This window comes from Vicia villosa, linkage group LG2, assembly GCF_029867415.1.
Source record: "Vicia villosa cultivar HV-30 ecotype Madison, WI linkage group LG2, Vvil1.0, whole genome shotgun sequence".
In the NCBI taxonomy this organism is placed as follows: Eukaryota; Viridiplantae; Streptophyta; class Magnoliopsida; order Fabales; family Fabaceae; genus Vicia; species Vicia villosa.
Window position 1 is genome coordinate 70,240,623 of NC_081181.1, and position 72,089 is coordinate 70,312,711.

General features: G+C 33.6%; 2 protein-coding genes across 2 annotated transcripts; one reads left to right on the forward strand and one right to left on the reverse strand.

The window, feature by feature from the left end:
• The first annotated feature begins 28,363 nt into the window (after positions 1–28,363).
• On the forward strand, positions 28,364–30,829 carry LOC131646263 (UDP-glycosyltransferase 74B1-like). Its single transcript, XM_058916356.1, has 2 exons — positions 28,364–29,085; positions 29,938–30,829. Exons 1-2 carry the CDS (start codon positions 28,432–28,434, stop codon positions 30,685–30,687), a joined length of 1,404 nt encoding a protein of 467 aa, XP_058772339.1. The 5' UTR covers positions 28,364–28,431; the 3' UTR covers positions 30,688–30,829.
• Positions 30,830–34,157: 3,328 nt separating this feature from the next.
• LOC131651286 (uncharacterized) lies at positions 34,158–42,632 on the reverse strand. Its single transcript, XM_058920958.1, has 18 exons — positions 42,381–42,632; positions 42,029–42,302; positions 41,301–41,519; positions 39,971–40,029; positions 38,185–38,322; positions 37,227–37,301; positions 37,069–37,152; positions 36,917–36,978; positions 36,634–36,703; positions 36,299–36,374; positions 36,068–36,198; positions 35,394–35,453; positions 35,206–35,280; positions 35,022–35,126; positions 34,850–34,945; positions 34,681–34,761; positions 34,501–34,602; positions 34,158–34,404 (listed from the first exon to the last, which is right to left on the reverse strand). Exons 1-18 carry the CDS (start codon positions 42,420–42,422, stop codon positions 34,336–34,338), a joined length of 1,818 nt encoding a protein of 605 aa, XP_058776941.1. The 5' UTR covers positions 42,423–42,632; the 3' UTR covers positions 34,158–34,335.
• Positions 42,633–72,089: the final 29,457 nt, after the last annotated feature.

The window sequence follows — 72,089 nt, forward strand, 5'->3', positions numbered from 1 at the left end:
CCATCTCTTTAATTCGTGTACTTCTTTGGTTAAAGCTCGATACCATTTCATTCAGCATCATCAGAGGATTAAAAACCCTCTATCATCAGTCATTTATAATTCAGTATAATCATTTAATTTAAATTTCAAATTTTAGGGTTCTTCACGTAATTGAGTTAATTCAGTAGATATAGTTGATATAAATTCATGTTAGTTACATGTCTGGATTCGTGAGGAAATTTAGAACAAGATTGATGTTTACATCATGCCATTTAGTTGAGAAACCAGAGATTTAGAATTTTGAAAATCCTTGAGCTCGAGGAAGAAGACGACCATGGTGGCGCGCGAAATTCAAATCTATATGCTAAGTTTATTTTATTTTGAATGGTTTGCGTTTTATAAACGAATTCATCGTTTACCCTAGTGGCCTCACATGCGCTCTTAGTCTCCTCATGCCTCAAGTCTGGGGTTCGAATCCCCCCTCGCCCCAGACTTTTTGTTTCTTTTATTTTTCAATGATTTACCACTTGTTTGAAAATATAATGAACTGGATGTGTGTCATAAACACCAAGCGCGCGTTGGCCCAGTGGTGTTATTTTGGGTTAGTGACTTGGAGGGCGTGAGTTCAATCCCTCTAGGTGACAAAACCTTATTTTTTATCACTCTTTTTCATTTAATTTCTTCACAACTTTAAACATTTATTTAACCTATCAAATTAATTCATTTTGATCTTATTTTTTACACACTTGTCATTTAATATATCTATTTTGTGAATAATCAAAAAAATCATAAAAATATTATTTATTTCATATATTTTTAATTGGTTTAAAATAGTATGTTTTAAGTGTTTTCTTAAATACTTTGAAAATATATATCTTCATTTTGTTTTAACCTAATTATTTTGTGAATAATCTTATGATAAAACCCTAATTATTTAGGTCTTAATTAGGTATAAGATTTCATCTTTGCCTTAATTAAGTTGACTTTTGTCAAATATTCAAAACTGTTTTCAGTCTCCGATTAAACAAATGATTAAGGTCTTCAAACAACAAAACCTTATATCATTTCAATCTCATTCAACAGTGAATCATTTTCAATGGGCCTCTAATAGAGTATAAGTCCCAACACCTTTTTCTTTTCTTAGTTTGTTTTCAAAAACTGTATTTACAAAATCTTCTTTCTGTTTCCAAAACATTCTTCTGGTATTTGAAGGGCATTATTCCCGGTGAAACTCTTCAGATACCTATGTGACCTTTTTCCATCTTCACTTCTTCTGTTTTCAAAAACCATTAACTGTTTATAATAAATATTCAACTGTTATCAATAAAACAACAAAAATTGCTGGTGAGGCTTTGTACATACTTCTTCAAAGGCCTCCACTCCATCCAGGTTAGGCTTTACAAGCTTTCAATTTACAGTCTTTTATTTAAATTACTGTCAAATATAGAACTGTTTATATATATTGTTTAGAACTACGTTTGAGTGTGAACCCTAGGACAGTTAAACTATGTATATATATTATAGGAATATGGCCTAGGACTGAGAATGTCTTCCCGGTGAAGGCTCTTTCCTAATTAGAGATCTGTAGTTCAAACCCCAAGATGAATTATTCCCGGTGAAACATCTTGGTAAAAGCCTTAGAACCCAAAATAGGACACATCCACCAAAAGAGGAATTATTCCCGGCGAAACCTCTTACCCATTTGCTTAAAGCCAAAATAAGTTCAAAACCACATAGCTTTCTCTTGTGCTATAACAAGGACCCTCGATGACCCTCGATTAGCCTCCTCTTGGGCTTTGTACAAGGACCCACAGGCTTCTTAAAAGCATTTCCAGTTTCCTCTTGAGCTTGTATACAAGGACCCATCACGTTTCTTATAAACATAGCAACAGGTCTTTAGTTACCTCTTAGCCTATCCTGGTGAGTTTCTTCCATTCTTTAAACCAGACTTTAAACAAGCTAAGTTTGTCTCAATTTCCAATTGAGCACACCTTTTGGAATGAGAGACATGGACAGTCTCTGTCACCCTTATCTTCATCAATCTTCCTTAGCAGAGTCTAGGATCCATGTTTTGTTTATCCACAGTCTGAGTCAGCCTTAATCTTGGGCTTTAAACAAGAAGTCTCCAATAGATAATCTTTTTGCCATTTTTAACACCACCCCTGGAAAGGGTTAGCCTCCAATCATTCCTTCATTTTAACAAAAACCCCTGGAAAGGGTCGGCCTCCAAAATCACTCCTTCAAATCCAAAGATTCATTCTCTTAGGAGATAATTTCCCCAAAAGAGTCAAGACCCCTGGAAAGGGTCAGCCTCCAAAAAACATGATAAAAATCAGTCTGTTAATAGTCAATTTCTCCAGCTGAGTCAAAATCCCTGGAAAGGGTTAGCTTCCAAAAAACATAAAAATAATAAATTAGTAAAACTCCCCCAGTGAGTCTTTCATTTGTAGCCACAACCTTGGGCTTTGTACAATGCAGATAAACCATATTCCCTGTGTCAAAGATTCCTAATCTCTAGGATCTTTTCCCCATAGAGTCTTTCATACTCGGTTTCTTTAAAAGTCCGCCACAACCTTGGGCTTTGTACAAGGCAGAAAATAATATTCCCCCTAGCTAGAGTAGCCACAACCTTGGGCTTCATACAAGGCACAAATTAATAACCATCCTTAGTAAGAGTCAGCCACAACCTTGGGCTTTGTACAAGGCACACAAAATAGAGTCATCCATAGTCTTAAAAAACTCAGTTATCCTCAGCAGTTAGCCACAACCTTGGGCTTCATACAAGGCACACAAATAGAGTCTCCCTAAGTAGAGTCAGCCTCAATTCTGGGCTTTGTACAGAACACCAAATAAAAACCCATCAAATAAACACTCTCCAACTAGAGTCATCCTCAATTCTGGGCTTTGTACAGAACACAAAAACTCCTTAGTTTAAATTCTACCCAGTAAAGTTATCTCCCAGAGTCAATAAATCAATCAAAAAGCCTCAAGCTTGGGCCTCATTCAAGCCAGCTAAAAAATCAAATCTTTCAAATAGTAGATAGACATAGCTTATCTCTATAAAGAGATATTTCTCCTATCTCACCACATTCAAACAAACATTTCAATTTCAATTTCAATTTCAAACATTCTCCCATTTAGGACTCTGAAAGGCATGCTCTGAGGCAAACAAACCCAGACTTGTACACTTTCCCTAATTTGGATGAGAATCTTTCTTTCATTTAAGAGAACGCGACTGGCATACTTGCAAACATACAAGTAAGGTCCCTATCTTAATGAAATGAATTCAGCTTTTCTGTCACTTTAAAATGTTTGTGGTGGAATAGTAGAAATACCTCTCTATAAAGATGACTTCATGTCTCTTTACTGTAAACAGAGATTTAATTCAAAGCTTCAACCTTGAGCTTCAAGCAAGGCACCAAAAATCTTTTAATTAGTTCCCCGAACTACATTAAGCTCTGACTTCCATTAGGGATATGTAGGCATGAGGTTCACAAGGAATCTCAGCGAGCTAATAAAATACCAAAAATAGTCAGTTTGTCTGTCTGTCTGTCTTTTTAAATCAATTCAATTCTCTCTCCTAACACAAAGGATAAACTTTCCCAATCATTAGCAACAAACACAATCACAATGACATTGAGAAGGTTCCCGTAGAGTACTACGGATATGTAGGGTGCTTAAACTCTTCCCTATGTATAACCGACCCCCCGAACTCCAGAATTTCTAGTCTAGGTGAAATCCCCACACTTAGCAAACTCCTAGGGTTTAGTTGAGATATTTTTTCCCCTTTCCTACTCGTAGGACAAATAAGAAAGTTTGTGTGATATCGTAGGAAGAACTGAAACAAAATTCATCCCATCCCGGGCGCATTCTCCTTCCAAATTTCGCGTGAAGGGTCTAGCGTGCCGTCCTCCCAAGTGAAACGGGGAGGTAAAAAAAACGACACCACAAGTGTGTAGAGAATGTAGAATGTCTCCCAGCAAAGTAGGTACCGGATTGCGGGTTAAGAAAATGTTGATAGCGTGCACACTTTTGAATTGGTCGGGATTAGGGAATAAAACCAACCCATAAATCAAAAGAGCCACAACTTCTTCAAAAGCTTGGTAACTCTTATCCTTTAATAGTGATCGAGCATTTCCCATCAAGAACTTAGCAAGCAAACCCTCGACTCCACTCTTTGTTTCCCAATTAGACTCGATTTCTGACTTTCGTAAATGTAAGGAAGCAGCAATGATTTCAGGCTTTGGGATCTTTTCTAAACCAGTGAAAGGTAATTGATCTCGAACAGGTAACCCAATTAGTTCAGAGAATTCCTCCAAGGTGGGTACTAGCTGGTAATCAGGAAATGTAAAACAATGATGTTCGGGATCAAAGAATTGGAACTGGACCCGTATCATGTCTTCTTCATATTTTGAGGTAACCAAATGGAGTAGGTGACCGTGCCTCTCGGTGAATTGAGCATTTCTGGGAAATTCTGATATTAAGTCCTTTAGTTCAGACGGTACTGTTGAGATGTTGATTCGGATGTAATTTCTGGTAGCGGGAGCCATTACCTGCAATCACAGAACAAAGGTAAACTCTTCGATCCTTGAAATGATTAGTGAGAAAATGATATGTTTATGATGTTTATGATGTCATGATGTCAAACATGTGGAAAACACAAGCAAATCACCCAATAGCCTTAGGTTTAAAGGCTTGCACGAGGTTCATAGGTGATACCCTCCCCACTGAAGTTGAGTTGGTTTAAACCTGTCTTAGAATGGTATTCGGGTTCTATGATCCTTGGAGACAACATCTCAATACGGCACTCGGACGGTCGATCAAAACATTCCTCGAGGATAACCAACTTCGATCAATTTCAAAGCCAGTCACTTAAAAGGCCACAAGTCAAGTTCAACTAAAGGTTCTAAGGCAAATTAGTGCTTGATGACATTTCGGAAGCCTAACATACTCCTTGATCGTTTTCAAGGGATATCAGTACAGACCAAAGTGTCGCACTAACGGTGACTACCAGATCAACCATATCGGTACATGTCGTATGGTTTCCTTGGTCTATTGTCACATACTTAAGGTATCTCGAGATTCGGGTTAGAATCTTTCACACAAGTAAATACCCAAACAAACCTTTGAAAAATAGAGCAAACAAGACAAGCAATTGAAAACATCGAAGTGATCTAAACTCTAAGGTAACCCCTTTAAAAACATTTTGTTTTTGAAATCCCCAGCAGAGTCGCCAGTTCTGTCATCCTCGGTTTTTTTTGGGATGCGAACTGACTCTTCTTTTTATTTTTTGAATTGTGAAAATCAGAGAGTCGCCACCGACTTTTATTTTATCCAATTAAGGAAAGGTTTATAAAAGAAACAGAAAAAGACCTTAAAGAGATTTTGGGTTCGGGGGTAGGTTATACAAAGGGAAGGTGTTAGCACCCTTTGTATCCATGGTTATCCATGGGCTCTTAATTGCTTAGCTCACTTGTTTGAATCGTTTGTCTTGCTTTGAAATGCTTGTATGTGGTTTTAAATATTTTGTAGAGAGTTAACTTTGTAATGATCCTTGTGCGGATGTATACAAAGTGTTTATCTTTCGAAAGATATTTTGATGGTTTGAAAAAGATTTTTAACTTCGTAATGATCCTTGTTTGGATGTATACAAAGTGTAGTCTTTTGAAAGTTTGTTTTGAAAAACAGTGATGTGGAAAAGCTTTTGTTGTTTTTGAGCAAGCAATTAGGAGGTATACCTTAAGTTCATAAGGTTCTTTCCCATTTCTTTTAGAAAGTTTTCTTTGACTAGATACAAAAAGAAATAATTTGAACTTTTGCATTTGAGCAGTAGAATTGATTTTGAAAAGAGTAACAGAGGGATTACCCTAAGAGGTGCAAGTGTGATTCTGTTTGGTTTCAGATATTTTTGTCTTTGAAATTAGTGATCTAGCGCTTCAGTTATTATTCTTGCCATACACGCAGTTTTATATGTACAGAAATTAAAGTGCGGGAATGTAAAATGCGGAAAGCGAATCTACGCTATTACATCGATTGTGCGAGAAATGTAAACTACGCTATTTATATGAATTTGACAACCTATACACTTATCTATGAATTTAAATTGCAATAAGATAAAGGGAAAATATTTTTGGATTTTTGGATGGTTGATTTTAATTAAAATTAATGCATAATTAATTTAATTAAAAGGTTAAGAATTAGAAATAAAATTTAAACCTAAAAAGTTAAGTCTAAAATATGTCCAAATTGTTTGTTAATTAATTTTAAAATAAAATTAATTTTTTTGTGATTTTTGAACTTTGTTTTGGAGATTATTAAGTTAATTAACATATAACTATACAAATAATTATACACATAAATTAAACTTAAAGGAAAAAATATTCTAATTATGTACAAAATTAGTTTAGAATATACAAACTTAATTTAATAAAAAGAAAAAAAATTTTATGATTTTTTGATAGGTTAAAAATTATTGAAATGGAAATATATGAATATATATTGATTAATTAAACAAAATATTTTAATTATTAAGAAAAATAAAATATTTTTGTGTCAAAAATTAAGACAATATTTTATCAACCTAAAATATTTTTTTTGCATATTTTTTCTGATTTTTAAACTATTTTTAAATAATTTTGTAAAGAAAATTAAATAAAATGAAAAATATATATTAAATCTGGATCAAGTGTGGTAGATGGGAAGGTCTATGGTATGGATGTGTGTTCAGGTGCGTTTGATGTGCAATCAGATTGATCATGTGGCTCAAATTGGAGAGAACATGGTATACATGGATAGGAGTGCAGCAATGGATCAGTCAACTTTCTAAAGTCTCAGGTGGGACCCACGCGAGCTGACCAGCGAATGAAAAGAAGAGAAAATGCCACGCGAGCGGTCAAAAGGTCCTCTTTACTATTCATCATCTTCTTCCTTTTTCCTACGGATTTTGCTGCGGATTTAGCAGCCAAATTACCTGCGGATTTTTCTTTCTTTTTCCATGCTTTTTGGAACCTGCAAAAACGTGAGAATAAATCCACAAGCACGACCCAGATCCACTAAATGGCATGCTGGGAGTTCATTGGTGGTGTTATTTTTGACTGAAACCCTCTCCATCTATGAAAACGAAAGCTTCACATCCTTGAGGTTCAAAAATGGCACACTATGTTTTAGGGTTTATGGCTCACATGTGATACGTTGGATCACCTCTAAATCATGATAGGAACTCATAGAAACCATTAGATTACATTGAAATGTATTAGAACATGAGATATTAAAATTGAAAATTTAATAGAATATGGAGATATTATTATGCATGCTATAAGTACAAACAATTGTGGCTATTGGTCTGAACCTGTTCTATACTAGCCCAAGAGAAGATTGAAGTGATTGTTTTGGATTGATATGTGCTTATACAAAGAAAACGAAAATGTTGAAAGTATGTGATATTTTTGAGATTTTATGAACTTCTTGGCTATTCTTTTTGCTAATTTTCGTGTGTGTCCTCTTGCTAAAGTGTCCCAAGCCATTTATAAGCAATAAGAGTGCTGCAAACTTAAGCTAACAAGCTTTGAGTGTTTTTGAACTTTTGAATCTTTTAATAATAAAAGCTTTGAATTTCTTGGCCATGGCTTCAATTTTCTTCACCCCTCTTGCTATAGGCCTGCTGTACATCTCTATGCTGCAGAGTTTGGATCAAATTTGATGGATCATGCTAAGGACAAAAGCCTTGAATCATTATCTTGAACCATTTCTTTTTTAATTTAACTTTAAATGGAATAAAATTAAATTAAAAAAGAAATAAAAATGTCATGGGCCTTATGTTGGTCGTGGGAGCCCTTTAACATCATTAGAAACATGTTTGGATCATGAATACTTGGCCTCTTTTGGAAAAAAAAACATTTTTGATCAATGTTGGTTTCATGCATTTTCCCAAAAAATAGCCAACTTCAACAAGGCATAAATCCCTCAATTTTGATCATATGAAGGAGTTCTTGTACTTTTTAGAAACCTCAAGATGTCCTCTACAAGCTACTTTGGAAGCTTTTTTGTATTTGGAGAAGTTATCTTGATGTTATGGGCTTTGACAAAAAACCACTTTTTGTTGACTTTGAAAATGACTTGTAATATCTGAGCTCATATTTTCCAAATGGTAAATCCAATGACCATGGGACCAATTTCATTTGAAAGATAATTGAATTTCTTTCAAAATAAGCTTTGGTTTGGATTTTTTTGATGAACGAGGAAAGAGTTATGGCCGGTCAAAGTTCAGTTGACTTTTTAGGAGAAAACCCTAATTTTGAAACTTAGGGTTTTGTTGATTTCTGAACTTTTCTTGATGAATTATGATCAACCATTGATCAAATGATGAATCTTTTGACAAAATATGGATGTTGACAAAAAATTTCATTTTTTACTCTCTGTTGACTTTTCGGTCAAACTGGTTGTCTGTTGACTGTTTGAGCTGCTGACTGTGCGTCCGAGCGAATCGAAGTTTGAAAATTTGTCTGGTGGTACTTTGAGACATATGGAGATCCATGAAATCCATTTGAGGTCTCAAAAAAACTTGTTCTCCTGAAAAAAAACAAAAACCCTAGTTAGGGACTGTTTGTGTAGGAGACAGTTAAGCGTACCTGATTTTTGTGCAGTGTTGAGTCTCTGTTGATCATGTGATTGTCAGAAGACTTCTAGAACAAAAATCTTGGAATTTTGAAATGTGAAAGATTGATTTGAATGATAATACAAACACGGAGAATCGTGCTGTCAGCGGGTTTGATTGTTAACTGGCTGTCTGGGTATTAACGTAACAGTTAAAGTGAAAACTTAGCAGTTAAAGTTAATTTTTCTCCTTTTGTTTTTGTTGTGTTAATGGTGAAAAATTATTTACATGATTTGTTAGAAAAACACAAACATAATAAATAATTAAAATATACCGTACGCGAACGAAATTACCGATAATAAAATTGAAAAGGATTTAATGCACAGAAATAAATATTTAACTAGCAATAAACACACATAATATTATCTCGATAATTAAACAAAGGTATAACAGATAGTATAATATTTAATACTGACAGTACAAATATTACATAAAAATATAGCGAACAGTACGACAAATATAATGAACGGTACGTTATTTGAAAGCGAAAGATACGACAAACTTTAAGTATGACGATTAAAAACCCATGCTATAAACAACAATATATAGATGTACGGGAGTGCCAGCATCCCAGGTCCGCATTTTTCAGGACTATGCAGACAGAAAAAAGACATGATCACCGTAAAAACAGTGATGACCATAAGAAAAAACGTATCCACCCACTTTGCCATTTTTTGTCGGGGAAGAAGAGAAAATAATTATGAGATAGTATGATAGAAATTTGGGAGGTGAATGAAATTTGATGTGAGAATTTATGGAAAAAATGAGGGGTATATATAGAGTGAAAAGAAGGATGGAGACGTTGGGGAATGAAGTGATACCGTACAAAAAAGGAAAGTTTGAATGATAGTAGGTTTTGAAAGAAAGTGTATGGTAGGGTTTGAAAAGAAAGATGTATGGAATAAAGTTAGGATTTGATTTGAAAGAAAGAGATTTGAAAAGAAAGGAAGAGATTTGAAAAGAAAGGAAGAGATTTGAAAACAATAATATAGTACAAAAATTAGTGGGAAACAAAACCAATAATAATTTAATTGTTACCAGTACAGTCTGAATCCCCAGACTCTGCGCCTGCAAAATTTAATTCTGTACCAATTGCGTCAGTACTATTTATCTGCAAATAAATCTCAAATAAACAGCGTGTGTGAAGTGATAAACAGTACTTGGCGTTTGTGTAAGAATAAATTCAACAGCGAACCAAAATACCGTATAAAAATATTCTAAAAACTGAGTATTCATAAAATCAGGATATTTATGAAATAAAATCCAAGATGATATGAAACTCCAAATTTTTAGACAGATGTCCGTTGCCTTCTCTTTTGAAAAAAGATGCGGGCAAATTTTGGGGTATAACAATGTGCATGCAAAAAGATGATGGAGATTTTTTTGAGCAGTTATGGTGCATGAATCATAGAGTTCATAAATAAGACATTAACCTTCAAATTTGAAAATCGAAATCTTGATATGGATGTTCCAGTTGCAAGATTATGATTTGCGAAGCTTTTATGATGATTATGGAAGGTGTTTGGATGCTCTAATTGGACTGAAACCTTCTAGATAGCTTTGCTCAACCTCAACTGTAGCAGCTCCAAGTTGAAGATGAAGATGATGATTATGATGTTTCAGAACTCCAAAAAGGACTTGGATCACTTCTATATGATGTATGTGAAGTGTTTGAATGCTCACTTTCAAAGGAGAAGCTCTGGTTTGAAGAATTCACTTCTTCACTCCATGAAACTTTGAAAAAATGATAAAAGGAGAGAATTTGGAGAAAGCAAGAATTGAATTTGCGTTGGTGTGTTTTGAATGACGGGAGGTCCCTATTTATAGGCAAATGGTATGAGATAGTCTTGAGAATAAATGAGCTTGAGGTTGAATAACTTGGTGTGTAAGTTATAAAGAATACTCCATTTTTGCAATGATGAGTTTTTTTTATTTAGTTAGGATTCAATCCTCTAACTTCTCATTCCTATAATTACAAGTTCAAATTTGATTTTGTAAGTGATCAACTTGGCATTTGAAGATAATCTTGATAAATCACCATTTTTCTCATGATTTCAATTTGGTAATGATTACTTTTTCACAAGGCAAGTGAAATTTTTTGTACTTTGATGTCCTCTTGAAATGATTCCAAATATTCCACATGATTCTTGGTTGATGAAAATGCATAAACATGTGCTAAATTGAAGAAGAAATTGTGAAAATTTGGTGAAATGCAAAACTAGTTATGCTTGAAAACATGTATATGAAGCCTTGTTTGAAAATTCATAACTTCTTGCTCAAGTAAAATCAAAGGGTGTTTCAAGACTTTTTTGAAAGCTTGGATGATGTACTTTAACTCTCGTGTCGATGGCTTGGATGAATTCATCTTAGATCATTATGGAAAATGGTTTTGAAGTTGGTGAGACAGTTGGTTAAAATGACTTAGATTTTTTTTAAGTGTTGGAAGAATCTTCATGAGCTTATAACTTAAAAACCATTCACTTCATGAGATTATAACTTAAAAACCATTCAATTTTTTAAGTGTTGTTGATCTTGATTTTCTCTTCAAAATGCGCTTGGGAACAAAAAATTTGGCCATGGGATGAAGAAGTTATGACTTTTCAAAGTTTGAGTGAAAAACATGCAATTCTTCATTAAAAAGTCAAAACCCTACAATGTTGACTTTTTTTCCTTGATTGATTTTATTGACTTTTCTTGATCAAATGGCTCTAAAAACAATATATTCATAATTTTGATCCTTAAAATTCCATGGTTGACCAAATTTCTCAAAAGTCAAAGGTGATCTTGAACAATTGACTTTTTCCAAATGAACTGTAATCTTGTAAGTACCAATTTAATTCGGATCTCCTAATCAAATGAGTGACGTGAGTGGCTCATAATAAGGTATTGGAGATCCTTGAACCATTATTTGAATCTTGAAATCATGCCCCGACTAAAGGTCAACTTCCTAGGTGAATTAGGTCTAAATCCCTAATTGTGGACCAGATGGTTTTGGAAGTTGTTGATCTTGAATTGAAGCACTCGTGGGCTTTAATATTGATAAGGGGAATCATATGAGAATGCTTGAGCTTTTTGAGTCATGTATTGAAGTTTGATACACTCCATATATGAAGGTTTTAATTATAGACTTTGATGAGTCAAAACCCTAATTTGATGTTCTTAGTGAACTTGAGGCTTGATTCCTTGGAACTTGAGATCATGTGTGGATGAATGAGACTGAAGGTGGAGAAAAACACAAGAAAGAGGGGATTGAATTGTGTTCTTTGTCAATTTAAAATCCCCTTTCTCTAAAAAAATTTCTTTCTCTTAGTATCTCATCTTCTGGATATGCTTTAATGATGCGGAAGCATGTTTGGAATGGAGTTTCATAACCAATCAGATGTTCATTTTAACTTCTTTATATCATCAGAACTTCTGACTTGTCTCAGTATAGTTCTGAAGACATTTTGCGTGAATGTTCTGAGTTAAATGAATAATACAAAAAGTAAGAGACACGTTCATTTTTATCCTAGTTCACCTTCTGAATAAGGCTACCTCCATTCCACCCTCCTCCGGTGATTTTCCTCTTGACAGAGGACTTAATCCACTATAACCAAACTTGATTACACCTGCATGATCAACCGTCGTGACAAACAACCTGCACAGCCAACTATTGTGACTAACCCTGGAGAAGTTACCCGCGAGTGACTAACCCCTAGATGACTGAACCGTTCAGTGATCTACGAGATATAACGTTCATCAATCTAGTAACCTGCACAGCCAAGTGATGTGACTAACCATGCACAACCAACCTTTTGTAACTAACTACAATGAACTTTTCAATGATCTGATCCACAGATATAACATTCATTGACTCCTGGACTTCTGACCTTCACTTGGTCTCCAAGAGAATTTCCATAATGACCACCATCATTGTCTTCTCAAGCTTCTGACCTTTACTTGGTCGCTCAAGGAATCATCACCAAATTAAATTGGTTTCAATACAATGCTTCTTAATAAGCAGATTTTCTAAGTACAAACTATATGATACAATGACAAGTAATCACTTTTAAGTGAATAATTGTTGGAGTCTTCTTGTCTGCATCTTCTGATGAGGTCCTTGCATCTTGTTGATAAGAAGAATATGAGCATCATCTCCATGTGTTGAGTGCTTCTTCAAACTGATCTTCGTCTTCAAATCTTCTTAAGCTGATTTAGAGTAACAACTCTATTGTTGATTGCTTCTGATTTGATCTTCATCTTTTGAAAGCAGATTAAGAGCAGCAGCTCTTGTATTAATTGCTTCTTTCAGTCTTGGACTTTTCTTGTTTGAATAAGGAGATTAGAGCTTCATATATTGAAATTAATTCCTTCTTGTAAGACCGTCTTCTTTTCATCTTCATAAGCAGATATGGAGCATCAGCTCTCATGTTAATTATTTCTTGTGCGTAGATCTTCATCTTCTTCTTGAATATTGATCATGAAGCTTGTTACACCTGATAACACATTTAATGATCATAAGCAAACATGAAACACTCTCGAGCAACAACTCAGTGTATTCAGTTTCTCTAGTCATTCAATGTGAGCAATATATGAATTGATCAAGTATTAGTGGATTTCTCAAAACTCCATTGGAGGATACTGCTTAACAGCAAAAGTTTCTCTTTTACTCTTTTATGTTTTCTTCACACAGGCTTATAGTTAGTGTATAACAACACTATGGAGTGATTCATCACATACTGAGTATGTGTCGCCTCTTGTGTAACTTCTGACGCATGGTTTCACATGTTTCTTTTACGCTTTCATGCTCAACTGTTCTTAACAGATTTTCTCTCAAGATCTCTCTTTTGTTGCACTCTGTAGTCGCACCATGGATACACTTTCTGGATACACCACTGGGTGCACTATTTACACTTTTGGTGTACCATGGACACACATTGAAGTTTGAAGTTTGATATATATATAGCTTGATGTGTTACCGCTGAAGATTGATTTGAATGCTTTGTCTCGATTGAATCAGGAATGACAAGTGTTGCTCACGCAGAATCTTATCCTTATCTATGCTGTCAGTTGGAAGTGTGTTTGATTGATTAAGCTTGTCTTTCCAACGCGCTGCATGTGTGTTTCTTCTTCAATCAACCTTGGTAGTTGTTCAATTTAATTGTTGCAACCGTTTTGCTAATGATGATGTTTGTAACAGTTTTTCTTTTGATTCTGAACCTTTGTATTTTATCTATTTTGTAGGCAGAAGTTGTATTTTCTTTTACTCATTCACGTGTGACTTTGCTGTTGTAGCTTTTGTATTTCACTACATTACTCTATCAGAACGTCTGATCTTTTTCACATGTGATCTTCTTGCTGTAACGAATCTTCATGTATATTGATATTTATTTTTAATTCCCTGAAGCTTGTCTGAGTTTCTTTCTGATGTTGTGCTTGTTGTATGTGAACATTGATGTTGCTTGTTCTTTTGAGTGGGCTTGTTTTTCATTGTTGCTTCTGATCTGCTAACTTTGACTTGTTTGACGTGTTCTTAATCAGAACATCTGATGAATTTTAGCTTCTTCATTATAGATGTTTGATTCTTTTTTCATATTTGAGCCATTTTCTGATGTAGTCATTATACTCTTTTTCTGATGAATCCTGTATAAGGCTTATAGCAAAATATCTGCACACTAAGTGAAACCATTAGTAGTAAAATTGTTACTCACAAAATGTATGTTCGTTATCATCAAAACCAGATTCTGAACATAGATTCTCAATCTTGTTCTAACAATCTCCCCCTTTTGGTGATGACAAAACCATGTATTTTGATGGAACAATTTTATGAGAAGATAATAATTAAGCACGTATATTTCATCCCCTTTTATATGTTCAATCAAGCAACTTATTATTCTATCATAATCTATTATTCTTTCTCCCCCTTTTTGTCGTAATCAAAAAGCTTTTAAGAGGGTTGGATGAGATTAATCAGACTTAGGAATAATTTTCTCCCCCTGAGATGTGTAGTCTCCCCCTGAATTAATCTCTTCTTTGGATTTTCAGAAGATTGATAGATATAGCTATGTATGCGTGCATCATCTTAGAACTTCTAAACATGTGTTCCTTTATTATCAGTTCTTCCTGTATACTTCTAAACAATTACTTCTAGATAAGCAGACCTGTATTGATCAGAGTTTTACTCATAATCAGGTGATGATATTCAGTTTTTCTTCTGTTTCTTAACAGGATGGTTGTAAACAGCTAAAAACACTCAATAAATAAGAAACACATCATGCATTTTAACAAACACAACAGAACATTAAATTAAATGATTAAGCAAATTCTGCAATAAAAACTCATTACATTCATAGCTAGACATGATATTACTCCTAGCTGGTGTAGTTTGTGCAATGTTAGAGAGAATTCTAGATTTCTCAATTAGTTCTGAGATGACTCGCCCATAGGGTATGTAGCAAGTATCCTGAGAATTTCTAGAGTATATCACAAATTCCTTCAGATGGGTGAAGATGATAGCTGGCAGATTTAGCTTAAGACCTTGATAAAAGCAGAGGGTTAGATATTTTTCTCGTGTGGATAGAATGTTTAGATGGAACCTTCGAGGCATAATGTTTGACAATACGAATAGAACCCAAGCTCTATATATGGGCTTCAGATTTATTGAGTTATTGTAGAATCGTCTGAAAGCGACTGGAAGCCTAGAAATTTTGAAGAATTCTTCTCTAGCAAGGTGATCAAAGAATTCTAGAGGCATGAGACTTCGGTCAGATGGACACTGAATTGCATCAACAATAGAATCTTTTGTAATCACAATTTTGGATTTGAATATGTGAGATGTAATGCTTTGTCCATCACTGCTAACGGAGGCATATAGCCAGAAGTTTTTTACAAGGTTTGGGTAAATGGGTTTGTTAAGGATTTCCTTGTATCCGTTCCAGCCTTGATGCTCAAAGAATATGTGGAAGCCATACTCATCACTTGAGTCATCCAGTTTAGATTCGTTGATGATCACAAGCATGCTTTCGTTTCCAAGGAAGGTTCTGACAGCCATGTTATTGGAGTTTTGTTGGGTTAGAAGTGTAGGAGCAGAGATGTTTTGATGAGTAGGAGCAGTGAGGTTTTGGGTTGAAGACTGAGGGATCTTATAGACACGGACAAGGAGTGGAATAGTTTATGGAGTGATAGAGGAGATGAACCTAGAGGGTAGGGTTAATCATTACACAGAGACACATGGGGAGAAGTTCAAAAGATTTTGATTCTTTAGTTTCTCGAGGTCATAATTTTTTGAAACAACGTTTATTATTATCCTGTATTGTTCCTAGGGAGAGTAATTAATGGTTTTTGATTGAGTGTTAGTTTGGATAAAATAAATGGGTTTAGGTTTTTCTCAATCTTGTAAATGCTCTTTCCGTTTTTAGAATCTTAACAGGCTTTGATAGCATGTTCTCATGATTTTAAATTTCTTTTATATTAATTGGGCTTCAGATGATTTAAAAAACATGTGAAGATGAATTGTTATGTTTTTACTATAGACAAAAGGTAAGATTCAATCAGTAATTTTACTAAGTCAGGATATAAAATATAAAGTACAACATTGGTCGCATTATCTCTACAATCCTAGATTTTAGATATTACATATTATTAACTCCTGCTTTCTTCAACTAGTTTCAGAGGTTGTACGCACTGTGTGACTTGGCCAAAACTTCTAAGTGAATTTCTCCATAAGAGAAATTAGTGCTCGAGTTCTTCAATCTTATTCACCCAGTCACACCTTTTTGAGGTAAGTGCCCGCTTAGGCCCTTCAAAACCAACAAGTCTCCAGATGACATTGTTCATGATTAGTTAAGACAGTGCTCTTCCATAAGGAATGTGGAAGTTTGACTGGTTTCTGGATATTTTGATGGTGTCCTTAAGGTAGTTGAAAATATTTTTAGTAAGGTCGATCTGATGATGGTGTGTTAGAAGAAACACAAGCACCCTGTCATCATGGGTCATGAAATCCCTTACTGCCATCCTAGGACGAAGGTTTGTTAGGGAGAATATGAACCACATTCTGGGATAATGAAGAAGGTGTTCAGGATTGTTTGGTTCATAAGGAACGGAGTCAACAAATAGGATTTTGAAGGATTTTACCAATCTTAAGTCAGATTGAAAATCTTCAACAGTGACTCCATATGAGACACAGCCTGTGGCTTTGACGATTGATGGGATGGTAACAAAAATGGGGAGTTTGAAGATTTCGGAGTGGATGGTATTTCCATTATCACTTATTTTGGCAAACTTCCAGAACTTTTTTACTAGCATCGGATAAACAAGTTCTCAGAGCATTCTGTAGTAGTTTGCCCAGTATTGTACTTGATAGCTCCATATTAATTCTCTTGCATCTTCCAAGAGGAAAGAAATATTTGGATCCTTCTCTAAGATGACCTTCAGATAGTTTTCATCTCCATGGTAAGTCATGGCAGACATATTTTGAAAACGGATGAAGGGGATTTGGAAGGGAGATGAGAAAGATATGTGATGTGGTTTGGTAGATGAAATAGTTTTGGTGAGAGCTATTTGGATCTAAAGTTAGTATATGAAGAAGATGATGAGGGAACGCCAGTCATGATATGACAGGATACTGATGCACACTTAAGATCTTTAATCTTAACTGGTGAGCATGCACGAGCAGACAAGAGATACTGACATACGTTAGTGTTGAAGTCAGTTTTCAGTTTGACCTAGACTTATTTACGAGGTGGTTGTTTAGCCAATAAATACAAAATAAATGCAGTAATTAAAGTTAACTCAGAGATACAACACATGCATGGAGAATATGACAGGTAGTAGAGTAGGTGACAACTAATTCTAGGCATGCAAAAGAGATTTGTACTCATTATTAATAACCTCATATTAAAGTTAGCATAATTATAAAAGAGAGAGTTTTAGAAAGATCTGACCGAATTGAGGATAACCTTTATTCCTTTCTTTCATGAGAGAGAGCATCTTCTTGATCAGAAGTTCTATGTTTCATTGATTCAGAGTCTTTAGCTTTAAAATCTTGTTCTACCTTGTCCTTTCCTTTGATTTGCACTGAGGAATTGAAGATGACCACGTGGCATGAGTCAGCTACACTTGTTCATCTTTGATTTTGAATGTATTCATTTAAGCATATTTCCTTCTTTATGATGTCTTGAGCTTCTTATGGAATTTTGATGTTGATCCACAAAACTCCTTTGGATATGTAGATAATGTTCTCAGTGAAGGTGGAGAAAAACACAAGAAAGGGGGGATTGAATTGTGTTCTTTATCAATTAAAAATCCCTTTCTTTAATTTATTTTCTTTCTTATCTTATCTCATCTTCTGGATATGCTTTTGTGTTGCGGAAGCATGCATGGAATGGAGATGCATAACCAATGAGATGTTCATTATTAACTTCTTTGTATCATCAGAACTTCTGACTTGCTCAGTACAGTTCGGAACTTGTTTACATGATTAGAACGAAGTTAAATGAATTGTACATAAAGTAAAGAACATGTTCATTTTTATCCTGGTTCACCTTCTGAATAAGTCTACCTTTAGTCCATCTTCTTCAGGTGATTTGCCTCTCAGCAGAGGTCTTAATCCACTATAACCAAGTCATGATTACAACTGCACGATCCTCCGTCGTGACTAACCATCCTGCACAGCCAACTATTGTGACTAACCCTGCACAAGCTACCCGCAAGTGACTAACCCCTAGTTGACTAAACCGTTCAGTGATCCCATCTGGATATAACGTTCATCAATCTAGTAACCTACACAACAATGCATTGTGACTAACTCACTGCACAGCTACCTGCTGTGACTGACTGCAATGGACTGTTCAGTAATCTCCACGAGATATAACATCCATTGACTCCTGGACTCTTGACCTTCACTCGGTCTCCAAGAGATTTCCACAATGACTGCAACCAATTGTCTTCTCAAGCTTCTAACCTTAACTGGTTGCTTAATGCATCTTTTGGAGATTACAGGTGAGCTTCTTAATTAAGCAGATAGTCTCCTATTCTTGATACGTATGTTTATGACTTACTGACTAGAAGTCACTTCTGGAGCCTAGAATTTTTTACAGAAGATTCCTAAGAGATACTCCCTCTGTCCCAATATAAGTGTCTTTTTAGCCATAAAAAGTTGTCCCGAAATAATAGTCTCTATACTTTCCCAATGCAACATTAACTAATTTTTACCAACTTTACCCCTTATCTACACTCTTTTCAAGTCATGACAATATAAAACAACCAATAATAATTAAGGGTAATTTTGTAAAAACGTTATCTTTATTGACTCAATCATTACTTTTCTTAATCTGTGTGTAACAACCTTAAACGACATTTATTTTGAGACGGAGGTAGTAACACACTTCGTATGTGTTTTAAAATTAATTACAAGAACAATACATAGTATTGTAGTCTTCTATTCTTGAACTTCTGGATGAGTCTTCTTCTTCAGAAAGCAGATTAAGAGCATCGGCTCTTGTCTTGATTGCTTCTTGACTTGATCTTCATCTTCTTTCTCCTAAGCAGATATGGAGCAACTGCTCTCATGTTGACTGCTTCTGGAGTTGAACTGCACTTCTTCTTCAAGCAGATTTAGAGCATAAGCTCTAAGATTAATTACTTGATCTTCAAATTGATCGTTGTCTTCTAATCTCCATTGGAGAATTATGCATAACATGCAGGTTTTCTTCTTCATCTTCTGAGATATTTTCCTTATAGGAAAATGATGTATATTTCAACATTTTTTTCATCAAACACTTAGTGTATGTTGCCTCTAATTGAGCAGTTTTATTTAGCTTGTCAGCTTTCGCGTTGATGCTCTCCATTTCCTTCTTTCATCACAGAGGCTTATGTTTAGTGTATGACAACACTTGTGGATTGATTCATCACATACGAAGTATGCGCTGCCTCTTGTGTATCTTCTGATGCATGTCTTCATACTACTTCAATTAAGTATTCATGCTCAGCTGCTTCTTCACAGATGCATAGATGCATTCTGCAAATTCATTTTCTTCTTTTGTGTAAAATATTTCTTTGGTTGCACATTTGATCCTTTCTCCATGGATGATCCTTACTGGATATTCTCTTTTTCTCTCCGGATCCATACAGGGGATGGATGATCACTCACTCTCCATTTTGGATGGATAGATGGATACCACACCATGGCTTCAAGTTTGAAGTTTGATTCTATTTATAGCTTAATGAGTGGTTACCGTTGGAATGTAGCCGTTGTATTCTGGTTGAAGATGGTTTTTGAATGCTTTGCTTTGATTGGCTGCATGTGTTCGTGACAGAGCCTTATCTCCAACAAACTGATTACTTTTGATAGCGTGCTTCATAGGATAAGCTTGTCTTCCCAACGCGCTGCATGAGGCTTGCTTCTTCTTTTAACCTTGGGAGTTATTCCTATTAAATGTTGTAGCCGTTTTGCATGTGATGATGTTTATAACGACTCTCCCTTTGATTCTAAGACTTTGTTTTTCTCCTTTCAAGACTGTTTCTATATGGTAGCTTGTCTTCTTGTACTTTATGGACCAAGAATAGATGTCATGTGTTTGTCTCTTCTTTTGATCAAAACTAGTTGTTCTTGAAGCTTTGAATCTTCTGACTCCTGAGTTATGAGTGTATTTTGTAGATGTTGTTGTAGACGATGATGTTGCTTGTGCTCTTGACAGAACTTATTGTTTGGTGTGATGACTTGATTCTTCTGTCTTTACTTGTTGAGTTTCTGTGGTGTAACTTCTGATCTTCTACGTGCATGATCTTCTGATGTTGCAAGACTTCTTGTAGCTGATTTTTCTAGTTCATTTCCTTTGAAGCTTCTGATGTACTTTCTGATTCTGTGATTTTTGTACATGAACATTGGTATTTCTATTTAACTCTTTGAAGATTGTCTTATTGAAATCTAGCTCCTTGTGATACTGTTGTAGTTGTATGTTCTTCTGAGTGGGCTTATTTTGCATGTTCTTAATCAGAGCATCTGATGAATTATGTTTAGCTTTGTCAATCTTCTGGATGTTTGATTTCATATCTGAGCCAGTTTCTGATGTAGTCCTTGTACTCTTTTTTTGATGAATCCTGTATAAGGTTTATAACACAATATCTGCACACTAAGTGAAACCATTAGTAATAAAATTGTTACTCACAAAATATATGTTCGTTATCATCAAAACCAGATTCTGAACATAGATTCTCAATCTTGTTGTAACACTCAGAGTATTGAGATCTTTGCCTTGACATCTTCTGATTATACTGAGTGTTGGAATATGACGTTGTTTTTCTACTCAGTGTGGTTTTTCTCCTTCTGGATCTCTCTACACGGTTAAGTGTTTAATCTTGAGATCAATAACAGAGCCATGCTCTGATACCAATTGAAGGTGGAGAAAAACACAAGAAAGGGGGTTATTGAATTGTGTTCTTTGTCAATTTAAAATCCCCTTTCTCTAAATTCTTTTCTTTCTCTTAGTATCTCATCTTCTGAATATGCTTTAATGTTGTGAAAGCATGTTTGGAATGGAGTTGCATAACCAATGAGATACTCATTTTAACTTCTTTATATCATCAAAACTTCTGACTTGTCTCTGTGCAGTTCTGATGACATTCTGCGTGAATGTTCTGAGTTAAATGAATTATACAGAAAGCAAGAGACACATTCATTTTTATCCTGGTTCACCTTCTAAATAAGGCTACCTCCAGTCCACCCTCCTCAGGTGATTTGCCTCTCAACAGAGGACTTAATCCACTATAACCAAACTTGATTACACCTGCACAATCAATTGTCGTGACTAACAACCTGCACAACCAACTGCTATGACTAACCCTACACAAGCTACTCGCGAGTGACTAACCCCTAGATGACTGAACCGTTCAGTGATCTCAACGAGATATAACATTCATCAATCTAGTAACCTGCACAGCCAAGTGTTGTGACTAACCCTGCACAACCAACCTATTGTGGCTAACTACAATGAACTATTAAGTGATCTGATCCACAGATATAACATTCATTGACTCCTGGACTTCTGAACTTCACTTGATCTCCAAGAGAATTTCCATAATGACCACCATCATTATCTTCTCAAGCTTCAGACCTTTACTTGATCGCTCAAGGCATCATCGCCAAATTAAATTAGTTTTAATACAATGCTTCTTAATAAGCAGATATTCTAAGTACAAACTATATGATACAATGATAAGTAATCACTTTTAAGAGAATAATCGTTGGAGTCTTCTTGTCTACATCTTCTGATGAGATACTTGCATCTTATTGATAAGCAGAATATGAGCATCAGCTTCATGTGTTGAGTGCTTCTGCAAACTGATCTTCGTCTTCAAATCTTCTTAAGCAGGTTTAGAGCAACAGCTATATTGTTGATTGCTTCTGATTTGATCTTCATCTTCTGAAAGCAGATTAAGAGCAGCAGCTCTTGTATTAATTGCTTCTTTTAGTCTTGGTCTTTCCTTGTCTAAATAAGGAGATTAGAGATTCAGCTCTTAAAATTAATTCCTACTTGTAAGACCATCTTATTTTCATCTTCATAAGCAGATATGGAGCATCATCTCTCATGTTGATTATTTCTTGTGCGTAGATCTTCATCTTCTTCTTGAATACTGATCATGAAGCTTGTTACAACTGATAATATATTTAATGATCCTAAGCAAACATGAAACACTCTCGAGCAACAACTCAGTGTATTCAGTTTCTTTAGTCATTCAATGTGAGCAATATATGAGTTGATCGAGTATTAGTGGATTTCTCAAAACTCCATTGGAGGATACTGCTTAACAGCAAAAGTTTCTCTTTCACTCTTTTATGTTTTCTTCACACAGGCTTATAGTTAGAATATAACAACACTACGGATTGATTCATCACATACTAAGTATGTGCCGTCTCTTGTGTAACTTATGTCACATGTTTCTTTTATGCTTTCATGCTCAGCTGTTCTCTACAGATTTTCTCTCAAGATCTCTCTTTTGTTGCACTCTGTAGTCGAACAATGGATACACTTTCTGGATACACTACTGGGTGCACTATTGACACTTTTGGTGTACCATGGACACACATTCAAGTTTGAAGTTTGATCTATATATCTATATATATATATAGCTTGATGTGTTACCGTTGGAATCTAGTCGTTGAGATTTGTTTGAAGATTGCTTTGAATGCTTTATCTCGATTGAATCAGGAATGACAAGTGTTACTCACGACAGAATCTTATCCTTAGCTATGTTGTCAGTTGGTAGCGTGTTTCATTGATTAAGCTTGTCTTTCCAATGTGCTGCATGTGGGTTGCTTCTTCAATCAACCTTGGGAGTTGTTCCATTTAATTGTTGCAACCGTTCTGCTAATGATGATGTTTGTAATGGTTTTTCTTTTGATTCTAAACCTTTGTATTTTATCTATTTTGTAGGCAGAAGTTGTATTTTCTTTTACTCGTTCACGTGTGACTTTGTTGTTGTAGCTTTTGTATGTCACTGCGTTACTCTATCAGAACTTCTGATCTTTTTCACATGTGATCTTCTTGCTGTAACAGATCTTCATGTATATTGATATTTCTTTTTAATTCCTTGAAGCTTGTCTGAGTTTCTTTTGATGTTGTGCTTGTTGTATGTGAACATTGATGTTGCTTGTTCTTCTGAGTGGGCTTGTTTTTCATTGTTGCTTCTTTTGCTTCTGATCTGCTGATTTTGGCTTGTTTGACGTGTTCTTAATCAGAACATCTGATGAATTTTAGCTTCTTCAATCTTCTAGATGTTTGATTCTTCTTTCATATCTGAGCCAATTTTTGATGTAGTCATTGTACTCTTTTTCTAATGAATCCTGTATAAGGCTTATAGCATAATATCTGCACACTAAGTGAAACCATTAGTAGTAAAATTGTTACTCATAAAATATATGTTTGTTATCATCAAAACCAGATTCTGAACATAGATTCTCAATCTTGTTCTAACAGAGACATCTTAGGGAGGTAAAATTCTGGGTATGACAGATTCCCCTATTTAAGTTTCTCCTATCCGGAGGGATGAAGGTTGACATCTTGGTCTCTACTGAATAGGAGAGACTTAAATACAGAGAAATGCACAATTTTTGAGCTCCCCTAAGATGTAACAACGAGGATGCTATGAACGGGACTAATATTGGTGTGAATTGTTTGACCTTCTCCAAGCATTGAATTCTACGAGGGATAAGGAAATAACTCTCCTGTTTAGCATGCTTTGTGACATTTGATATTTGAATGGAAATGAAGAGTATGCTTGCTCATCTTCTTTGACTGAGTAATCTTACTTAGAAAGGGTAAATAAACTTCTCCTTGTTTCGGATTTCCAATCGCAAAACTGGTCTCAATTTCTTCTTAACAAGTATTCCACCTATAAGGTTGTTGAAATAAACTTCCCCTTGTTTTGAATTTCCAATCACAAAAATTGTCTCAGTTTCTTCTTATCAGGCATTCCACCTGAAAGGTTGTTTCTATCAGACAAGATCCTGATAAAAGGATAACTTCTAAAGTTGATAATCATGTCGAGGATATTTGAAAAGATGCGGGCTGGTCATTTGGTTGAACGATATCTCAGATAAAGAGAGAATTCCAAAAGTCTCTTATTCTTCATCAAACTTCTTGCCTGGATTTACTGTGGAGATGCCATCTAATAGGGGATAAGATTTCATCATACTTCCCTTTGAAGTTTGTTTTGGAGAGATGCCATGTGATGATATTCAATTTTGAGGTTTTGATGACTGTGTTTGAATGGGAACGAAGTTCGGAAAGAAACTACCATTAGTCGATTATGTGGGGAATCCAAGCTTCTTGTTAAGACTGTCATTTGTTTGCAAGGTGTAGACTTGCTGGAGATGTAAAATAATGACTTCCACTGACAGGAATGAGGCCCATATTTTGTTGGAGGATATTGATTCGGGGATCCAAGCCCATTTTATCATGTTTTCTAGGTGATGATGTGACCAAAACCTGACTGGATTATGTTGACCATGCAAATGTATGACACATGAATTTTATATTGCATGAATGAATGTTATGTCTATGATGACAAAATGATTTTGAAAAGATTGATTTTGAGAAGATTCGTGAAGGAGGTGAAATCCGGTTGTACGACTCAAGTCTTCGGCTGATGATTGGAAGATGCTTCCTCTTGAAAGTGTGATTCGAACTCCATTGGGGAAACCTGGTTATCAGTTCATCGCTGTCGAAGTGAATTGAGATGAATTGAAGATCTGTCATCGGGAGATGTTCGCAAAGCGAATTATAAAGGAAACTTGATTTTGTTTCTTTGAGTTTTAACCGTTCTTGGAGCAACTGTTGGCGTTCCTTCTATTGTTCACAAATATTAGAAAGTAATACCACCTTTATTTTGAAAAAAATTTGTTTCAAGAATGACTATCAAAAATTTTAAAAACGTCATTTTATGAGACAGAATAAGACATGAATTTCAAGCAAGTTGGCACAAGGCTCAAATTTTATTTAACAGAAATGGTAATCATCCAAAGGCGTGATTCCATAGAGTATTTACAAAGTTGGAAATTGGTAATTTTAAGGGAAAAGGGCTACATTGAAATTTTCGACCGTTATCCTTCCCTTCAACTATAGATTTTTGCTGTATTTGCGTTTGTCGAAGATGACTTACTGATGATGAGTACTTTGTAGTAGCTTTGGGATGATCGGGTTAGACCGAATGCAGTTACTTGCCATAAATCCCTAACTTTTGCCTAAATCACCCTTTCGGGTTTTCGTTCTTACTTTGTCGACTGCAGTTGTGGTTGACTCAAGTATTTTTACTATCCTAAAGGAACTTTTGAATTTCCTTCTCTTGGCTGGATTTTAGTCTTTGTAGAAAATTCCAGCCAACACATCCTTAAACATAAAAAAATAATCGATATAGAATAAATTTATTTTAATTACCTCGGCAAAGCATAGACGTCGAGCAATATGATGCTCGTACCTCACAAGAACGGATGTATCAGAAGGCCCTCTCAGAAATCTAGCAGGTGATTGTGGAACAGGTGCCGAGAGACCAACATCCTCTACATCGCCGCGTCGTCCCAAAGTGCGGCGTGAAATTCTCCAATATAATCCCCGTCTACGCGACACTGTCAAATTTATAAAAAAAAAAAACAAAAACATAAGAAAACTAAAGAAATTAAAAAAAAACATAACACTTTTGGAAAGTGTTTCGATTTCTTTGGGAAACGGAAGTAGAAGTCTTGTAAAAAGTGTTTCAGTTTAGTTACGCATAAACCGGAAAACTTGCAAAAAATGTTCCAGTATGAGCTTATGTGAACCGAAACACTTGAGTTGTTCTGGTATGAGATCTTGTAACCCAAAAGAGTTTGAGAAAGCATTCAGGTATGAGTTGACGTGAACCAGAAGACTTGGGAAAAATGTTTCGATATGAAACAAATGTTAACTAGATGAGTAGAAAAAAGTATTATGATTTGAGATTTTTTATGAGTTTTCATAGCGCTTTTTTTCAGTTGGATAAAAAATAAAATTGTGAAAGAACCTATTTATATGATGGTATTTTGATTTGAAAGTTTTACATATAAAGATATAAAGCCACTTGTAGGTATTACGAAATAAAAGTTTCTTAAAAGATACTCTTTCCGTCTCATAATAAGTGTCTTATTTGAATTTTGTGTGGTTCTTAAGAAAATGATTAGACGTATTGGTTTTAATGATAAAATTAATATCATTCACTAAAATACTCTTTTTTACTATAGGTATTATAATAGTTGGATGGCGTAAAAGTTAATAATTAGAGATATAGTAAATGTCGTATTAATATTTTAAAAATACATTTATTTTAAGACATAGAAAAAGTACAAATAAGATCCTTATTATGAGAACGAAGTAAAAGAGGATATATACATGTTTTTTCTACCATCTCACCCAATGGTCCCAATCCAGAGTCATGATGACCACATGGCCGAAATATCACACATGCAATGACACATACCTAATTATGACGCCACTAATATGTCGTCACCTATTATCTCGTCACCAATTACCTCATTGCTTACACCATCAATTCAATCTTAAATCATTTTCCGTCCTTTTCCTTAAACTATTAATACACCTAAACTTTGATTTGACAACTTATTTTCATAAATCTTAATTTGGCAATTTGAACACGCTAAAAACATTTTTCAAAATCCTTTTCTTATTAAGTTGAAATACACAAAATCTAATTTATTTTTATTTTTAATTTTACAAGTAGATGTAAATTAACAATTCTAATTGAAGTAACACGTGACAATCCACAAGTCTAATATGATTATTATTTTCTGTCTGATAATAAATATTTTATTTGCACTTTTTTTTTTATCTCAAAATAAATGTTTATATATCAAAATAAGTGTTTGTTTAGAATACAAATTTAATATTTATTATTTTTTTATTATTATATTCTTATTTATTAACTTTTACGTTTTTCAACTAATCTACTCTATATAATAAATAAAGGTATTTAGTAAATGACATTAATTTTATCATTAAAACCAACACATTTAACTATTTTTTTAAAAACCGCACAGAACTCAAACAAGACACTTAATATGAGACGGCGGAGTAATAGTATTTTAAAAATTAGACTGAATTGGTCGGTTGAATCGAGAATTAAAAGAGTTATTGGTCTAATTTGATTGTTGGACCATGCAAGCTATTGAAACGGCATGAATTGGTAAAAACCGAATCAAAATCGATAAAAGTTAGAGAATCGACGAGTTTTAAATATGACTTATTAAATGCTTATTTTTTCTTAGATAAAACGGCGTTGTTTTGATAACAAATTTTTAAAAAATAAAATAATAAATAAATTTTGTTAAAAATTTGTTTAGAATAATTTCCCTCCTTAAAATTTAGTTTAATTTATTATACAAGTTATTTTGTTATTTTGTTATTTAATTTATGTTATAATTAAATTTTGTTCAAAATTTATTTGAATTTATATTTTGTATTATTTTATTGTGTATGCCAACTATTTTTAAAGTTTGAATTTAAAGAACCAATTTATGAAATTTTATAAGCGTGATACATTTTAATGAACGAGTCATCTGATTCGATCAGATTTACAAATATATATATATATATATATATATATATATATATATATATATATATATATATATATATATATATATATATATATATATATATTTGTTATAAAGATCAACTTATTCGATCGAATTATTCGACTTAATCTAATTTTATTATGGATTTGATCCGTAAATTATTGATTCAATATTTTTACTTGTTTAATGAGCGATTCAATTTTAACATTATTTATCATCTAATTTCTCTCTAAGAATTTAAGAGAAATCAAAACAATACATTTTTCTTTATCAAATAATGTAGTGACCAAAACTTATCTTGAAGATTCGAATCCACACATTTACATCACGTACTATCATTTATATGGGAGAAAGATGGAGTATAAGCTAAACTTTAACGTGCATATTATTTTAAAATAGATATACTTGTATATAAATTTCGGTTAAGTTGACAAATTGCCGTAACTTTAGTGACATCATTTTTCAATAATTTTATAGAAGAGCTTACATATTTAAATTGCGGTTAAGTTGACAAATGGTGAGTTTGATAAAGCGAAAACAAATACGCAAACTAGGATCAAGTTTGATGTTGACCATTTGTTTGTTTGTATAATAAACCACATGCAATATGATGATGCTCTTTCATATTACTACTATATAAACAACACATGTTACCAACTCATTACACACAAACAAATAACACAGAGAAAGAAGGAAAAAACAGAGAAACAAAACAAACATGGTTGTACAGAGTCAGAACAACAATGTTCACAACAATGTTCATGTCTTAGTGATTCCATACCCAGCACAAGGTCACATAAGTCCACTAATCCAATTCGCTAAGCGATTAGTCTCCAAAAACATCAAAACCACATTCGCAACAACTCACTACACCGTCAAATCCATAACCGCACCAAACATCGCCGTCGAACCAATCTCCGACGGTTTCGACCAATCCGGTTTCGCACAAGCCAACGATGTTCAACTCTTTCTCACTTCATTCAAATCCAACGGTTCTAAAACACTCTCAAACATCGTTCAAAAACACCAAAAAACTTCAACACCGATCACGTGCATTGTGTATGATTCTTTTCTGCCCTGGGCACTTGATGTTGCTAAGAAACATGGGATTTATGGTGCGGCTTTTTTCACTAATTCGGCTGCTGTTTGTAACATTTTCTGTCGTATACATCGTGGTTTGATTGATGTTCCGGTAGATGATTTGCCTTTGATTGTTCCTGGTCTTCCTCCTTTGGAGTGTAGAGATCTTCCGAGTTTTATAAGGTTTCCGGAAAGTTACCCTGCTTATATGGCTATGAAGTTGAGTCAATTCTCTAATCTCAATCTTGCTGATTGGACGTTTGTTAACACCTTTCAAGCCTTAGAAGGAGAGGTAAAAACTCTCATTACAATTTAACTATTCCTCTCCTTCTATTCGAGTTAAAAAAATATTAGATATTTTAATTTTAATAATAAAATTAATATTATTTATTAAAATATTTTTATTTTTTATAGATGGTGGAATAGTTGAAAACCGTTAAAAAGTTAATAAATAAATGAAAAAAATAATAAACATTATATTAATGAAGAGTGCTAACAACACTTTCTCTAACACATATTTTTTTATTGGTTGAAATATGTGTGGGGACCACTTTGGAAATGGATCCCACATGAAGTGGTAGGGCGCATACATGTTTCAACGAATAAAAAAGTGAGTGTTAGATAAACTGTTTAAAAGAGAATGTTGCTAGCATTTCTCTTATATTAATTTCTAAAAAATATTTATTTTAAAACATAAAAAAAATACAAATGAGACACTACGAAAGAAATATTTATTAATCATTTAATTCCGTACATTTGATAGTTGATAGAGACATTACAGTGGACATTCATTCGAATTTACGACATGTCACTCCATATTTAAAGAACGGACATTGTTTCGAAAATATGAAATCTCACTTAAAAATTAAAAAATAAATTTATAGAGACCATTTGAATTTTTTTTATTTTGTACCAAAAGAAAAATATGAGTAACAAAAAGTTAATTATTTGGGCCATTATAAGATCACGTTTTTTTGTTTTATATTATTGTGTCGGCAATTGAAACCAATTGTTCATATTTACGTAAGACGTGACATCAAGTTTTTATTGTTTTTTTATATCTCGGTGTATGTAGTTAAAATTACATTATTTTTGGTTTTAGTAATTCATTTTTGATGATTGGAATTTTTTATTTTTTTTGAAGGTGGTGAAAGGGCTAACTGAGCTATTTCCTGCAAAGTTAATTGGTCCAATGGTTCCTTCTTATTACTTAGATGGTAGAATCAAAGGAGACAAAGGTTATGGAGCAAGTTTATGGAAGCCATTAAGTGAAGATTGCATCAATTGGTTAGAAACAAAACCATCAAAATCAGTAGCATATGTCTCTTTTGGAAGCATGGTTTCTTTAACATTAGAACAAATGGAAGAAATAGCTTGTGGGTTAGAACAAAGTGAGGTAAATTTCCTATGGGTTTTAAGAGAATCAGAGCAAGAAAAATTACCAAAAGGGTTTAAAGAATTGATAAAAGAAAATGGTATAATTGTAACATGGTGTAACCAACTAGAGTTATTGGCACATGATGCTGTTGGTTGTTTTGTGACACATTGTGGTTGGAATTCAACTCTTGAGAGTTTGAGTCTTGGTGTTCCTGTTGTGTGTTTGCCACAATGGGCTGATCAATTACCTGATGCAAAGTTCTTGGAGGAGATTTGGGAAGTTGGTGTGAGGCCAAAGGAAGATGAGAATGGTGTTGTGAAGAGAGGTGAATTTGTTGAGGGTATGAAGGTTGTGATGGAAGGTGAGAAAAGTGAAATTATTAGAAGGAATGTGAGGGAATGGAAGAAGTTGGCTAGGGAGGCTGTTAGTGAAGGGGGTAGTTCTGATAAGAATATTAATGATTTTGTGGATCAATTGATGAAGAAAGATAGGAATGGTAATTTGAGTGGTTACTAGAGGGGTTGTTGTCATCAATTAATAATGTGAATTTGTTTAGATTGATTTATATGATTGTATGGTTGCTAGAGGGGTTGTTGTTATCAATGAATAATGTGAATTTGTTTAGATTGATTTATGTGATTGTATGGTTTTATTTCTCCTTTTGAATCTTGTTAGACTTGGTACAATTTTTTCATGTTTGTGGCGAAACTGAAATTAGATATTGCCAATAACCTAAAGTGTTGGAATTTGAAAAACATTTTGCATTTTTTAGTTTAATAGTGTTATTGTTTTCTGTTGAGAAAATTTAGAAAAACAATTTATGTTATCAAAGAGATTATTCAAGCAAACAATCAAGTAGTCTTTGGATAAAACAACTAAGTTATATTGTACAATATCCTAATGCATTGTAGGTACTGTTCTAGAATACACCCGCAAATATGCTACTAACACCACTCGTAATAATTTCTTTGACAAAAAAATTATTATCATGAAAGCGACTAATATTCGTTTTAATGAGTAGAAATGGAAAGAAGATCTTTGAAAACTAAAGAATAAAAAGAAGAGAAAATTTGGTGTTTTGAGAAGTGAGTGAAACTATCTGTTTATACTAAAAATCCAGCTTAAACCCATGAATGAACAACTAAGATCAAGATCATTTAATCATTAAGAACGGTCATAAAAAATGGTAGGAAAGAATTTTGGGAGTGGAGGCTCAATTAAAATTGATTGATCAATGTTCATATGTGTACGTTGACTCATCACTAATTGTTCAGATAGGATCACATGTTAATTTCAAATTTAAATTTTTATTTATGAAATTGAAGCTTGTGATGCAAAAAGTATTATATTGTACACACCCAAAGACGACTTTGCTATCCACATTTGTACATTAACACATATATGCTTAACCGATGTTTCAACAATCTTTCACTTAAATTTAAAAAAGAATTTCAAAAGTAACGTAAGATGTTTCTAAAAGTAGCACATTTTCACCAGGATTTAGATTAAACAAGAGTTATTATGGTCTTGAACTCTATCTTTGATATCAGAACAGCAAATAACTTTTTCTTAAGGTATATTCTCAAAAAAAACTGTGCTATAATATAATATTGATGCACACCTATCCCAATTTAATGTACTCTCTTGGAATCTATGCTTGAAATTTCATAGAAAGAGATCTTGTTGATACATTCATAAAAGTGAGTCTATCAAGACTCAAGAGTACTCCATGAGTTAGACACTCCACTCATATTGTGTATATATAGATCTCATTACGAGTTTCTATCACCTCAACCTCTAATCACTTCAAGAATTGTACTTATCTATTATATAATAACATGTTTATATCATACCATTTCATAATTTATTATTATTCATTAGACCTAATTTTTGAGATCTTTATAAACATACCATTTCATAATTTATTATTATTCATTAGACCTAATTTTTGAGATCTTTAGTCTTATAAGTTGAATTACCATTATGAAATACTCATTAATATAGTTGCAAGTTTCATCCTTTTGGATGTATTTTGAAATTTCTCTTTAGCTAATCATTTTAGTCAAAGGGCAAACTAAGTTTGCATCAATGCAAACTTAATCCACTCTAACAACTCTCTTAGAGAGAACCTCTAAAACAATGTCGTCTTACGACAAATTTTTTGCCTCTTTCTTTTGTAGTAACAGTTCTCAAATTTTACAATAAATATGGTACTATCATAGTGGATTAAAACAAGTGGCATTGATTTTTTTTCATGGAAGAATTTCTCCTAGAAAGCATCTCAACCAATTTGTTTCTTTAGTAGCAGTTGCAAGTGTTATTGTTTCGGATTCTGTTGTGGAATAAGCAAGAATAATTTTTTATCTTAGACTTTCAAGAGACTACTTCTTAATCTACTTTGAATATGTAACCACTAATTGCTTTGGAATCATCTAATAATATATTTCATTCAACATCGATTTACTTCTAAGGGACATTAGGAAAATTTTGATAAACATACTCAACATTCCTACGACATAAGCAAAATATCAAATATATTACTATAAATAACATATTTGAGGCTCTCATGATGCTTGCATATTTAGATTTTCTTACACTATCACTAGTGTTCCTGAAGAGTTTAATTAACTATAAACTTGATGTCAAGTGTTAATTACTTGGTCACTAGTATTCCAAGACACCCCTCATAATCTTCTCCTCCCATCATCTGCTGCAAGAGATCTTGATGCGATACTTGAGGTTCTCAAGAGTAATTTAGTTCTAGTGGAGTATCGTTGGGTGCCAGCTCATGTACATTAGAATTATGTAGACGACTACATTACATGATTCTATAGGATGTCACACCTTATCAATGACACCAGAAGCTTTTGAAAGGCCACATAGACCCTCTAGTCAGGAGGTACTTGAGGCTAAGGATGACCACACATGATGTGTCGACAGTTTGTCGGCGTATTGTGGATATAGGGAGATCAGGCATAGAAACATGACTTTTTATAGAAGGCATTATTGTTGAGGCGCAAAATGTCTTACAGTACATGCTGAGAAAGATGGGGTGTCTTATGTTTGGTTGTATTTTTTTTAGTTTCGAAACAAGTATTGTATTATCAGCATATTTAGATTTTATTTTAATTAATTATCAGCATATTTAGATTTTATTTTAATTAATGTGTAACTTTTTTTTAATGTATGTGTAGCAGTGTTTGAATCTAATTATTGTTTTCATTTTTTTAATTTATGCCATAAAATGACCAAAAATATAAATTGGTCTAAAAAAATGTTAATGTAGAGGCAAGGTTGCTGCCTTAAAAGCATTCAAGGGAATTTTCAAAAATGCATCTCCAAAATATTTCTCAAATAAACCTTTAAATGACTTCAGGAAGTATTTTAGAGACATCTTCAATTTACTTTTAGGTGTATCCAAAAAATACATCTCCCAACAAGACATCTTCAATTTACTAGGTGTATCCAAAATACATCACCCAACAAGACATCTTCAAGTTACTTTAAGGTGTATCCAAAATACATCTCCCAACCAATTTACTTTAAGGTGTATCCAAAATACATCTCCCAACCAGACATCTTCAATTTCAATTAAGTTTAAGGTGTATCCAAAAATACATCTCCCTCAAATTTTTAGAAATGTGAGACAAATATTTTAATTGCGTTGTCTTTTTAATACACTAAAGTTATCCTTTTAATACACTAAAGTCGTCAAATATGAAATATCCATTTCTCACTAATATTGTTTGCTTATTTGCATGGAGCCCAATTGTACAAAATACTTTATTGAAACAATAGTTTATGTTAGAATATCATAAATATTATCTTTTTTACTAGCTTATATAGTATTGTTTCTCTTAAGATATTCTTGTATTCATTTAATATATGCATCATCATTTTGGAAATCAACCTCTAGAACAACTTTTCTAACCACTTCAACTATTTTATTAAAGGAATCAGAAGAATGTGCAACAAACAACCAAAAATTGAAGGATATAATGCATTAATACAAAAAAAAATTATATTTTACTCAACGAATGAATGGTGAAAACTCAAAATTGGCGTGTACAAACTCTAGGCAGAATTTGCCGGCAGCTAATATGCAAAAAAACTACAAACCTTGCCGCAGAATATGACAATAATATATACTACGGATTGCGTCTTTTAGAAAAAAATGGCGATTTCCTTTTCAGTCATCTCAAACACATGGTCTTTTGCATCGGCTAAGGCACTCTGTAATTATAATCAGATCCATGAAAATATAATAACATAAAAAGAAAGGTAAAGTGAAAAGTGAGCCTATGGAAAAGGAAAGGCAAAAAATAGTACCTGGCCAAATTTGGTAAGGAAGTTACTGCCAATGTTTAGAGATGTAACAGCCACATCTTCATTAGACTTGAGTGCTTGAGCGATAGCAAAAGCTCCATCATCCTGTGAGTTTGATAAAGACGTGCTTAGAGACTATTATGCAAAATTCCCTGTGAATGGAAGAGACAGATAATTTCATACCCTTATTTCATTAAATCCTAAATCTAGTGAAGTCAGAGCTTCATTAACAACTTTCAAGCTCCGAGCCAGGCACAATGCACCCTGCAATAGTTTTTAAATAAAACATTGATTGATGAAGATTGAAAAGAGGATCAGTTGGAAAAATGATTCAAGGTACTGAAAAACAAACTTCATCTCTTAGTCCATTTGCCCGCAAGTCCAGAACTGATATTGTCGTATTATATTTTAAAGCATCTGCAATAAACTCCGCCCCTTTTGCTCCTATCTGTATAGGTATTTGGGTTACGTATAGAAGTTATGTATCTCAAGCAATTTACAGGAGACACATGGAGAACATTTACCTGGCACCAACCAAGTTTAAGGGTTTTTACGTTTCCATGGAACTTGATAACTTCGCCTAAGGCTTTGGCTCCATCTGGTCCAATGGGATTATAACTAAGTTCTAACTAACAAGGAGAGATAAAACCTGTGTCAGTGTAAGAAAGACAAATAGATACAAACTAGAAAGTAATATTTTGGGCTTACAGTGGTGATAATGGAATTATCTTTCAAAACTTTAGCAACAGCACCAACTCCAACAGCATGAATATTATTTCCCCCCTGTACTACTAATCAGTTTAGTCATACCCCATATAACTCTTTCCATTCTTGTAGGGGAAATGCCAAAGCATGTGACGGAATAGAAAAACTAAACAGAAACGAGCTCTTTTTACCAGATCTAATGTTGTTATTGACCGATTTTCCTTTAAAGCGTCTGCAATTTTTTCTGCACCCTGACAATTTTACAAAATCTTTAGCATAATCAGCAATCATATTGTCCTTTTAACAATAAAGATATAGATTTTATATATATATATATATATACATATATATATATATATATATATATATATATATATATATATATATATATATATATATATATATATATATATATATATATATATATATATATATATATATATATATATATTACTTCTATTGTAAGTTGCTATTAAGATTGTGAATATAAAGGGAAAACGGGTCTCTCATGAATACACACCTACAGCCACCATCTATTCAGTTTTCTCCCGATAAAGTTTATTTTATACACACTAATTTATTGTCTAAGTTTCTTATTGAAGATACACAAAACTGGTTTATATGCACTTGCAGTTTTTGACAGTATAGAAGGCAACATATATTGGACAACAGTTATGAAAAAAAGTCAGGAATCTAAAATATCCTGTCAGTATAATACTTATACATCTTAGGAGTCCTATTTATTGCATGAACTTTCACACTTTGTAATGACATTCTGGTAGGAAAGTTTCTAACACATTTTGACAAGAAATGTATTAATGTTACACCAAGTATGTGAAATAAGGAGTGACTGCGAGAAGAGTACCTCGTCACCGATGTCATTCATGTAGATGTTCAACCATAACAGGCTTTTGATCTTTTTAATATACCCAGCAACATAGAATGCACCTTTAGCTGTTAATGAGTTGTTGCCAATGTCTAGAAGTGAAAGTTTCCCTTGAAAACATATACTGCTCGTCAGATATTTCTAAATATAAAAGTGGCATTATTGATGAATAAATGACATGGTCAATATCAGAAAATAGTACAAGTTTACCCTTATGCGAGGCTAATCCTGTCATCAACGAACGAATTCCTTCATCACCAATAGAATTTCCATGCAAATGTAGTTCCTGCGGATATATTCAAAGTAAAGCGTGCTTGTTTAAGGAAGCACTTAGCAAGATATACTTCAACTGGATTCCAAAACATTTTCTCATTGTGATAGGAGAATATACATTGAAGGATTGGCACCCAATTTTTGTCAGGTAAGATTTGGAAAAATCGATATTGGTTCAGAAATTTCGATTTATTCCAGAAGTTATAACTAAAACTTGGGAAGAATATAAGGTTGCCCATTTCATTGGAAATAAAATAAATTAAGAATCGTACCCTTAGGGACTTGTTTCCCTCAAGTGCTTTAGCAAATCCATTAGCCCCCAATGCACCACCATAATTGCCACTGGAGTAGAAAAAATGTCAGAAGAATTCATAAAGAAGAAAATTAATAAGTAATGGACTGCTAAAATTTTATTCATGAAACAATTCAAGTAAAAATTATAATATCAAAAGCATGAAAGCAATAATTCGACTGTTAATTTCCTCAATTTCAAACAAGGAAGATTAGGGGAAGAAAAGTTCTGGGAGAAGACATAATGTTACAGTTTTTGCTTACTTGAGATGTATGTTTCTTATGCTGTTACTCTCAAGAAGTGCTCCAGCCAGGCTTGTAAATCCCTACCTCCAATTCCAAGAAACAAACTTTTTTTAAAAAAATTGAATACTTGAGAGCGTCTACAAAATTGAAAGCTTGGGCAAAACGCATACAGAATATTCGATCAAGTTGTTGTTAAGTTCAAGCACCCGCAAACTTGAATTTTTCTTCAGCATTTCTGCAATAGCCTTTGCACCCTGCATAACACAGCGAGCAATTCTCAGTGCAATGTCGGAAGCACTCTATGAATAATACCTAATACCAAGCTAACCTCATCCCCCAAGTCAGCACTGTTTAGCTGGAGCTTCTCAATGGTAGAGTTACCCATCAGTATGTCACATAGGCACTGTGAACAAAAAGGTGAATACAATATTAAACCACAGGTGTTAGACAATGATCAGCTATACTTGCCAGCTATTACTTTCTGTTATTTGTTTGAGAGAGAAGAGGAAGGTCATCACAAAAGCTAGATGATAATGTTCTCTATCAGTCAAACATAGCTCTAAGAGTTATCAAATTGTCATGGTTAATTAAGTAAACAATAAGTTTCTTGATCTTTAGTCCAAGATGCTCACAAGCATATAAAGAGTAATGGGAATATTCTACCAAGTACAGTCTCAATTAAAAAAACATGGCATCATAGCCACTCCTGTCTATTCTTGTTGTTGTCTTGTCATCCTATGTATTATTGAAGGATTGCAGATTATCACACAGGCTCAAACAGTCGCAAATAAATCTTAGAATATCAACTTTAAAAACCATATTACTCGCCTGCACTTGGATGAATCATTAAATTAACTAGCCTTAGCAAATACATAGTAGGTTTAATTGATGAGGGAGGAATTTCCAAAAAGCTATTAATTTAAATTGGTTTGTCCATTAAGAATCAAGCTCCAATAAAATAACTCGAGACATTCTTTTGGATACGTTTGATTGCAAGTAAAAAGAGCTTGACATAAAACATATTGCCACACAAGATTAGTCTCATTTTGTCCTCCATCTCTATTACTACAAAAGTGTAGAATAAAGGATAGTCAATGTGTTTAGGATTATTTACAAGTACTTTGGGTAGTTAGTTGAGGGAACTCGATTAGAGAAATTGAGAGAAATACTGGTAAGGAAGCATTCAAATTTGTTAAGAGAAGAGAAATACTGGGAAGATACGGTAATAATAACTAACCCAAATCCCAAATTAAGAGATGTAAGAAATCCAAACACTTAAGACTAACCTTAGCTCCTTCATCTCCAACAGGATTTCCTGAAAGATCGAGAGTCTTCAGTGTAATGTTCGATTGAAGAACACCATCAAAAGCTTTCATTCCAGCAGCAGTTATTCCATTCGCAGCAAAACTCACTTCCTCTGCAGTCTATATAGTATATATTACAAATTACAATATATAGTTAGTGCATGCACAGACATTAAAACAAAACACATCATGAATTGCATGACTTTCATGACATCCTGGCAGATCAGAATTATAAACCTAAATCCTGCTTCCACCAAGCAAGGTTTAGTGTTAGCAAGATTTAACTCATAATTAATGGCAATACAAATTTCCATGCAATCCTTATATTTTAACAAACTGATCAATTACACATCTGGATAAGCAAAAAACAATACGAGGGTTTTTAACTATTTATAGCATTTGATCTTGCAGAAATATATTTCTCTAAAGGAATCTGTCTATTCAATATTTTAATCAATTTTCTCTTTGGAAGATGTTTCCATAGACTGTTCAGTATAATGACTTGACAAAGAAAAGAGGAGTACCATTAAGTGGAGCTCTACATATACCATATACTATTCTAACAGATAACTGATCTTCGGCCTTAAGAGACTACATGATTAGATCAGTAACAAGATGATTTAGTGTGTGTTGAAATTGAGTTTAGAAGGTTGCAAAATCACGTTTTTCATGAAGCTACAAATTGTGGTTTCCTAATTTTCACATCAAATGTGCATTGGGATGTGATAATTGTGCATTGGGGTGTGATAATGATGTTCCAAACTCATCACCAAACATATATTAGTACTTTAAGAAGCAGAACTCTTCAACTGTTAGCTACAAGTTTCAAATGGTACCAGTGTCACTCATTTATAACTAAACGTTTAACACATTTTTTCAAACATGGCCCACCTGATCCTTGAACACATTCATATTACGATTACACCCCTCCACATCGTATAAGCTGCAGGTCATCTAACTATGAGTGAATTTGGTTTAGAGAACATTGTGTTTCACTAGTAATTACAAAAATGATTTCACTTTGTTTTCCATTTAAAAAAATATATTGTATTGTACGTGATAAAAGACAATAGTAATTTCAATTACAAAATTTTTATAATAAGTACTTGGAGAAAACAAGATGTCAATTTTGTAATTATTAGTGAAAACAAAAAATGCAAACTAGAAACATTTTCCCAAACCAAATAAGCCCTAAAGATCTAAGTCGCTAATCACACTTGCAAGTCATAGAAGGATATTTGAATTAAAATGTTGAAATATTCAACAGCAATTATATTGATAAATCCATTACAATTTTTTGAATTAAGAAATATGTTGAGTAGGTATACTTAATAATTTTAGTTACTCAATTTTCTTAAAAACATCGAAGTAAGAAATAAATAAATAAATAGAACTATTTTCATGTCTTAAATATATCTTTTTCCTGCATGTCAATGCATAATGTGCTATTTTGAATTAAAGTTGTTATTTGCCATATATCCAGCTGATTGATAATAATGAAACAGTTACAAATTATAACATACAACTACATCCTTGCTGCCACTATTATGCTTCTATGAGAAAAAAGTCAGTTACTTGAGTCCAACGAAATACTTATTTTTGCCTTTGAAAGACGTTGTATTAAAATTGATTCAATTACTAAGTAGCCTTTTGTTCCTCCAAGTAACTGAAGCAATGAATACTCTAAATAATTCAGGGATATGTTTGTGTGGGTAACACCACAATTTAATTTTCAACAACAATCTAACAAATAAAGGATAGTAGTTACCTGGTTGAATGCCAAGCTCTCCGCGAGAAAGAATAAACCCTCATCTCCAAAATTGCGCCCTGCCATATTATATGTATGATAACTTAAATTTTCTTTTATAAACGCAGTTATGTCAACAGTACACGCAGGTTAAAAAGGGTCATGTCAATAGAGTCGACTGCAATAAAGCAAGAAATATCTGACAGGTCTGTAACACCTAAAATACAAAATTTCTTTGCTTTCATTAATGAATCAATTTATATGTTTGCATCTTAATACAACAACCACCCTAAAAATAAATGGAACTAATTTTTTTTAGCAACTTCATTTAATGTCCTTGTTTCGAATGTGGTCGGAGTGTAGAATGATTAAACTAATTAGCAATATTGTCGATGGCGGACGGCGGTCCATGGCGGAGAGCCAAAATCCCGCCATACCGGCCACAAAGCGGCGCCGTTATTGCAGACAATGGCGGAAAAGCCTGCAATAGCGGCCGATATTTACCATTGCGGTGCCATAGCGGCCATGGCGGGGCAATTTGATAACACTGCTAATTAGAGCAAGATCATCAATTAAATAATTAGCACTATAATCAAATCTAGTCCAGCCAAATTTGAATGGACTTTTAAGTAGACACTTAAACCAGAGATTTTAAAATCAAATCAACTTCTAACTCATAACTCTCTAACAATGTAATTCATTTGTAAAATCAATTCAAATCCCTCAATGTTATTTTAAGAGAAAAACATGTTGAGAAGACAAAGAACACAACAAAATTGAGAGACACAAGCTATGAATGGTACAATAACAGCACTATTTTGAAATTTTTACACAAAGAAACCACACTTACTAAACTAGAAGCATATCAAACAACCAAATGTATTTCATTAGGAAAATCAAGTCAAACCCCAAAAAAACTTTGAGAGAAAAAACAAGTACTCTCTCCGTTTCAAAATGAATGTCGTTTTAGAGAAAAAAAATTGTTTCAAAATGAATTTCATTCTCACTTTTCAATGTAGAAATGATTGCTATTTTTTCAATTGTATCCTTTAATTATTACTTTGAAGTTTGAACACTACTTCCAATACATTAACAAGTTTAATTAAGTGCAATATTTTATGACACTATTATTACATTTCTTAATCTGCGTGCAAAAACCTTAAACGACACTCATTTTGAAACAGATGGAGTATATAAGACAAAGAACACAACAAAATTGAGAGGCACAATCCATGATTGGTAGAAGAACAGCACTATTTTGAAAATTTTACACAGAGACCACACTAACTAAATGAGAGACATATCAGGCAACCAAATATTTCCTTTCCATATATATCAATAGCCAGCATACCTGACATATCAATAAATGGAAATGCCCTTAGTTCTCGAGCAAACTCATTAAGTTTCTGTTGAGATTGCTTTTCAATCTTCATCCCAAGCTGAGACAACAAATTTGTACCGGCAGCAAATGACCATTTCAATCCTTGTGAAGCAGACAGGTTTTCAGAAGCCGGAGACTTTGATTGCTTTGGAGTTGGAATAAGAAGCTTCTCTGCCAACTTCCAGATAACTGTAAGCTGAAAACAAATTAGTACCACCACAATGATCATATCTACAATGACCTTTTTTTATATCAACTACACAATTACACAAGAAGCTTCTTTTGTTACAGCTTTCTATCATGCCCATGATGATCAGTTTTTTTACACCAATTACACGACGACAAAACTATAAAATTCTTAACATAAATGTCTAATGATAACTATACATATGAAATTCATGAATTATATTTATCCTAACCTATCATACACATATCCTATCCTATCTTTTATTGCAATTTCAAAAACAAATGTGAAACAGGATACAATTATAAATTACCTATGAAGCACGGACGCAGACACGAACACTAGTCACAACACCGATGCACACACGTCGGTAGTAATTTGAAAAAATTAATAAATTAAACTAATGTTGAAGAAATTGCATTATTTACACCAAGTTATAGAACCAATCCTCATTCCCAAATAATCATGAAAATAGTATTATGAAACATAGATAACTACAAAATGAATTGAATACCGATTGTGACTGCTAAGAGGACACCAAATGGAGCAACAGAGGTTGCAATCTGTTTAACAGTAGCAACAGACAGAGTCGCATTAGCCTGAGACTCGCGATAGACTCTACGAGAACGAGAAGCACGTGCAGAAGGAACACTAGAGTCAGCCCTAACCACGAAGCTTCTAGAAGACACTCCCAATGCAAAGGTTCTCCGCCTCTTTAAATTCGGAAGCCAGACGAATTGGACGGCGGTTACGGCCAGATACTGCGACCGGTTTTGGCGGAGGCGAAGCTGTAAGACGAGAGAGAACGCGTTAGGGTTTGGATAAAGAAGAAAGAGAAGTGGTTGGTTAGTTGGTTAGTTACTTACTTGCGGTTGCGAGTAGATAGAGAGCGTGGAAGTGAAAGCCATGGATTATGAAAAATGAAGAAGCATAGAAGGATTAATTGAAGATAGAGATTATTGAATAGTGGAAAATATAATTCTTCGTATGTGGATAATTTCACCGAAGACGGAGACTGAGAAAGTTGAGATTAGTCTAGAGAAGAAAGAAGAACGACTAAAAGGTTTGGTTTTGTTCTTGTTGCCTTGTGTTCTATAGCATTTGGGCTGTTTTACTAGATTGGATTTCTCATTTCTAACTATCAATGAAATATCTATCCATTAAAATTAGAATTAAAGAAAATTATTTCCACCCTTATATGGGTATATCCTACTTTTGAAAGAAGATGCATCTTCGAACGCATCTAAAATCACATAAAAAATTTTTTTTTTGAGTTTTATCATTATTTTAAAAAATATATTCGGAAGATACATCTCTGAAATACTTTATACACTCATTTATGGGATTTTGTTATTCGAGCAATTGATTTAAATATCAACTCAATGATATTTTTGGAGATGCATCTTCAGTAATGTCCAGCGGAAAGATTGATAAAACACCACCTTGCATGAGTTTCTTCTTCATGCTAGAACAAGAAACCATTGCAAAAAAAAGCCCTTGAAAAAAACTCTCTCATTAGGTTAGTTGGAAGGTTTTGACGCCAAGTTTAACTTAATATGATGAGTAAAAAGGAAGTATGTTAGAAGATGTTCTGGATTTTCGACAAGAAGTGTGTTAGAAGGTCCTAGTCAAAGACACATTTGCATGAGAGGGAGATGTTGGATAAGACTTAGAAATAATTTTTAAGTTCGAAGTTGAGATTCGACAGAAGCAATGTTGATAGTGCATTTGACGAAGAGTTTTGAATTTGAATAAGAGATGATTGTTTTTCATCCTTATCCAGTTTCGAAGAGGAGACATGTGTACTCTTAAGATAAATGAAAGACATGCCAAGCGAAACGTGTCATTTTCTGGAAGAAAGACCGTTGATTAGCAGTTATTTTGACTTAGTATATTTAGGGGTCTTAGTGTTAGGATTTTCGTGTGTTCATTTGTTGTACAAATACTCATAAATACTTAAAGTATCTTGTGAATTGAAAAAAGAGTTGTTGAGAATGTATGTGTGAAAATACCATTATTTTATTTTAGTTTACAATTTGTTTACATTTCCAACATTTACTTTTCATTGCAATTTCTTTTAGAAAAGCACTTTTATTTGCAATTTCCTTTACATTCTATAAGTTTTAACTTCTAAATAAACATTCTCCAAATCATGAATGTTGTCTAAGAGTTTAACATTCAAGAAAATATAATCTAAATAATAGTACATGTCCTGGGATTCATTGTGAAGATGTTTTCATGTTGGCTGTATTTGTGGTAAAACTTACTTGAGTGTTTAATATCTTGACTGATGTCATGACATGTTTGATATTGTGTTGTGCAGGCTGCATATGTGTTAAGCTAATACAGGCTCTGTAGTGAATGTCATGACCGATGTCATGACATCCTTGTGTGACAGCAGGAGCTGTTATATTTTATTAATTGTGTTTCTTGATTTCTCTCAATCTACAATTTAGGAAACCTTTTATTGTGTGTTGAATATCTCGTCCAAAAGATTTTGCTGACAGCACATTCTGTAACAACCAGATGGCGTGTAAATTAGGTTAATTTGGTTAACCCTAATTTGTTTCTAAAAAAGTCCAAGGCCCAAGAGCTGCATATAAAAAGTCTGCAATCCTAATTTGGAACGCAGAGAGAGTAAATTGTTAATTGTGAAGAACCATAGTTCTGTAGCTGTCTCCTGTACTCCAAGCAATTGTCTATGATGATTGCGTTGGAATAGGTTGTTTGTGTTAGTTGTCACTCTAAGCTTTTAAGCACGAGTGTGTGTCTCTTGATTGAAGCTTTTAAGTAGATCAAGGTGTGTTTTTGAAGTGTGTCTTCTCTCTAAATTTATGTAATGTTTATTTGTAATCACTGCTGTGATTGAGGGAGGGTGAGTGGAGATACTCAGGTCTAGGAATAGATTGGAATTGCATTGGGTAGGTTTTAAGTGAGGAGTTGTAAACGTGGGGGTTTAACTCCGAATTAATTATCCTTATATTGGATTCCCTCCCTGGCTTGGTATCCCCCAGAGTAAGTTGTTTGAACCGAGCTGGGTAAACAATTATGTGTGTTCTCTATTGTTTTTATGCGTCTCTGTTTTAATTATATGTGCTGTGTAATTGTGGATGTCATAACATCCAGCAAGACATCGTGCGTGAGTTACTAGAATTTTCACATTGGTTGATCCTGTAAGTTAACCATTTTGTTGGAGACCAGAGGTTGTTTACTAATTTTCACGGTAAACAAATTGCCACGCCTAGTGGGACAGTGCTTTTGATTAGAATATTTGTTCTTGTGAAAAATTTTGTATAAAGTTCTTCATTATTTCTCTGATTAGACTTTGTTGCATGAGACTAAGAAGTGGTAAAATAGCCACAAACAATGGAGAAATACCAAAGAGAAGATGCATTAGGAAAATGATGAATCAAAGTCAGCCAAGTAATCAAAATCCACCAAACAATGATGTAGTACCACCTTGTTACCCTAAGATTTCAACTTGCTAATAATGGCAAGTAATATCTAAAAATGTATAAGATCATTAAACATTCGAAGTCAAGACAGTTTGATTAAGAAGTTCTTTTAGTCGAGACTGTTCGACTAAAAAGGATATAATTGCCATAGTCATTCGACTAAAATGTGTAAATACCATGGTCATTCGACTAAAATGTACAAAAACTTAGGCGTTTTTGCCAAGCATAGAGTTGAAGTCGGAAGACACCAGAAGTCAAAGGTGACAGTTTTCAAACGGTTTTCAGCAGTTTCTAAAAGACGCGTGGAAATCTCACGGACGAAGATGATGCATGTCATGGACACGTGTTGGCTAGTGATTAGTCGACCGTTAGTAGTAGTTATTTTATTTTTCATTATTTAAGCAAGTTTTAGATGAATAGTTTGGGGTCCGCATTTTCTACAGAACACAAGAAAGCTCAAACCTCTGTGCAAAATGAGTAATGAGTGTAACTTTGGAATGTATGTATGCGTACCAATTTAAGTTTATGCAATCATCATTTTATGCATTACTTTCAGTACCAATTTACTGCATTTACTACAATTCATAGTCTTTATTTAGTGCAATTATTTATAACTTTCAGGGTGTTCATTTACGTTACTTTATTACTGCATTTAATACGAGTTGAATTCATACAAACGACAAAGAAAAGCAATTAGTCCTGGAATATTCTAGTTGATTCCGCAAAAGTAACCTTTAAAAAGGAAACTAGCGATTGTTTACCATATTTCTGGGTAAACACACCTCTATTATTTTCGGCATGGGGAACTACGGTTTCACCGCTTATATCTAAATTGATACCATACACGGCAAGTTTGACGCCAGTACAATCGATTGCCCAAAGTGGACCCATTATAACTTATGTGGGGCTACATGGTCCACCAGTGACCCCCCCCCCCCCACTAGTGTGAAATGTTTCACACAGGCGTTATAGGTCTTCTGGCTTCTCTATGACTTTAGGTAGTCACGAACAACCTTATGAAATGCCAACTTCGTTGATGACAAGTTTGCACACCAATCAACATTTTCAAAACCGGTGGTAAACATAACTTCGCCATTACAGGGATCTAGGTCTGCTGTTAACAACTTGGGTCGAATTAGTCAATCCGTAGGGATGTGATATTCTATCCAAATGCCAAATTTGACCAATAATTCTGCAATAGTAATAAGGCAGCAAATAGACAAAAGTAACCAAGAGATGATCCAAATGCCATCCCAAACAACGGGTACGATATTCAACCCTTTAATCCAAAACATTACCCAAGCAAACCAGCAAATGGCAACACAAATGACGCATATTACTAAGTTCTTTAGGGTACCACAGTCCCCTCGACGTCCTTAGAGGCAATGGGTGAGATAAAATCAAGGGGTAGTCCTCGAAGAAGACCACATTATTAACTAAGCTTAACAAAATCAAAGAAATGCACCCCAGGAAAATACGGTGAATCAGGGAGTAGCAGTCGAACCTCCTAGGCATGAACCACAGATTCCAAGGGTAGTTATGGTGAATAGGAACCAAAACGCTGATGAAGTCATACATCATATTCGACGTGATGATATGGCAGCAGATGATAATCTAGCAGCCATGGTCGAAAGAATCATGGCGTGAAATGGGGTGAATGTTGGCATTCATATACCAAGTTACACATCACCATTAAATGAATATATCTTACAATCAGATGTACCACTTAGATGGAAATTCCCCAAGTCTACTAAGTTTTCTAGGGATATTACTGAGTCCATTGTCGAACATGTGACCAAATACCTAATAGAGGTAGACGAAATTGCCAGTAACAAAAACCTTAGGATAAAATGCTTTCCAAGTTTACTTACAAAAAATGTATTTACCTGGTTCACTATATTGCCAACGAGTTCGATACATAGTTGGGCTCAGTTGGAAAGGTTGTTCCATGAACAATTCTACATGGGGCAAACGAAGATTAGTCTGAAGGAATTGGCAGGTGTCAAATGAAAATTCACTGAGCCAGTAGATGATTACTTGAAGAGATTTTGTTTGCTCAAAGGCAGATGCTTCACGCAAGTGCCTGAGCATGAGTTGGTCAAAATGGCCGCTTAGGGCCTTGACTATTCCATTAGGAAGAAGTTGGATACCCAACACTTGAGAGACATGGCATAGTTAGCTGATAAGGTTTGACAGATAGAACACATGAAGAGTGAAAAACCTAGGCCGAATAAGAACAATAGAAAGGAAAGAATATCCTATGTTGAATTCGACGAAGGTGATCAAGAGATGTGTAATGATCCTTTGGATTTCGACGAAAGCGAAATTGATCTTGCTGAACTAAAACAAGGACCACCTTATTCTTGTAAAGTCTTAACACCTTCGAATGGAAAAAAACCCAGTCGAATCAGACAAGGGTGATCGGTTCCCTAAGAAAACATATACTTTCAACGTCACCAAGTGTGACTAAATATTTGATTTATTAGTCAAAGATGACCAGGTGATAGTAACTCTTGGTGCTAAGATGCCTCCTCTTGAACAAAGGAAAAAGAGGGGGGTTTTGTAAGTATCATAACTTTTTGGACGATAAAACTTCTCAATGTTTTCTTTTCAAGGATCTTGTTCAAGGTGCGCCTACTACTATGAGCCATATATGATCAACATGGAAGAAGTTGCTAAGGACTATGACTAAGAAATTTTAATGGTCGAATCTGCTGAAGGCTTCGCCAAGGAAACCACTGAGGGTTTTGTCTAGGGATCAACTAAAAACACCAACAAGGGAATCACTGAGGATTCCACTCAAATGATGACAACAACTGAAACTACGGAAGGTTTCACAAAATTGACAATGTGACTAAGGCTGTTGAGGGCCTTGTAGTTAAATTGCAGGATTTGGGCATTGCTGAAGATACCAGCCTAGGGGTGAACATGGTCGAACTATCCTAGAAACTGAAATGCAGGTTGATGAGCAAGCCCAAAGACATGAGGAATATAATAAAGTGTTGTTTCCCAATCAAGACGAAAGCTTGATGGAATTACTTTACATGTGCCAAAAGAAGATATTTGAAGTTATGTTGTGTCCTAGGTGCAGCTCAGTGTTTGATAGGAAGGCCATTGAGAATATTGAAGGTTTTCAACAAGCCAAAGACAGGAGAAATCAAAGAAATGCTAAAGGTCGGTTTACCTTCGACAAGAGGGGGAATACCAAGAAATCAGGAACATGGAGGATAAAGGTTTCGTGGCAATAAACTAACCACCTTTAAACCCACCTCTGAAGCCATAAGGGGGAAGTGGGTAAGGCCTTCTGAGAAATGGGAAAGTGGCAAAGGAACATGGCATAACTTCGAAGTAAAAAGAGGCTCATTGATAGCCTACAGGAAGGAATTTCAGGCGTCAAAGCAGTTGCCTTACATATCAGATAATTATAAAGGCAAAAATCCTATGACCAGATCACAATGACACAGGGAGCAAAGAAGAAGAAAAGTTGAGAGAGAGAGAGCCTAAGGCAAAAATGGTCGCATAATCGAGAAGTAACATACCTTCAAACAAGGGGAAGGATGGAGAAAAGAAGAATCTTGGGAGGAAATGATTTCACTCAGAGCATTCGGAAGACAAGGTCGAAAATCAAGGTACAAAAGATGATTTGCTGACATAAAATTTTGACACTCAGTCACAACCATCGTTGGACATCACTTGCAATGTGGTGTATGTTCTCCAAAGAGAATATGATCAAGTTACTGAGGTCGAAGAACCGGAAGACAACACTGACATTAAAATGGCCAAGCACAGGCTAGTTTATTACTATGTTATGAACAACGACTATGTCAAAGAACAAAATGCTTTCTTTAAAAGGCCTGGCGAAGCCATGAAGAATCACTTGAAACCTCTCTTCATTAGAGGTAAGGTTGAAAATGTGGCGATAAACAAAATATTGGTAGACGGAGGCGCGACAGTTAATTTAATGCCGCACACTATATTTAAAAATTAGGGAAGTCCGATATGGATACAAAACCACATAACACGATATTATTCAACTATGAGAGAAAGGTGGGCACAACATTGGGAGTGATCCAGGTCGATTTGACATTTGACACAATCACCAAGTCAACCATGTTCATGGTTGTTGAATCGAAATCTAATTATAATCTATTGTTGGGTCAAGAATGGATCCATGGCATAGGGGTTGTGCCATCTTTAATGCATCAAAGGATTACTGGCGAAATGATGGTATTATGGAGAATATAGAGGCAGACCAAAGCTATTTTACGGTTGATGTTAATAATGTTGATAGAATACACTTCGACAAACATTTGGAATATATTGCTCCATGCAATCCCGTCGGATTTTCATTCACACCAGATGACAATGCATATTGTTCCTTGTATTTGCACCCCGCTCAAGGGTTTCAGTGGGATCGACAGGTCGTGGGAGATGAAGACCTTGGATATGGAGGGACAGAAGGAATCCAACCATCTAGTTGAGGAAGCAAACTCAGTGGAGATGTCTGAGTCACAGACATTAGGAAAGATTTCGGCTTATATAGTCGAAAAAACTAAAATTGGCCCTAGAGGCTGGGGTTAAATTCATGGTTGTCGAAGCCGAAAATAATGAAGCGCACCTTGAAGGTCCTGGTAAGGATTTCGATCCAGATCCACCTGATAAGATTTAGGACGAAGTGCAAGGCTAGAGACTCGACGCCATCTATGATGACGAGCCTTTGAGTTTCGAGAAGGATTAGTTGACAAACAATATAAAAATGTTGGCACATGATCCGGTTGAAGAAATCGACTCGGGATAAGGGGTGTAACACCCTCTAAACCCCAAAACAAATATATTGCATAATCAGAGTAAATTAGCATGCATTTCAAAAAGGGTGTCACATTTATTTCAAAAACCAAAACAAAAATGCACTTGGTCATGTTTATAACACGCATTTAAATTCATGTTTCATATGCACATCACAGCGGAATAATTAATCATTTCAAAATGATACCAATAATTGAAATCTCATAATAGAAAACATGCATTAAAAAATTATGCACCAAAGGCCAGCCATCACATAATCTCAAATACATCAAAACATAAAAAGAGTATAACAAACATCTCCCAAAAGAAACATGAGTTCAAACATTTTCCCGTGTTACATAACCAGAGCATCACTCACTACCTAGAATAACAGATAAACAAGAACTAGTTCCACGACTAATCCTTGCAAGCAAAGCACCACTACTCCTCGGTACTTGAGCGATGTCGTATAAAACATCATTTCAACATAAGGGTGAGAATTAATATCATTATAGCAATATATAATATTAAGTAGTACAATACAAACATACATCATTAGAATTTATCACACTTTATACATTGATGTATTCAACACTTTTTAAATGTAATTCACATGTTTATATATACACCATAGCTCAACAATTCAATATATCAAAGTAATCAATCACAATTACCACCAATGTACCATTCACACAAATATCACACAAAGCACACGAAAATACATTTCACACCGACACAATTGACTCTAATGCGACTCTATGCAATATTCATGTGGTACCAATTGTTATCCTTATAGGTATCACCGCGTCCATCTCCAATACAGATAACCGCAAAAAATAAGCTTGTCCCTTAAGCTTCAAAATCATCTCCAAGGTTTGGGACAAGTCACTAGTTTCCAAGAAACTAACGAACACTGCCTCTTCACACCGAATGAATGCATGTGAAAATACCAACAATCATATGCAATTAAGACCATCTCCAAATCTTAATCATACAAGAATATATCACACCATTCATCACATATGAAATATCTCACCTTTTGCACAAACATACATATATCATGTTATCAATTATATATGAAAACACCTTCATAGCACTCACCAAATTAACATATCACAATTAACATGTAGCAAACGAAGTTCAAAAATGTTAATCTCAACCAATTGCAATTCACAACATACATATACACAAAATTCAAGTGTTATATTCATACAAAGAATTACCTCAAAAGCCATCCAAACATATTCAGAAAGTTCCAAAAAATTTATGACAATTCATGATAAATAAATAGTATACAAAATCCAGTTCAGTTTATAAAATATAAAACATTTCCTTCCAGACCTCGCTAAGCGAGCTATAGTTCGCTAAGCAAACTCACGAAAAAACAAGAAAATTATGCTTCAAACAGATTTTATTTTCCATGATTTTTACCAATGAACCCATCCAAACAACCATAGTTTATTAAATAGAAGCGTTATAACATGTATTCATCATATATCATCAATTAATATCACCTTTTACACAAACATACATATATCATGTTATCAATAACATATGAAAACACCTTCATAGCACTCACCAAATTAACACATCACAATTAACATGTAGCAAAATAAGTTCAAAAATATTAATCTCAACCAATTGCAATTCACAACATACATATACACAAAATTCAAGTGTTATGTCATACAAAGAATTGCCTTAAAAGCCATCCAAACATATTCATAAAGTTCTAGAAAATTCATGACAATTCATGATAAGTCAATAGCATACAAGATCGAGTTCAGTTCATAAAAATATAAAATATTTCCTTCCAGACCTCGCTAAGAGAACTCACAAAAAAACCCAGAAAATTCTACTTCAGACAGATTCTATTTTCCACGATTTTTATCAATGAAACATATCCAAACAACCATAATTCATGAAATATAAGCATTATAACATGTCTTCGTCATATAACATCAATTAATAACATCAAGACATGATTCAAGCATTAATTTCATGGATTCAAATCAAAATCTAACATTTCAAAACCTGGAAAATGAAATCCTCAAATCCTACACATGTTACTACCCATTACCTACATCATATACCCCATAATCATATAAAAAACCCACCCTTACCTTAGATGAAGTTCTCTTTCTAAGGTTGCCTCTTCTTTTTTCCCTTTCTCTTTTTTCTCCTCTTTTCCTCTCTTCTTCACTTCTCTTTCTAACTTACTATTTTCTCTTGTTTTGTTAAACTCTTACTAACATAATTCTCTTAATGGACTTACTGACACATACCCCCACCTTTACTCTTCCTATTATCATTATTAGTCTCAATTAGTCATTCTATTATTATCACACCCAATAAATCAACACATATATGTAGCGGGGGAAAATTGAGATCAAAGTCATTGGATTGAATTGACTCATTATTTTAGTGAAAGTCGTCACCGCGCTTTATTGTTTTCAAAGGAAAAGGGAAAAGAGCGAAATAAAGCCCAGAGAAGTTTTTAAATTAAAAAATAATAAAAAGCATAGATCTTAGGTACGGAGATTGATTATGCAAGGGGAAGTTATTAACACCCCTCACATCTGTGGTACTCCATAAGAACCTTTTTGTAAATCTGTGTTAAAAAGAAGATGTGTGAAAAAAGAGATTTTGTATTTGGTTTTAAAATTATGATCAACAAGATGTTACATCTTGTGCCTACATACCTCCTCAGTGCAATGGAAAAGTCATAGCAAATGTAGTTCCACTTGAAAGAGAAATAAAATATTTTTGAAATAGAATAGATTCTTTTCATCATAAGAGAGAAAACTCAGCCAATCATTATTGAACATGATAATAGATGAATCCTTTGCATCACAAATAAAAGAAGGGTTCCAAATTGGATAAATAAGTATGCCTCTAACTCTCTCAAGTGGAAAAGAATCTATTATATCAATCAATATCAAGATCTTGGAGAATTACATATCCACCATAACAATTACTCATGTATAAACTTTGAAAGAAGAACCATCAAGGGCAAAAGATCTTTACTAAAAGTTTTAAAAGAGTTTGCAAACATAAGAAGATTTTGAAATAGAGGGAGAAACTTTGAAAAATAAATAAGATGGGAGGAGATGAATGGACTATCCTAAAACATAAAATAAAAGCTAAAGACAAGAACAATCTAACCAAATAAGAAGCCAACACATGACATAAAGAAGTCAATGTAGAATTCTCATCCTTTAGATTTAACCTAGCCAAGAAAGCACAATACCAAGTACCAGATAAAATAAGCCTTAGATGAATCATAGATCAAGCAAAGTCTTCAATGAATATAACATATTTATATGAGTAGCTTGCAATCAAAGCCTTGGAAATGCACCATAAGAACTTAAGACAAAAATTGGCCAGAGTAGCAGCTGCATACAGAAGAATTCTCATTCACGATGCCTTGGAGTAAACCCCAAGGACTTCAGATAAATAATAGAACTCAAATAACTTGCACACAAAGAAAAACAACCTAATGCCTTGGAGTAAACTCCAAGGACTCTAGAATATTAACAGAATAAAGCCAAGGTATCAAAGTGTTAGTCCAATAGTCCATCCTCCAAGCTTAGGGTATAGTAATCAAAGTCCAAGTCCTTCTTAAGTCTTTTATGGTTCAAGTTTGGTTATTAATGTTTTAAGAACAAAATAAAAGTCCAAATGGACAAAAGAGAAGTTTATAAGCATAAACATGATAATGGATGATGAATGGTGAAATAAAGCATAAAATAAAATAAAAGATATAATAAAGCAAAATAATAAGTATAAAAGTAAAGTTAGAAGTTAATGATTATTAGTTAATTGCCAAAGTGAATGATCGGCGATGATTGACTAATGAACTTAGGTCAAAGTTAATATAAACTCATTAGAGGATTAATAGAATCAAAACCTCTACACAACAAGTTTTCAAAGGTCTTGAACCAATTGTCAAATAATCAACCATCCTTGGGATTATAAACATAAGTTTAGGTCACGAATGATCATTTTCTGATACAGGACAAAATTTAGTGTTATGTTATGTAATTTCCAATTATCTTATATAGAAGTCACCCTACAACGAGGCCGATCAATAACAATTTACGTATTTAAAAATAAATTAGAGAAATGATATGTAAATCATTCTCCTAACATCTGCAACACATGTAAAATAACAATCAAAAACAAGATTGGGATTGAGATGAAGAGGGAGGGGAATGGATTGGAATTAAAATCAAGTGTTCAGATGAATTTCTTTTGATCATAATGAGATATCATCTCAATGATCCATCAGAGGAATGATAAAATCAAAGCTTCTACACAATGCATTCATCAAGACTTACACCCACAAATCAAAATAAAATAGATAAAGGGAGAAAATACATCCACAAAATATAATAAAAGGCAGAACCAAGAGATAAAAACCAATTTAAAGAAATAAAAAAGATTTTAAATGGTCAAATAATAAGAAATTATTGATGAAATACTTAAAGAGTATCATAACATCAAATAAATTTCAAACAAGACCATAATAAAATCAAAAAAGCAATATAAGATTTTTAGAAAAAGGTTTGGTAATTTTCAGAAACTTAAAACTTTTTAAAAATGACAAAAAATGTTTAATTAATTGAAATTTATTGATGAAATACTCAAAGGGTATCAAAACACCAGATAAAAATTCCAAAAAATAATCAGAGGTCCAACACAAGTCAACAAGTATTGACAAAATATTTTATAATTTTTAAAGGTCAGAAAACAATTTTAAACCAATTAAAATAAATCTAACAAAGCAAAAAAACAAGAATAATAGTAAAATCAAAAATAAAAATATGAAAAAAATATAAAACAGAAAGAGAAAAATAAAAGAAAATTTTAGCAAAAACTTTGGTATTTTTTTGGAATTAAAATGAAAGAGATATTAAGTTTTGAAGATAAAACAAAATTAACAAAAGAAAATAAAAACAAAAAATGTGCACCATTGGATAATATCAAAACGCGTTAGTAAATAGATCCAAGAGATATGGCGCGTTATGCATATCATGGACATTAATGAATAAACCACAAGATCACATTTAAATCAGATTTTGAAAATAAGTGTGGCATTATTTCATTGGTTGAAAACGAACACGTTATCGTCTTCAACCTCCATCCACTCTGAAATCACATTCCATGGATTGTAAAATTAGGAGCTCAGACTGGTGTTGTTAGATTCGTCTCTTCAAGAAGATCACAACCATGCCCTCGCGTCAAATTTATTTTTGTCATAGCATACTCAATTTGGAAAAAACCAGAGAAACAAAGTTTGAAAACTTGAAAACAGATGAAGCAAACGCATCCACTGTTGAAAATGAATGATGCTATGAGCATCAGAGAGTCAAGGGCTACATCGTAGCAAAATAATTGAGGTGAATTGGTGGAGACAACTACCTGTATAAGTTTAACTTTGAAGCTATGAAAGTGGAGTTTGTGAGCTTGATTCAAGGAGAGTTGAGATTTAATTCTTGCTCAGTTTGCTTTAGGAAGTAACAAGGAAAGACTGAATTTGAATCTCAATTTCATTGAGGGATGGTTTAAATAGGAGTAGAGGTTTCTTGGCTCTTCAAGCTTGGAAAATGACGAGGAGAGCTCCTCTATTTATATGAGAAATGAATGATGCAATGAGGATAAGGAATTATTAATCAAATCATGCAAAACAAGTTAGATGTGATCATGCCAAACGTGTGACTTGAAATGCATCAAAAGGACCTCAAGCCAAGTGCAAAACTCATCAAAATACGTATGGGCATTTAGTTAAACATGTTTAACAATAAAACTTTGAATAATCCGACCAATAATCCAAATTTACTCATGGTAACCAGTCTAAATTGAAGCCAAAAATAGATTTCATGGAACTAACTTCAAACTTATGGTGCAAGTAATGTAGGAATCTTTATGATGCAATCTTGGACTCTTTGGAAAGCTGAGTGATCAAGCTTTACAATATGCTTGGAAAGGTTGCATTTGGTCAACTGCGCACAAAGATACAAGTCTCCAAAGTTGGTGACAAAAACTGCTTCAACACTTAGAAATTTTCGAAGTTTTTGACATCCATGAGTGCACAACTTTGAATCAGGCCTTCTTGCAATTGGCTCGTGCGTTTTCTATTTTTATTTGAGCCAAATACTCTTATAATAAAGATGAACACAATTAAAAAATAATCACTTCCATATGTCTTATGAATTGAGAGATATGCCTTTGTCAACTTTGGCAAAAACAAGGCAATCTTGTGAGGTCATTTCATCAAACACCTTTATGTATGTCTTAAATGAGTACTTTAGAGCTTGAATGGATCAAAAGTCCCAACATGAAAGTTGTAGAGAATGGAAAATTAAGCTTATAGCCAAAATTTATTTAAGATAAAGTTAAAATTGAGTTATTTGGACTTGTGGTCAGTCTTGCACACATGATATGCCTTAAAACCTAGGCATCTTGAAATGTCCTATAATGTTTTCCTTTCTTTCATGGTCTTTCACTTAAATTATGGATATTCAAACATGGATTAAATTAGACTCACTCAAGATTACTATGCAAAAGAATGGCTTCAAAATGATAAAAAATGAGCAAGTTATGATCCTTTGAAGTGGACACACAATTCCTTGAATTTTCAAAGGAGGACCTATAATGTCTTTTCACTTTTGATGACTTTCTTCACAAAATTTCCTCTTGACTTGTGAAGAGAAGTTGTTGATGATGTAAAGTAGAATAATTTGAAAAAATAAGCACTCAACATGCATGTGGTGCCATTTATAGACAACACAGTTCCATCTTACTCTCTGATCCCTACCATTGGATCATATTCCCTCTTAGAACCAGAGCACACCAAAAATTGTTACCATCACCATAGTTAACGCCTCACCAATTCCCACTAGAACAAACTACCCGCTCCTGATCTACACCATATGACCAAATCATAAAAAAACGAAATTGAAGTTCGTACACCATGAATGCATGACTCAATAACATGCACTTGAACACATGCACACATGCCCCCTCTTATGAACGTGCACAACACCAATAATACCAACAACATAATCATGATAAGCAAAATATAAACATGAAATAATAATTAATCACAACAAATATCACCACCTCATTTATCATTTGCACCACACAACATAATTCATCACTTAAATCATGTTAAAATTAATTAAGCATTACTAGTAATCAACCATAGACACCAAATAATACCCAACAATACTCTGAATCATCACACAACAGCAAAAACTAGAATCGAAACTCAATTCCACACACTAGAGCTCATTACGCTCATTCTGGGTGCATGACGGATTACCCGTCCGAGTAATGACGCTCGTCATCGACTTAAAACATCAAAGCGTCACTTATGTGACCACTGGCTCCACAAACTGAGTATGGGCTCTATCACATCCTACCCTTCATGGTGATGACACCCACCATCGACTCAAAACACATGGCGACCTAGTCTCCACGTTGGTGACGCCCAACACCTGCATCAAAAATGCAGAAACTCGTTTTCTGCCATTGGTGCCTTATAGGAGCTCCAATTTTTTGTTCTAATAACTCAAACCAGTCCAGAAAATTAACCAAATAATCATGCATAAATTACTACATGTTATTTCACACATTTAACACAATTAATCTAACAGTTCTTCATATCAAGATTATGCATAAATCTTTAATCATCAACAATGGCTTATTTTCATCAATAATTCTAAAAACCAGAATTCATGCACGTATAATGGTACACAAAATCACATCAAAATCAGCATATAACAACCAATATAATAACAAAATCAAATCATGTATTAGAACACCCAATCCCATTAGGGGTTAAGGATTCATCATTCTACCCTCATGCTTAAACACCCATTAATGAAGAAATTTCCCCTTACCTTGTTTTTCTAGCAGCAAAGGAATCTCACAACTGGGTTCTTCTTCTCCTACCTCTAGCTTCTTTGATCTCACTCTTTCCTCCTTGCCACTTTTCTTCTAAATTTACACATACTAATATATTATAGGTTAATTCTCTCTTAACCTTAAATATTAGGTTAATCTAATTAAAAACCAGTTTCCACCCGTTAATCTCTCCTCTCACTCCTTTACACCATTATTCTATTAATTCGCAATTCAACCCCATCTTTTACTATTCTCTATTTTCTTACTCTTTTATTTTAATTAATAACATACTAATATTCTAGATTTAATTTAGTTTTCTCCCTACACTCCACAATATAAACCATACACCCCAACACATATTTATTTAATTAAACCATAATAATTAAATAAAATGCACATAATATAAATAAATCATTAAAAATAATTATTCAAAAACTGGGATATTACAACTTTGAGTTGCCATATACAATTTAGGCATCTAAGAATTTTTACAACTAGTTCCTCATTTGAAAATATTTTCCTAGATTTCTTATATGGCTTACGGTATGAGTAAATCATATTTGCATTTAGTTAATGCTCTCTTAAGGTCTCATTTTGAAGAGTACATACTCATGGGTTAATATGCCCAACATTTCCTTCTTTACCTCAGTAGTTTTTACACGGCTAATTTGTAGGTTGTCACAAACTTCTTTTGTAGTATCGCAATGAGAAACTCGCAAAAATCCATCAAGACCGAAAGCGGTAGTGATGATAGCTTTCTCTTTCAAACCGTGCTGCATATTTTTTTATCATCTTTGGTATAATCTTTTTCAGTTTTGTTTTCTACAACACTATTAATTTTATGTGCATGAACAAATGGACCTTCCTTCACAACTTTTCAAATGCCACGATTCATCCCTTCTATGAAAAACTTCATTTTCTTTTTCCACAAACTATACGCTTCTCCATTAAAGAATGTAGGTTTGCTTAGTGAATAACTTGAAGTCATATTTCCTCCTAAGACAAATAGTCCTTAACAAGAGTTGGGCTCTGATTCCAATTGTTAGACAGGTGACTATAAGCATAAGAGGGAGGTGAGTTGTGGTATTTAAAATTCGCGATTAATTATATATTTTTCTCGATTAAACTTGAAATTGTGTAGTAGTTTCTTGAGAGTAAATAACATCGCAAATAAAATAGTAAAAATAAATAGCAAAATTTAAAGAGGATAAGGTTGGAGAGATTGCACCAGAGAGTCATACAGGTTTGACTGAACGATGGTCTAGTCCTGTCCCTAAGAGATCTTTTTGAGAGTTTAACTATAAATTTTGAGCTTTTGAAGATTATGCCCACAAACCTTTATACTATCTGATCTTAAAACTTTTACAGGCTTATCCATAACCAAAGATAGCTTTTACCACGTACTAAGCTAACAAACCTTCTTAGAGATTTTATGGTTGATCTCAATAACCAAAGCATAACTTTTTCCAGCAAAGCTCAATAAAACAAAACAGAGATTTTATGACTGGTTTATCTCACGAACCAAGCTCAATCTTCTCAAAAGTATCACACTCTCAAGAATTAAACAAACATCACATGAACTTACAAACTCTTCCTCACAAGCAAAATTTCACTCAAAAGAAATATGGAAACTTTAAGTGAAAATAAATATTTCTAGAAAGAGAATGAGATAAAATAGAGAGATAAATTTTAAAGAAAATGCAAAGCTTTGGAAAGTGACGTGAAATGAAGAGGAGGAAAGCCTCCTTTATATAGGAATTGGAAAAAATCAGAAGATGCGATAATCCATGGGAAAAATTGATGGGCTAATAGATTGGCACAATGCTCCAATAGATTGGAAAAGTTAATTTTATTCGATTACCTTACCCAACATGAAAATATTTGATATAGAGTCGTTGTAGGTCATTAGGATGATGACTTAATTGTTTGGTTAATCGTTTATTAGGCCCTCTCAAATCGATTGACATGACGTCCAAATCCACTGCCTGACTTAAAATTTTTTTCCAATCAATTGGCTTAAGTATCCAATCGATTAGTTAGATAAAAAAGCTTTAAAAATATATTTGACAACTTTGTAATGACTTGGCTTGGCCTAGAAAATAATTTTCAATATTAAAAACTTTTGTAAAAGATTTTTAAGGTGTGTGTGAGGGTTTAAGTTTCCTTAGTGCTTAGAAGTCAGCTCCTTACTTTTACCAAGCTCATGTCACTCAGACAAACATGACCTAACGAGCGGAATAATCATCTCATCAAATAAATGGTAAAATCAGATGATTCTCATACATCATCCACCATGTCTCGATGCATTTAAGACAATCTCTATCTCTTAAACTACACAATCACATCTTTCCAACATTGCACAATATACACAACATGACTTCAATGCCAAACAATGCATCACTCAACACACATCATTCAATCACATGTATTCAATTCTAGCATAATCATTATTCAATCCACATCTCGAAACATACACATTTAAATGATCATTATCAACAAGACACATTAAAATAGTATATATATATATATATATATATATATATATATATATATATATATATATATTAATCCCAACATATCATGGATATCACATCACTTAACACATCTATGAATATTAGTCACAAGTCATTAATTCATAATGCATACATAAGTAAGTCACATGTTATCCATATTTTAAAATCAAAATTAAACCATTCAACATCAACCAACTCTATTCTATCATATAGATAATCTCATTAGCTTCCTAACGCTTCAAACGGCGCATAAAACGGAGTTACGGATCAAAAGTTATGGTCTTTACAAAATCTGCCAAAAATTGGATGCTGCCAGCGGGTTTGCTCAGGTCGACCCTGGCTTCTGTATAGGTCGACCTATGCTGCGTAAAAACCCAAAAATCACAATTTTCCTTCCCCATTCAACTCATACAACAACCACTAACCCTCATACAATTTATACATCAATTGAAAGCAAATTTAGCACACATATAAGGTTCCTAACCATGGGTCATCCATACAACACATTGAACATGAACAAATCACAAAATCCAATTGATTTCACATAAAATGTTAGGGTTCATACATTTTCATGGGATTTCAAAGATTGAAGAGAATCACACAAACACATACATTACCCAATCATATAAACTATTAGAACTTGGATTCTAACTCTTACCTCTAGCTCTTAATCCACCCTCTTCAAGGATCTACTTCCTCTTTTACTTTCTCCCCTTCTCTTCTCTATGCCTATTTTCTCTTCTCTTCGCTTCTTTCTATCTAATTTAGGTTAACTCATAAAATTCTCTTCTAACTCTCATTATCTCATTGGGCTTAACCCATCCACTATTCTCATTTCTATTTCCACTAAGCCCAATAGCTAATTCTAATATAATTCTACAAATTATTAATTAGCTAAATAACATATTACCACACAATTAAATAATTATCACTCAAACAATAATTAAATAAGATACAAAAATAATACCAATTATCAAATAATCCTAATTAAATAAAATCTAATAAAAAATAGGGTGTTACAACTCTCTCCCACTTAAAAGATTTTCGGCCTCGAAAATTACCTCAAACAAACAACTCCGGATACGATTCCTTCATCTTATCCTCGAGTTCCCAAGTGATATTACCATCGGCTAGGGGTGTTCAAATCCAAATAAAAACCGCAAACCGATAAAAAAAATCAAAAATAGCAAAAAACCGAAGTTTATTTGATGTGTTTGGATGCCATTTTTTGAGAACCGCACAGTTCGGATTGGATTTCTGATTGATTTTTCAAAATCGATCCAAACCAAACCGAACCGCATGTATATGTATTTTGTACTTATTTATTTTTTATTAGTATGATATGTTACATAAATTTATTATTATATGATAATTAATTTTTTTATCTTACCTATTAGTTTAGTTTAATCTATTTATTTTTATTATTTTATTCATTTCAACTATAATCGATCATTTTCATTTTATAATATTAACTTTTAATATACTATATGATATATATTATATCAAATCTATAATTTATTAGTATTTTTATAATATTAATAAAAATATAATTTGTAATTTGGATATCCAAAAACCGATCCAAATTAAACCGCATTAAATTGGATCAGATTGGATTGGATTTTTTTAACATATCATCCAAAACCAAACCAAACCGCAAGTAAATTTATTTTTGGATCGGATGAATTTTTGCCTTAAAACCGATCCAAACCGAACCGCGAACACCCCTACCATCGGCGACTCCACCCCATATCACTTTCACCAAAGCAATCTCCTTACCACGAAGCTTCTTCACCTCTCGATCTTCAATTCGCATAGGTGATGTATCAATCGTCAAATTATCTCTCACTTGAACATCATCTAATTGAACAACATGTGATGGATCCGCAATGTACCTCCTCAATTGAGACACATGGAATACATCATGCAAATTAGAAAGCGACGGTGGCAATGCAATCCGATATGCCACTTCACCTACTCTCTCCGAAATCTGATAAGGACCAATGAATCGCGGTGTCAACTTACGCGACTTCAAAGCTCTACCAACACCCGTTATTGGCGTAACTCGAAGAAACACATGTTCATCCTTCTCAAACTCAAAAGCATTCCTCCTATTATCATGATAACTCTTCTGACGACTTTGAGAAGCCTTCATCTTCTCTTGAATCATCTTAATCTTATCCGTAGTTTCTTGAATTAACTCGGGTCCAACCATAACACTCTCTCCAGATTCATATCAACACAAAGGAGTTCTACACCTTCTACCATAAAGAGCTTTATATATAAGCGGGTGTGATTTCAGGTTTCGGGTGCGGGTTTCACACTACCCAAACCCGCACCCGAACCCAGTCAACTCGGGTTTTCACCCGTTGACTCGGGTTCGGGTGCGGGTGGGCCCTGCGGGTTTGGGTCTGCTTACCATCCCTATTTGTGGATTTTTTTGACAAATTCTCAGGATGGAAGATCAACACTTAGGTCAACAGATGTTCTGAGATACAAATGGGTAGGGGGAAGACATCCCTAACATGATAAAACCTGTTTGGACAATCGACATACTCTCATACTATTTGCATTTGACACTTTGGTCTTCCTAGTACCCGAGACCGTGAATCTTTTACATAAAATCCAAAGACTCATGCATAGTAATATTGCATCTCCTAGAACTATAAATGTAATTTTTTTTAAAAATTGATTAGCAATCCAAAAAGGGATAATAACGCAACTTATTACTTGTTTGTCTTCTATTTTTGTATAATTTATTATAGGGTTAATACCGATTTTAAAACGAGAGAATCTTCAAATGTTAAGGAAATTCTTACAACTTTTTTTTTGGCAGGGGTTTTTTTAAACCAACTCCATATAGCAGGGGTGAAAATAGGTATTAACTCTTTATTATATTATTATTACAAAATAAATAAATAAATGTATTATACATTTTTTTTTATATAAATCAAGTATTCTCTAGTTAAGTTGAAAAAGGTCCTGATTGTCTATTCTAAGTGTTCTTGGATACCTTTTTGTTTACTTGTAAATGCTATAAAAAATAATGTGTTCTTGGATACCTTTTTGGCTACTTTGGCTACTTGTAAATGCTATCAAAAATATTACTCCCTCCGTTCCTTTTTAAGTGTCGTTTTAGAATAATTTTTTTGTTCCTATTTAAGTGTCGTTTTATAATTTAATGTTATAGTTTGTCAATTATACCCTTATTTTTTCAATAACTCCACCTCACATTTTTCAATTAGTTATTGGAAAAAGAGAGTGTATGAATGAATTTATTTGGAAAGAGAAAAATAAATAAGGGTATGATAGGAAAAGTAACTCTAATAATCCACTATCTTGGTTGAAGAGCTTTTCGCTAAAATGACACTTAAAAAGGAACGGAGGGAGTATTAGGTTACCTTCGTGGAAAATTTTTTTTAATAACCAAATTTTAAAAAATATATACATAACTAACCCCTATTTAAAGAAAATTATCCCAATAACCATGTTTAGAGGTGTTTTACACATAGGCGCCATTTCATATGGCGCCTCCTTTTTTTTTCAAATTTTTTCAGTTACCTGCGGATTTACCTGCAGATTTGGTGTTACCTGCGAATTTACATGCAGAACAAACATTAAAATATTCTGCATGTAAATTCGCAGATAATTCCGCAGGTAACACTAAATCCGCAGATAAATCCGCATGTAATTGGAAAAATTTGAAAAAAAATAGGAGGCGCCATATGAAATGACACCAACGTGTGAAATATCCCCAAATATGGTTATTGAGGTAATTTTCTTAAAATATTGGTTGATTATGTATATTTTTTCTAAAACTTAGTTATTAAAAAAAAAATTCCTACCTTCGTTCATCCAAAACATTAAATTTTAAAATTAATAGTAAAAATAATTAATTATGTATACAAATTGAATAATTAATTATGTATACAAATTGAATCACTATTCATAACAAAAAAAAATTGAATCACTATTACTAGCCGTTAAGGTTTTAGTTTTTTTTTTTTGTGTGATAATATTTTTTTTAATTTGTTAATAAAATGATGTAAAATTCTTGAAGTTGACCATTATGATAAAAATGATGTAAAGAATATGCATTTATGAAAATATATATTTTTACAATTTTATTGTTTAGAAAACATAATTTATGTGTACAAAAACACAATATTTTTTAAGAATCTATCATATCTTAACATAAATTTTAAAATAAAAATAAATGGAGTCTTACATATTTCCCTTTCTATTTTGTTCTTTAAACAATTTGAAAATGATTTCTTCTTGGCTCCTTAGACCATGTGCAATGGGTGTGTTTATTTAAACTCAACATGGCAAAATCATGTGCAATGGGTGTTTAGAGTAGTGTTGAGTGTGTGTTGGAGGAGAGAGATGTTGAGAAAACTCAACACAATGTACACTGACGCAGGGGCGCATGTGGCAGCGGCTGATTGGCTGGCCAGATTTTTATCCATTTAATACTTTGAACTCAATTATTTCGTTGCAAATTAATTTTTATTTATTTTATTTTTTACCAAAATTCATGATTTTTTTTTCTCTCTATAAATAGAGACTTGGTTCATTTGATTTGGACACAGAAAAAAAACCAAGTTTTTCACTATCTTAATCTTATTATTATCTTTCTATTAGTGTTTATTTTGAAGTTAAGCGTCTTTTTTTAGTGAAATGAATCCCAATAATCATTTTAACACTCAAAATTCTGCTAATTTTCCATTTAACCAAAATCCCAACAATTTTCAAAATCCCAACTATTAAGTATTTATTATTTTAATTTAATTTTAATCGATAATTGTAATTTTATGTAATCATAAAAATAAAAATAAAATTTAAATAAGAATATGAAAATAAAAAGTGGTGGGGTAGGGTGTTGAGTGAAAAACCATTGGAGAGGGTAAAAGTTGAATGGGTGTTGAGTTATTAGGTGGAAGAAAGAGAAAATGATGTAGAGTGTTGGAAGTTAAAAAAGTGGGTGTTGAGTGTTGAAACCATTGTACATATTGGGTTTGTACTTTGTAGTTGTACATTGCAGTACCGTACGTCATTGCCAAGTGTTTTCTTTTACGAACTTCACGCAACATATTTTTGTAATATAATAATATTTTGCCTTTTTTTAATTTATTTTTATAAAATATGGTATTTGTTATTGGTACAACAATAATACCGTTGAGCTTACAATTTCTTTAATTGTTTATATATATTTTAATGTTAAACGAAGGTTCCAGTAAGTTTCATTGAATAATTTGATCAATGTCAATTTATCCAGTCATGAACATCGATAGCTAACCAAACATTTGATTCAGTCACGATATATGTTCATTGTAAAATAATGTTTCATCTTCTGTTTAATTAGTACAAGTACTTCTATGTATACTACACAATAATTTAGTACAATAATTTTCTTACACGTTTGTCAAATTATATTACATTATATACTATTATTTATAAAGGAGTAATATTAACTTTCTCTATGTTATTTAGGCATTTAAATATATATTTTTTAGATTTCAACTTTAAAATGTAAAAACTATGTAGTGTTTGTTGTTAGTTAATTAATTTTAGAATATTTATAAGTCGGTTAATATGTTGTTAGGTAGTTATAACTAATTTTACATGTGATTATGATTGATGTTATATGTGGTTATTACTAGTTCTGACATATAGTTGGAATTACGAATTATGAGCAAGCATTAAGCTTAGAACAAAAATACAAGTTTGCAAGCGACAAATTTATCATATAAATATATAATTTTTACATTTTATTATGATTAAAGATAACATTGACGGACACTCTCAAATACGTTTAAATACATAAAAAGAAATTTTAATGAGCTTTTAATTCAAAACAGAAATAAAACAGAAAAAGAAATCCTAATGAGTTTTTAATCCAAAACATAAATAAAATAGAAAATTGTGAAAAATATTTAAATGTTGTATTCATACTTGAAATAAATTCGAATGGCTTAAAAGGCCCATACATCCATGTGAAGCAATGTGTTGGACTTGTGAGCTGATTCCTATCTGAAAATGTATAATATTAGTCATTTTGCTATCAAACGCTAAACCTGCACAATTCCTATCAAACTTTTTTGAGGCACGTCTTCTTCTTCGATACCACAACCAACCTTCCTACATCAGCCTCCTCCACCTATGAAGAACTCCGCCCCGAGTTCTATTATTGATAAAGAGCCTCATCTACTTGATACTCATGAATGTCAACAACATTGAAAGTATTGACCATATTCATGGAATCCTGGAGAGCTACCATAAAAGCATTATCATTAATCTTTTGTGCCACTTTGAACGAGCCATACTTGCGTGACTGCACCTTGTTGTAAGTACCAAACCTTTCCTTTATGTAGAAACAACATCACATCGTCTCCCACATTGAAAATTTTAACTTTTCTCCATTTATCTTGCATAAGAAGCAAATCGTTTGGTAGTTCATCTGCGGTCAACTCCTTGAAATCCTCTAGGATCCCTAACACTTCTTTTGGAATTGATGTTTCCTCGTTTAGAGCACCCATCATTCCTTTAATAATCACTTAACATAAAAATTTAGTTTCTTTAACTACCTCAACAAACTCCTTTTCACTTTGCATCATCACTAATAAACCATACTTCTTTCCTCCTTGATTCATATCAAAGTGCAAAATAGGAGCCATAGAAATTTTATGTGTTCTCCATGTAAACATCATTACGTTATTCTGTGCTAGATAAGTGATGTCATTATCAAACTGCCAAGGCCTACCAAGTAAAATATAACAAACATCCATATCAAGAACATCATAAAGTACATATTCTCTTTAATACTTTCGATGGCGGTAGGAATTATGCAGGCTAGTGTTACTCGAACTTGAGATTCCTTGCTTACCTGACCAAGGGTGTATGGCTTCTCATAGAATTTTGTGGACAACTTCAAATAATCTATCAATTTATCTGACACTAGATTCTCCATGTTCCCAATATTCCCAATCAAATTACACGATTTGTTATTGGTAGAACAATGTGATTTTAAACAAACTCTTGCGATGTCCTTCATCTATGGATGCTAGTTAAAAATTTATGCAACACAAAATTTACCCTCTCATCATGTTCTTCCTCTGCAAACTCATCCTATGCATATTTATCGTTCTCAGCTACATGTCTTTCTCTTTCCTGCTCCTCTTTCTTTTCTTCGGCAACAACAACGCTCTCCATGTTAGACAAACATTTAATCTGTAACCTTTTTCATTACAATAATAACACATGTCTATATTGGTTTAGCATATAGATTATTCTTCCTCTAGACTAATGTTTTACCCTGCCATACACTCCTAGGGCTACTAGTCCCCATATTCTCAAGGTTGTAATCCCTAGTTGACGCACTCTTTTCCTTGTCGCCTATTGATTCAAAGTAATTCTGTGACGAATACTTAAAAGATGAAATTTTTTTAGGAGATTTCTCCATCAAGTTTGCCTTTAAAGCTAGACTAGATACCTAATGGGCTTTTAATCCAAAACAAACAAAAAATAGAAAATTGCGAAAAATATTAAATTGTTTTATTCAGACCTGAAACAAACTCGGATTGCTTAAAAGGCCCATATATCAGGTATAATAATAGTCATTATGATATCAGACGCCAAACCTACATAATTCCTGCCGAATCTTTTTGACGCACAACTTCTTTTTGATACACGCGACCAATCTTCCTACATCAAGCTCTATATATGATTATAACCTATAAGTTAGTTAGATAGTAGTATGATCATATAAATAAATGATGTAACTCATGTTTTTATTGATCACTAAGACTAGTTGAATACAATCACGAATTTTATCCCTCTACTTATTTCTCTCTTTCCCTTATTTCTTGTAAAGCAAGAAAGTTCGTGATATAACATATTTGGTATTAGAGTCTAGTTCTTGATTGTGTAGAGCACATATAATCAAGAATTTGCTTCTATTATCAACCAATAAAAAATGACTGGTGGTAATGGCTTTCCAAACACACGTCCAATCTTTGATGGCAAGAATTGGGAGAGATGGCACAAACAAATGAAGGCTTTCTTTGATTATCAAGGTATACTCGAATTAGTTGCAAATGGAGTTCAAGAATTCACAATAAATTAAAATAAAGCACAAAAGAATGTTCATAAGGAAGATAAGAAGAAAGATTACAAGGTTATACACTCAATACAAGCAGCAACAGATGTTGCAAACTTTGACAAAATTTTTCATGTTGGGAATGAAAAGAAGGTATGTGACATTAATCAAATACTATGAAGTAGGTGACAAAATAGAGAGTTTTAAATTGCAATCTCGGAGAAGACATTATTGTAGTCCACAAGAGAGCCTTAAGCGTTTTTTAGATTTTTGTTGTTTATTAGTGTTTTAGCATAAAAGTAAAGTATGGTCCAAGTGGACAATAAGAAAATAGCGGAAACATAAACATAGCGTCTAAAATGGACAAAGAAAAAAATAGTGGAATGTAAACGTCCAAATGGACGAAGAGAAAATGGCGGAAACATCAACATGATGAAATGATAAAATAAAGCAATAAAGCGAAAAATAAAGAGCGATATAATAAATTGCGGAAATTAAAGTCAATGGTTAGATGTTAAAGATAACCATCTTGAAACTTGTCAAGTATGTTATCAAAGTTAGTAATAAAGATCGATGGTGAGTGAAGGATGTTCTCGGATTTAAATTCAATGGAAATTTATCAGAAGCTTGATAAAATCATAGCGACTACACGATAAACTTCCTTAAGTCTTAAATCAACCGCATACAATTCTCTCCCATGTTTGATCTTTTTTGATTCGGGACACGAAATATTGCGCTATGTTAAGCAGATCGCCAAGTGATTTATGTAGAAATCACCCTACAACGAGGCCGGTCAAAAATTTATGTGCTAATGCATGCAAGAGAAGTGATATGTAGATCACTCTCCGAAAGCAATACCGCATGAAAAGAAAATAGGTAGCGATCTAGTCTTTACCAAGAATCCATAAGAATTATCAAGGTATTAAGACTTTCATCGATCAAAAGAAGAAGAAATAAAAGATGGAACCACATTCAAAAGCTCATTTCATCCATAATTTCAATCACTTAATATTGCGGATTTGGATTTTCATCCTATCGGCGCCCTAAGTCCATTGATATTAGAGAGAAATTAGGCCTCTAATTTGTGATTCAAAGAAAATATCAAAAGAATGGAGTAGAAGAAGAGTTAAAACCAAAAACAAGTCAAAAATAGCAAAAACAAGCATTCTGCCTCACTGGAAATCGATTTACCTCTGTAGGAAATCGATTTCCTGAGTGCAAAGTTCAAAATTGGCATAAAAACAAGGTGGAAATCGATTTCCTACAGAGGGAAATCGATTTCCTGCACGCAGCTTTCAAAAAATCAGCATTAGGAAGCATAAAACTTGACTTAAGCAAACATACAAACACCTTATGATCACATATCAATTGGAGCACGAATTTTCCATCAAATCACCATCAAATAGGACCAATATAGCATCAAAGATGCATCACATATAAGCACAAAAGAATCACATTATGATAGATAAAAAATGATGAAGAAAATTACCAAATCTTGAACAAAACTTAGATCCACTTCAAGAATCACCAATACAAACCTTGATCTCTCAACAATTGAAGGAAAAAGAGTGAAATGGATGGTGGTTTAGCTCAGAGTTTATGAGGTTCAAGATGTGACTCACAAACTTTATGAAAGAAAAAGAGCTTTGGTGAATTTGGTAGGGATGAAGAGAGAAATTGCAAGAGTTTTATTGGCTTTCTAAGCTTGTGAAATGAGGGAGGCAAGGCCTCTATTTATAGAATTGGAGCAAGAGTAGTGGCAATTTGGTTATTGTGCACTTGGTAATTAATCTTGTGTTTAATTGATGTTTAATTGGTAAAATAGGGTTAAAATGGGTTTAATGAAGGGAATTAATTTTGGTGAGGTGGAAAATTGGTAAAATGACAAAAATGATCAGAGAAAATAGGTGCCAAAGTGATGTCATGCTTCCCTCTCTATTTTTTGAATTTTCTCACCAGGAAATCGATTTCCTATATGGGTAAATCGATTTCCACCTTCAAATTTTCAAAAAGTTTCCTTCTTGCATTGTTTTAATTTTTGCCCGATCTTTTACCTGTAAAATATAAACAAAAGAGACAAAATACATATTTTTTGGATTTTGGTTAGTATAAAACAAATTAGACAAATATAAATGTTTGGTGGTTCCCCTCAAAGACAAAATGATACCTCAAGATTGTGATCTTGATTGATGATTGAAATGCAAATGATGTATGATCTTAGGGTAAACAATTGAGGTATGACAGATGCCCCTATTTAAGTTTCTTCTATCCGGAGATGTGAGGGTTAAAATCCTCAGCTCGACGTTATTGAAGAGACTTAAATATAAAACACACAGTTTTTGAACCTAAGGTATGATGTGATGCTAATGGATGCATCAAGTATGATTATGGAATAGAGGGAAATATAACACCATTGGGGAGATAAGAAAGGACTCCTCTGGGGAAAAGGTATGTGTCATCCAGGAATAAAACTTTGGACTTCACAGGAGAAAGAGACAGTCAACAGAAGCTTTCAAGAGTAAAACATGAAAGGAACTCTGGACAGAAAATCAACAGAGATATTCAGAAAGAAAGATCTCTGGAACCCACATCAAAAATCATTCAAGAGTAAAACATGAACGAGTTTGGAAAGGAAGGATAAATCAACAGAGACATCCACAAGAAGCGATGGATGAAACTGGAAACCCACATCAAAGACATTCGAGAGTAAAACGGGAATGAATTTGGAAAGGAAGATGCATCAACAGAAGCAATCAAGAGTAAAACATGATTGAACAGCATCATAGACAATCAAGAATAAAACATGATTGAATAACATCAAGAGTAAAACATGATTGGCGAACATCAGGGACAATCAAGACTAAAACATGATTGGACAACAACATATACAATCAAGAATAAAACATGATTGAATAACATCAAGCGCAATCAAGAGTAAAACATGATTCGCGAACATCAGGGACAATCAAGACTAAAACATGATTGGACAGCAACATAGACAATCAAGAATAAAACATGATTGAATAACATCAAGCGCAATCAAGAGTAAAACATGATTGGCGAACATCAGGGACAATCAATACTAAAACATGATTGGACAGCAACATAGACAATCAAGAATAAAAGATGATTGAATAACATCAAGCGCAATCAAGAGTAAAACATGATTGGCGAACATCAGGGACAATCAAGAGTAAAACATGATTGGCCAACATCAAGGGCAACCAAGAGTAAAACATGATTGAATAACATCAGAGACAATCAAGACTAAAACATGATTGAATAACATCAGAGACAATCAAGACTAAAACATGATTGAATAATATCAAGCGCAATCAAGAGTAAAACATGATTGAGCAGCATCAAGGGTAATCAAGAGTAAAACATGATTGGGCTCAGAGACATTCAAGAATGACATTGAATGAGGTGAAAACACTTTAATGGGGATTATGACATCCATAGTAGCTTTGGATAAAAGGTGAGAAAGTTCTGGAAAATCATCAGAACAAGCAAGACATATCCGGGAGAACATCGGATAGACAGAGACAAGCTTTACCAAAAGGATAAATCTGTTTTGGTAGGTGCCAAGTAAGTTGGACTTTGATCTCAAGGTAAGATGTTGATAGCAACAGGACCTCGGAAAATGTAAATGAGCATGAATTTTGTTTCAATGCATGATGTTGAATTTTTCTATGCATGATATATGATCAATGCAATGCAATTGTGTGTGACAACTAAGGGAGACTCTTTTGTGAGGCAAGATTGGGACTCTGATTCCTCAACACGGGAACTCTGCCAACTCTGCTTGGGAAGAAG

Coding starts and splice junctions, on each gene's coding strand:
- LOC131646263 (XM_058916356.1), top strand. CDS start 28,432: ATGGTTGTACAGAGTCAGAACAACAATGTTCACAACAATGTTCATGTC. Junction 29,086..29,937: donor TTCAAGCCTTAGAAGGAGAG/GTAAAAACTCTC, acceptor TTTTTTTTGAAG/GTGGTGAAAGGGCTAACTGA.
- LOC131651286 (XM_058920958.1), bottom strand. CDS start 42,422: ATGGCTTTCACTTCCACGCTCTCTATCTACTCGCAACCGCAA. Junction 40,030..41,300: donor TCCATTTATTGATATGTCAG/GTATGCTGGCTA, acceptor ATAATATGGCAG/GGCGCAATTTTGGAGATGAG. Junction 38,323..39,970: donor AGAGCTTGGCATTCAACCAG/GTAACTACTATC, acceptor TATACTATATAG/ACTGCAGAGGAAGTGAGTTT.